We start from the raw sequence: 72,089 nt of genomic DNA, 5'->3' as shown, positions 1-72,089 counted from the left end.
AGGACCATGGGATGTCCCAGTAGGAGGTGTGTGGCCTTACTATACTACGTGCTGCTCATGTATTGAGAAGAAGATTAAGAAGTTTATGACGAGATGCAACAGATGATTAAAATAAACAAACTGACAGGCTGGGGATGAGGAATGAGCAGCACATGAGCATAATTTTAACCTAATGACTAGTTACTTCCACTGTGCAACCTGCCTAACCTTGGTATATCTGAGTTGCATCATTTCAGGTAATATTGTCCTTGAGTGATTAGTACTGCAGTAAAGTTTAAGGTCAAAATGTCTGAAACATGACCTGTTAGGAAAGATGGCAAGAATTGTGGTTGTTTATTCTGGAGGAGAAGAGATTGTGGTACGGGACAGCTTCAAATTTGCAGAAAAGAGAAAAGGAATAAAAACTTGCAGAGAGGACAGGACGCAGTGGTTATGAATTGCAACAACACAGATATGTGCTAGAAGCATTAGGTAAAGGTTAGTTAGTCTGTCTCTGGATTAAGTTGTTTAGGATAATGTTGAATCCCCATCAGTGAAACTAAAAATGAATTAGAGGAGTATCACTGAGGGACACAGACACTGTAGATGGGCAGGGAGATGACCCAGACAGCTTCATGCTTTCTTTTGGCAGTAGTTTCACTAATTTTTGTGGTATCTCTTTGTACTTAAAAGAGGCTACACAGAAGGCTGTGTATTTTAGAAGCTGCACCTAGTCTTTAGGGCTGCTTGATTTGAGAGAGCTGCATCGAACATTTTGCACAGAAATCCATTTTTTTCCCCTCTCAACCTTTTTTCAACATCCCATATTTGAGGGGAATACAGAGGTACTCACGTGATAAAAGAGATTTTTTATTTTGTTTCCCTCCTTGTCTTTGCATTCTCTTGAGTTTGATTTGCTAACTTGCATTATCACTAGGTTCAAAGCAGAGAAGCTAGAGTCAGAAGAAACTTTGTAAAACATCGATAGCTGTTCATCATCTGAATGATGAACTGCAGTTTGTAAAATTTTTTTCCTGATTCTCAGGACTGTATGTGATAAACAAACTTTCCATTACTATAGGCAACATCTAAACCCAACCAAGAGCAGCTAGTCCAAATGTGTGGAGGTTCACAGGGAGCAGAGTGATCAGTCTAATTCCGATGTGTCTAGTTCTGTAGTAAAGTAATACATCAAGAGTACAGAACTGACAGCTTACTTATCACTACTTGTTAGTGTTAGCGGAGAGAGAAATAGCTCTCTCAACTGTTCACTGCAGTCTTTTCCCGCTCCAGTACTGAGCTGGTCTTTCAAGTGGCACTTCCCTTCTGATCCTATGATGCATGTTTATGAAACCTTTTAAATCAATAGAGCAACTTTTTGCTTAAGAATAAGGCTCTCTGCTAGCTCTGCTCAGGGGAAATACTCGAAGGTGTACAATGGAATAGTGCTTGCTTGCTTTACTTAGCTTGTGAAAAAATTTAGGTGGCAATAATCAAAGGGTGCTAATACAATGCAGTGCCACTCAGGCTGGACTAGGACCCAAATAACCATGTTTGCTTGGCACTGCATTGTGTTCAGACTTAGCTCAGGTGTTCCTAAACTTGCTTATAAATGGTATTTCTATTAGTTTGTGATTTGGCCAAATCTGGACAGATTTTCATGCAAACAATACAAAGTCTTATATTCTCAGATTGTCCCATTATCATGTTGCAAGATTTAGACCAAATCTTGAAGTTTTTATAATGAATTACTAAATGTAATACAATCTTTTCTCCTTATTTTACTCTGAGGAATGGAGGTGGTGATCTGCCAAAACTAGGAACAAACCAGAACTGTGTAGCAACACTCCTTGAATGGTTAACATTTGGCAAAAGAAAATGAAGGTATGTAATAGTATAATTGAAACAGCTTAATGTTGCCAACTGTCTTGTTTATGGTCAGTATCATTTAAGATCTTTATTTCATAGAGAAAAGGCAATGACGAATCAATTGATTTCTGGTTCTTAGAAAAGTTGATAACTTTTACCTTGAAATTTATATCTTGCTCCATTGAAAACTAAGCTTTGAATGTGGTATGACCTTTGCATTTCTTATACAGCCAGGTAACCTGAAGTTATTAATAACAAAGCAGTTGGAAATTTTGTTCTAGTTCTGGGCTGACAAGTAACATTCACTCTGTTATCAGTTGGCTCTCTCCTGCATACCTTCTTAGGGAACTAAATAGCTGGCACACTTGGAGACCTCTGGCTAGGATAATCTGGGGACAAGAGCAGGGGAGCTGGAGGTGTTGGAGATAGACCGGCGTGTTATCTGACAAACACCTGCCTACACTTTTTGTGGTTCTAACCTTTGCTTTTTATTCCTCCGTAATCATTAGCCCTGTTAAAGATTTGAGATGAAAAGTTAAAGGAAAAGGTTAAGTGTAATTCCTGTCACCTTTTTTACAGCCGGTAACTCTAAAACCTAAAGCAACTCCTATGACAGTGTGACTCAGAGAGGGAAGAGAAGGACAGAAAGTAAACCAAAGGGACAGTGATATTTGCTGCTAGACTCTTAAAAAGCACAAGAATTGGAATTTGGTAGATGCCTGCAGTATATGGCCACCTTCTGAAGAATAGAGAAGACCAGGACAGTGAGTCACCAAAATGTTTTCAAGAATTGAGTCCCAGTTTCTTGCATTTTTGGTGTACTCTACAGGATCAAGGCTATCCAGTCCCATCAAGGACACAGTTAGCTGTCTGTCCCCCAGCTACGGAAATACACATGGGTTCATACAACAGATTATCGTAGAACTGAGCTTAGCTCTGTGGCCTCTCTCCTGCTCCACACACCAGATGCAGCTGATTTGCCTCATTTGTGGTCCCTTAATCAATGGCATCTGCACATGTGGCCCTGAGTGGGATAGTGATCATTCTACAGTGTTGCAGCCAGGACAAGAAGGGAGAATTTGTCTGTCTTTCCCTCACAGCTTTACCTTTGACATAAAAAAGCCCCGCCAGAGGCACAGTCCAGAACTGCAGCCAGTTCTAGCCCCACTGTGCCACATGTTGACCCCTGTTTTTAAAGGAAATACTCCCCATCACGTATCCTGGCATACCTCCATCTCTCAATATCAGAGAAAGTCACCTGCAAGGTCTGCAAGTGAGCTGTGGTGAACAGCCGATTTTCTTAAACGTTAAGTCCTTCCTTTCTTCACTCAGTTTACAATAAGACCAGTCTCTGATTTTGCAAAGTCAATTGTATATTGGGCTAAGTTCCCATATTAAATATGAGCTTCATGGGCTATGTCAACCACGGGTTTTACTTATGACTCCTACAGCCTAATGTTATGCAGCTAAAGAAGTAGAACTACCTAGTGAAGAATAAATAAACCTCAGCTTTCTCTGGTGTAGGTTTTCTTAAGCCTGTATTGGCAAAATTATGGTAAATTGAGAGTAATATGTCTCTTTGCGTGGATCTCATATCTTTTTTCATAAGTGACAATTTTTGAAAATATCTCAGGTAAAAAACAGGTGGATTATCTCTACATAAAAGTAAATGCATGCATTATTAAATGCTGAAAGATTATTTTATATGCACTTTTCTGCTGTGCCCCAGTACCAAGTAAATATCATAGAATCATTGCATGAGTGCATGCAAGTGAAAAATTATGACAGGTAATTTCTTTGACACATTTTGCCTTTGGGCAGGGATTGTCTGCAAGAAGGTTATGATTTTCTATAATTGAGTCATCCTTTGTATGCAAAACAGCTAGAAATAATAAGATTATAACAGACCATTTAAGATTACAGCTTTCATGCATTTAAAATCCTTTTTTTTAATGAGAAGCCGGTGTTTATAAACACATGAACATTCCCAAAATGTGCCTGATAATAAGACTACACCTAAATTTAGTATCCATTAGATGAAATTGGGAGCCAAAGTTTCCCAAGGCAGAGCACTGCTCCAGCATTCTGCTACTCAAAAACAATGTGATAGGCAAGATGAGGAATATAATTTCCCCCTCCTCCTCCGTTGAAGGTCAAATTGTTGCTCTGACTGCTTAATAAGAACCATCATGCTGACAAGCCTATTAGGGAGACAAGACAAGACCTCTTGCCCAGTATTGCATCTCTGACAGGGACTGGTAACAGATGCCCAGCAAGAGCCAGGACAACGTGACCTGCTGGCTAGTATACTGTCCTAGTTGGTCTTTGGCAGCTTAATGACTTCCTAAGCCTGTGGTTGCATCTGGACAGTGTCTAACAGCCACTGACAGACTCGGTGTAATGTTCTTCAATCCTTTCTTGAGCCTGCAAGGGTTGCCATTCACTATGTCTTGTCTGTGCATTCTCCTGGGAGAAGTGGGTCAGGTAACAGGGAGGTTGTCTGCTTTTGATGCCCCCCCTTAAAGAGCACTTGAATCTGCTTACCAGGAGCGGGACAGAAAGGTGAGGAAAGAGCACTTCCCACAGTATGGGGTGGAGCAGGCAGAAGAGAGGCAGTAAGGCTGTATTTCTGTTTCTAAATGAGATGGGTTTAGGAGACGAGCTCAAACACTGAGCTGCTGTTTAGTTGCTAGCACACTCCGGTGCAGCTTTGGCCTGTGACAGCTAGCACCCTCTGAAATACTGCCCGGGTATGGTTCAGGCGATAGCATGTGCCAGGCTATTCCCAATAGGCATTCATAAGCTGAAGCCCTACCCCTGAACACAGCCCTTTTTCTATTCTTGGACATCTTAAACTGAAAGAAAAAACATGCAAAAAATGTTTTAGAGCTGCATAATCACCACATGGAACACAAAGGAGAGCCAGAGCCAGCTCTGTGCAGTGTGGACACTGCCATTTGGCCCAGGGCATGGGAACAGTCCCTGCCCTTGTGTCACTTAACAGAATGAATGAATCCAGAGAGACTGGGAAGCTGATGAAAAAAGCAGGAAGCACATCCCCAGCCAGACATCAGAGGTGATAGAAAGATTGCTTTTCTTATGAACGTGAGGAGTTGTGTGGAACTGGTTGCATGTCAGAAATCCACTACACTGCTGGAGTAAGAGTAAGCATAAATCCAACAGCAAGATAATTAGGAGGTTTATAACCCTTCTTAATATCTATGTTGTCTCAGTATGACCTTCTCTACTTTAAAATAAATTTATTCTCCTAGTTTATGTCCTTTCTTCTCAACAATATTAAAGCTTAACCAAACTCAAACTACTGAAGCTTTCACAGAGGTGTCCTGAAGTCTCCATTAGACCCATGCTCTGACACACTTACAAAACACTGACTTGAGCTGTACCTTTCAGCTATCCTGAACAGGACATTTCACTTGTTCCACAGAAGAAAAATCAGTAAAAATTTACAGGCACTCCTTTGTGTAAGTTGTCATCTCTACTATTTCCTTTTAGTCATCATTGAACTTTGTCGCGGTTTAGCCGCCGAAACGAGGACAAACTTATATAGCATAGTACTCAGGAACAGGGCGTGTGCCACACAATCTTGGTAACGGAGTCTTGAAAGACTGACGGACAAGAGGTATAAGTAACTTTTCTTTAATCACAGGTATAGCTGCCATAAAAAGGGCTCACATAAATTTCTTCCCCAAAGGGCATTGGTATTCCTAGTTATCTTTCATCATAAACCTGATTCAACCAGGCTGTTCCAAACATTATTTTCAGACAACCTAATCTGACGCACTGAATTTAACTGCATCTCTTCCAGACTGTTTCACTGCTTAACACTAGCTACATCTGGTTAAAATTATGTTGGTTCTTTCAGTTTCTTGTTTTCAGAAATCTGAATATGTTTTTTTTTGGAAATGGAAAAGTTATCTCTCAGCACACATAAATTCCTGTAATAATGTAGAACCATAGAACCTTAGAACCCTAAAATAGTTTGGATTAGAAGAGACCTTTAAAGGTCATCTAGCCCAACCCCCCCAGCAATGAGCAGGGACATCTTCAACTAGATCAGGTTGCTCAGAGCCCTGTCCAACCTGACTTGGAATGTTTCGAGGGATGAGGCATCTACCACCTCTCTGGACAACCTGTGCCAGTGTTTCACCACCTTCACTGTGAAACAATTCTTCCTATTATCTAGTCTAAATCTACCTTGTTTTAGTTTAAAACCTTTACACCTTGTCCTATTGCAACAGGCCCTGTTAAAAAGTCTATCCCTGTCTCTCTTTATGAACACCCCTTTAAGTACTGACAGGCTGCAATAAGGTCTCTCCAGAGCCTTCTCTTCTCCAGGCTGAATAACACCAACTCTGTCGGCCTGTCCTCACAGGAGAGGTGTTCCATCCCATTGTTGTGGCCATCCTCTGGACCCCAGGTCCATGTCTTTCCTGTGCTGAGGACTCCAGAGCTGGATGCAGGACTCCAGATGGGGTTTCACCACAGCAGAGTAGAGGGCAGAATTACCTCCGTCGACCTGCTGGTCACGCTGCTTTGGGTGCAGCTCAGGATACGGCTGACCTTCTGGTCTGCGAGCGCACATTGCCAACTCATGTCCAGCTTTTCATCCACCAGTACCCCCAAGTCCTTCTGGGCAAGGCTGCTCTCGATCCCTTCATCCCCCAGCCTGTACTGATACCGGAGGTTGCCCCAACCCAGGTGCAGGACCCTGCACTTCGCCTGTGGAACCTCATGAGGTCCACATGGGTCCATTCCTTGAGCTTTCTGAAGTCCCTCTGGATGGAATCCTGTCCCTCAGGCATGTCAGCTGCACCGCTCAGCTTGGTGTCACCTGCAAACTTGCTGAGTGTGCACTTGATCCATCCATCTATGTTATTGATGAAGATATCAAAGAGTACTGGTCCCAGTACGGATCCCTATGGGACACCGCTCATCACCGATCTCCATCTGGACTTTGAGCCATTGACCATTACACTCTGGATGGGACCATCCAACCAATTCCTCATCCACCCAGCAGTTCACCTGTCAAATCCATCTCTCACCAATTTAGGGAGAAGGATGTTGTGGGGACCATGTATAGATGACATTTGTAGCTCTTCCCTTGTACCCTGGTGTGATCACTCCATCATAGAAGGCCGCTAGGTTGGTCAGGCAGGACTTGCACTTAGTGAAGCCATGCTGGCTGTCTTGAATGACCACCCTATCCTCCATGTGCCTTAGTGTAGCTTCCAGGCGGATCTGTTCCATGATCTTCCCAAGCACAGAAGGGAGACTGACAGGTCAGTAATTCCCAGGGTCCTGCTTGCTACCCTTTTTAAAAATGGGTGCAATGTTTTCCTTTTTCCAGTCTCCAGGGACATCACCTGACTGCCAGGACTTTCCAAATATCATGGAGAGTGACTTGGCAACTACATCAGCCAATTCCCTCAGGACTCTGGGATGCATCTCGTCAGGTCCCATAGACTTGTGCATGTTCAGGTTCCTCAGATGGTCTCGAACCTGATCTTCTCTTACAGTGGGAGGGACTTTGCTTCTCCAGTCCCTGTCTTGCAGTCCATTCCCTTGAGAGGTGTGGGGAGAGACACTGCTAGTGAAAACTGAGGAAAAGAAGTCGTTGAGTACCTCAGCCTCCATTGTTACCAGTCTGCCTGTCTTGCTCATTAAGGAGTGTACACTTTCTTTGACCTTCTTTTTCCAGTTGACATACCTGTAGAAGCCCTTCTTATTATTCTTTGCATCCCTTGCCAAGTTCAGCTCCAGCCACGCCTTGGCCCTCCTGACCTCAACCCTACACCACTGGGCATCATCCGTGTACTCATCCAAGGATACCTGTCTCTGCTTCCACTGCCTGTGCATTTTCTTCTTGCCCTTTAGTTTGACCAGATGATCTTCTGTCACTGAATTCACATAATTTTCTTCACAACTGATCTCATAAAAGTTGATTTCTCAGCTCTTTAAGATGAAATACTCAAATCAGAAAGAAAACACAAGAAACATGTAAGCACTTAAAAGGAGAAGAAATATTTTCTGAAAACACTGCATGTTGGGCATATGTATAACAAATATTCACACTTTCCCATTCATCTTCTCAGTGGCCACTTCATTCCTGCAAAGGATAGAAGATGACAGCCAGGATAAATACAGATATGTAACCTGAGAAAAACAAGAAATCTTGATGTTGTTAAATATAGTCACCCTATAAATCATTTTAGATGCCTCTTTCTCTGAATCCACAACCATGTCAGAGTGCTTTCTGACACTTCATCAATTTGTTGTGGAGAATGAAAAGGAATGCTAACTTGGGAGGGTTTCTTTTTTCCATTGGCATTCTCTGCTGCCAGTAAATCACTAGCCCCCCCAGGTTGTCACAGCAGAGAATTCAACATATTGAACTTAGCTAGACAAACTGGGGCCTCATTTGAAGCATTCAGCTGAGCTTTTATTCCACATGGGGAATATTCTTAGAGAGAACATTAATACAATTCATGATCGTAATGAGAAAAGGCCAAAACAATCCCTTGAGTAAAAAATGAAAGGGACAAAAGTAGAAGTATTTTCTTCTTGACTCATTTCCTGGTTCAGGATTGTCAACAACATACAGATTATTTTTCTCTGCTGCAAATGGCATTCGCTAACATGCAGGTTGAAGTTGACTGATAGTAATAATATATGCTCCAAGAAAAAAGATTTCAGTTGTTCAGAATTATGGTGAATTCACTGTTTTCACTCTCTTCCTTAATGCACCTTCAGAAGCATAAATCCAGTCTTCATAGAGTACATTAGCAACTTGATGCACAGGGACTTTATACCATGACACCAATTAAACTTAATGAAAATTCTACAGCTGAATTCCCACATACCCTCAGCTGAAAATGTACTTCTAATGGTGTTTGAACTAATTTTTCACTGTAAGTTTTTTACTTTTTATGTTGTTAAGAATTGCAGCAAAATTTGCATGTTTTGCGCTCACTATGTCCATGTTCTAATCACATGTTTTATCTCATCAGTTTCAGCAGAATTCCTCTGCATGCTCTGATGGACAGGGCAGAAAGTGTTGACATATGGCATTAATCTCCACTACCACCTCCACCTGCCAAATTGGATCCTGACTTTGTTCATTGTGGCAGGTTTTATTAATTTACTTACTGCCTTCGCTTGTTCTGATCATGTTTTGCATCTTGTTTTTCAGTAAGTGCTTTTCTTTTTCCTCCTTTCTACCTACTATCTTGATTTTCTTCTCAACTGTGTAATCAACAGGGAGTATTTTCTCATTATATATTAATGGTCTGCATGTTCCCAAAGATCTTTTTACCTGAAAAAAACATATGGGGAAGCCATATCACAGGTCTTCAAAACAGAGTTTATTTTTTATTTTATTAGTGTCACAGTCCCTGTTCATTTAATCATTTGCATAAGATCATACACTGTTCTGGACAAATTCTGACTTCATATAGGTATCATTACATACAGGAGAACTTCAGGATATTTCTGGTTTTACATTGCAGATGCTGAGATTGTAGTTTGGCCCAATGTATTGAATAGAAATGTGCAAGCATTTAGCAAAAAGACCACTAGTTTTTGTTTTGATCTTGCATGCACTCATTCTAGCAGGGGAGGGATCTGACTCTGTCCTGTGTGACAAGGAGCAGAAAGAGAGGCCACTCTACATGGTAGAACAAACCAAGAGCAACCACAACACAGACTGCGCTCTCACCAGACCACAGGTCCATCACAGCTGAACAGGCTGGGCAGAATAAGGCTGCCGATAACTGGTTCCACCAACAGCTCCACATGCGGGGAGGTGATAAATGAGGTCCAGGGTTCATCCAGGGAGTCTAGTCAGGAGCAGCAGGAGATGGGATCAGAGACAGGACTGTAAATCAGGCTACAGCATAGGTCCAAGAGTTATCGAGGGTGGAGGTCGGGCTGAATACTGTATCTAGTATCTAGGCTGAATATCTAGGAGGTAGGGTACACTAACAACATAGCTCAGGCAGGGAGTGAAAGGCCCAGGTCTGAGTTTATGAGGAACTTCTGGGCCTTGGGCAAAGTGTGGAGGTCCCAGATGAGGCTGGTCAGAGCAATTAAGACCTGTCGGTACATTCACAGTCCTAATAGTGTGGTCCTGGATGAATTTCTTAGTGCCAGGTTTTTCATGTCATTCCTACCTACTTCAAAATTAGAAATTAATGAGCTGTTTAAGTGTCATTAGAAACCTGGCTGTAAGTGCAAATGATACTTAACTGTTAGACACACAAGAAGCTTTCAAGTACATCCCTGAGGTCAGTAAGGCCATTTATTTAGTTGGCAAATTTTTGTATTGCATTTTAGCTTTAATCCCTCTGTCTCTTATCTTTCTTGTCTTTAAGACAGTATTCTCATGAGGATTAATTAGTTCACACCTGTATTGCATGCAAAGAGCAAAAATTTCTACAAACAGCAAACTGTTACGCTAAGGGTTACTTTACATGATAACCCTAACATTAGAATAGATATTCACACCATAGCTGAATGATAGAAGAGATCCATCAGAACCCATTTAGACTCCTCCACCTCCATGTGCTTGTGCTTTGATCACTTTGTTTTGCACTAACAAGCATGTGGAAAGTCAAAACCAGAGATGTTTCCTTATAGTGCTTCAGTAGGTGAGACAAAGGAACTATGGCAAGGAAGCATGAACCTCAGATGTGTGAAGCTTGACAGATCTGTACCGTTTTGTAATAAATAGCCTGAACCCCCATGGTGCCTCATGAACATCTAAGAGAGCCAGAACAGGGCACAAGTATGAGATGAGGCTGAGTTCAGATTGAATGCACTTTGCAAGAGGTAGGGATGTCCTCAACATCCAGGAGACAGAACCTATCGCACTTACTGTTCTTGCGAATTCCAAATGCCATTATCCCCTTTGACTTGAGAACTGCAGCTGAGCCATTTGGTAGGGCATCAAGGGCATCTGTGGGAGAAGAGAATTAACTTTCATACTCTGAAAGTAAAAATGCTAGGGAATGCAGATCGACCTCTAATGCATTCCTTGATGTCTATATCTAGTGAATATTATGCACCTATTTGTCATTTTCAAGGCTTATTTTGGATTTTCAGCAGTTCAGCTGTCTGGCTGTATAGCTGAGTTACTAATTTTGTAGTAGTGCTATCTTTGGAAGGTGAGCCATCACTAGCTGATTGCTATAGCAGTATGTTGAGCCAAATTTACCCTGACATGACTGCTTTGCTCAGGGCAGCCACACAGGTCTGTTTCTGGGATTTCCAGACAGCAATTCACATCCTCCCAATGCTGAACACTTTCTATTTCAGGTCTGTGTACCCAGGCTTGGCTCAACACTGCGTTATTCCACATTTATGCTGGTAGAACTTCTTTGGACAAGTTGGTATAAAACTGGAAGAACACAATGATAAAATAGGCTTCCTATTGTCATTTTCAGGACACAAAGACTACCTCCCTAAGATAAAAATGAACGTCTGTTCCAAACTGCTGCCTCAGCATGTATTTTTCACTTGTTGTTTTGGATCCTTGAAGCTTTTAAGTATTTGCTGTATGTTTCTGAGCACCCCTGCTGGGTTACTGTGATTTGGCTTTTCCCACAGAAAACTGGCATTAAGTGGTCATTTTCCCAGCAATAATAATATTGTTTACTATAAATTATTTTCTTTGTAGTACCTTGGAGACACCCTAATGCTTTTACATAATAGAAGAACCATTTATTTCCAAATATTTTAAAGCTTGTTTTCAATGTTTTTTTCTCATTTTTAAAATGGAAATAATTGAATTTGATTGGAAAAGAATGGCTATTACAAAAAAATTGTTTATACAAGTGTATGTATAACTTCATGTGAAGGGAAAGAAACAAGGAAAGGCCTATTTCTTAAACATATAAAGGAAAATATTAACTCTGTATTGATAAAAAAATGAAAAGTACATGAAACAAGTAAACTATGCACTGGAATGAGCTGTCCATTGATATTTACATTAGAGTTTACAGCTGTCTTCATGAAAAAGATGTCTGATAATGAGACAGGTTTTCAAAATCAAATTTGCACCAGCATGACTTTGATTTTTAGGCAAGTCTGTCTAAAAGGAAAAAAACTTTAAAACCCAATTTTGGAGGGAGGGTGAGGTAATGGTACAGGCTGAGAATTTGCTTAGTCCTTCTTGCATAATCCAAGCAATAAAGCAGTCAGGTAGGGCTATTCAGTGTACACTGGCAAGAAGATGCACAAGGTACCACAGCAGCCTAAAAATAAAGGAAAACAATTTTGTTTTCCTAGTATTTATGGAATATGTTCCAGATGTGGAATTATTCTGTGACTCTCTAAAGGGCCCCAATGTACCTTCTGGAGACCTGAACAAGCTGTCCCTGTTCAGCCCCGTGGTTCCAACGGAGGGGCTGGGACCAGCTTCGGCAGGTTGTGCCAGGGTGGGATTTCCAGGGAGTGCCTCCAAATAAGCCATCCTTTGAAGCTACACAGATGACAGCCAGGAGGTTGAAAGGATCGCGCACTGTCCCTTTAGCATTTCATAAATCCAGGTCAAGCGTAGAGCAGATGCAGATGTTGCTGCTCCAGAAAGAGCCTGTGGCCAGTGGCTGTGTGACGGGAAGCAGCATGCCTAGCTGGGACCCGGCAGCAGGGGGGCTGTGGGACTTCATACAGCAAGGGTGGATTGTGTAGCATGGAGAGGCTGAGTGGGGTCTGGGCCAGAGGTGTAAATGCTCTTACATAAATGTCACAAATTTTGTTTCTGATTATTTATTTTGGTTCCTCGTAGCTGCCTTCAGTTCAAGGCTTAGACCTGATACAGAGGAGAGAGCATGGTAAACGTGTGTAAGTGCATACAGGTGTGAGTGTGTGTTTGAAAAATTATTGGTCCTGTTCAGCAAATGCACTTTATTCCTGTCTGGCAGGAATGAAAACCTAGCACAGACAATGGATTTGATGCTCTGGGTGTACAGATCTTTTTTTGGCCACTCCTTATTCAAGGACATTGTCGTACTGGTGGCAGTCAGACCTCTTCCTGTGTGAAGGGCTAGCAAAATTGAAGCCAGAGTTACAAGTCAATGTTTACCCTGTGGGTCATGGCATACATTACGAATCAGTATCAAATCATGATATCAAAAAACTACCTTTTCTGAACTGGCAGTAAGTCTTAAAGAATAATTAATAACAAGTCCAGATTTTCCAGGTTGCAACGATTTTGCTTTGGTCAGCCTACCTTCCCATGACTTTGATGCTTTTTTCCTATGAACATTTGATCACTTGTTTATTATGGAAGTAGTTGTCAGCATTTACATTTATTACTGTTTTCATGTATTACTATCACCATCCTTTGTTCTGACTATTTTTCAAACGATTATGTGTGTATTTAGAATGCTGTGTTTGTAAAGCTAAAAGTACCGTATGAATTATAAATAATTATTGCTATAGCTTGTCTTCCTACATACTTAGGGCAGATGTGCATTTTTTATGTTAACAGACATGACTTCATGTTAGACAAAGTATATACAAAAGTAATCAGGAACGGCTTTAACAGTGGGACTGAAGGATTTTCACCTCTCACCAAATCAATTTCACAAATGCTCAGTGTGAATGACTATGCTCAACAACTGGACAGGCACATGAAGTAACAGTGGAGACACTCTTCCCTAGGAACATGCAGTACAAAAAAATTGAATCTCTTCTACTTGCCCAGCAGTAGATACTGCAGATGCCTATAGTGGGCTTTTTACATTATGACATGCTGTCAAAATAGGGTGCAAATCTTTACATTCAATGTACACACTGCACAGAAGCTATAATTAAAAGGAAGGCCACATTGATTTTTCCGGTAAGAGTTCTATTTTTTTCTATTCTTAGTTCTCTGAGAGCCAAGTTATTAGCTATCAGTAGAGGTTGCAGGATGTTTGAACTCTGCTTTTTAGTGGCAAGAAAGTGAGATTAATGGGAGTTCTAGTGTCTCTCTGCTGACAAGAAGCCCATTTCCATTTTTGCTTTTAAAGGAAAGCGCTGCATTTCTCGTAATTTCCCAGGAAAGCCATGGGCTAGATATAAAGAAAAGAATATATGTACAGCCTCCCTTCTGAGACATGGCATCCTGGTTGTCACACTTACTGGCAAATGAGTATGAAAAAGCACTGCACTACTGTGTTTGTTGGGCAGTTAAGTGCAGACTTTAGTAAATTGGGATCTCATAAACCAATCACTCCACCCGCCCAGTCAATTAACCCACATGTTGACTTTGCATTCTCCTCCTGGGCTTCTGTCTTGCATGTTTTTCCTCTGTCTGCTGCAGATAGTTTCACAGAAATCTGTGCTGAAAAAGGGTCAGCCCCTGTGTCCTTTGTCAAACAGCTTTTAGCAGTGCAGCCGCCACCAGTGAAACACTGCACAAACCATTCCCTGTCTCCACGGGTTTGTGTGCCCAGAGCTGTAACACAGACTTGTATTTGCCCCGAAAGCTTGTCTGGCACCTTTTGATTGTGCAATCATGAATTTCCTCCTTCTCCCAATCCACACGAACCAACACTGATAAGAGGCTGCAACAAAGCCCTTTAGCCTATGTGGTTTCTATAATGTAGTGTTTAACTCCTAGTATCCCGAACTTCATAGAATCATAGAAGATCTCAAGTTGGAAGGAACCCGTAAGAATCATCAAATCCAACTCCTTGCTCCTCACAGGACTACGCAAAACTAAATCATATGCTAAGAGCATCATCCAGACACTTTCTCGTGAACTGTAGACGAGTTCCCAAGAACTGGTATATTGTAAGCTATTCTTGGCCCGCCATACCTAGGTTGTCCAAGAATGGCTTGCAGTATATTACTTAGACTTTTCACCTGTAGTTTTTGCCAGTCCTGATCAGAAAACATGAAAGCTATTGGTTTTCACTATGGAGAGCAAGCAGGAACTGATTGAGGAGGATAGTGAAACCAACAATTTAAGGATTTTTCCCTCCTTTGCTAGCACCAGTGGGCATTTTGGTAACAATATCTCCTCCTCTAACCCTCCAGCTTTTTGGGTAATAATCAGTTTGAAAGCTTTAAACCTGATAAATTTCAAAAATGAAAATGTTTGTTGAAAAGATACTTCTCATGTTTTGTTTGTTTGGCTGGTTGTTTTTGATCGGAAAATATGTTCTGCTTTGTTCTACTGGAAGGCACTGTATATAGTCTAGGCACTTCTATAGGAAGGCAAAATTCCTGTCACTAATATTATCTGAATAAATGCACTGTGATTGCTGTCCCCTCATACTTGATTCTCATCTGTTTCTAGCTGCACACGTGTCTTCAATGATGAACATTCTGTCATAGATTGCTGCTGTGTTTAAAGCCAGACGCAGCTGAAAGGAAGTAGGCCTACTCTGTTATCATGCTAAAATACATGAGAAGAAGTAAGTAAGAAGATCTAAGAGGCTCCTGTCTGCAGGTTTTATGAGATCTGCTAAGACAGAGAAAAAGAGAAACAAGAGGTAGCACAGCTGTTACTGTGGGGGTAGGCAACAACAAGTGTCAGCCAAGCAGTGCTTCTGAGGTCCAGAAAAGACTCTTAACTTTAGCCCAAGGATGGCCAGGCAATCTAAACGGCATACATTTGTGGGGAAAACATGTTTTTTCAACTTTTGTCTGCTCTGGGATGGGGAAGACGAAGGCAACATTGAATTTGAGGATACTCAGATAGATTGAAAAAGAAGAGATCTGATGATGAAGACATTTTAATAGGAACTGGAAAGGTGCAGTGGAAGGGAAGAACATATTTGTTAGAAAGTGGATAAAGCCTTGATCGGGCTAATTAAGGCCTATTGGTGCACTCATGACCTTGACAGCCCTCTAGGAATATTAGGGTAGTAGTGATGAGTGCTGCTGAGGAGAAAGGAGCCATGTGAGACTGTTGCAGCAATGAAGACAAAGAGTGAGTTGGGAAAAAGGAAAGCAATGTGTTTAGGAAGTGCTGTGGAAGGAAGGTGCTAGGAGGACAAGGGGAGATCTAGACGGAAGACATAACCTCATGCTGAGAGCTTGCACTCCTCAGTTACTCAACTTCTTGTTTTAAAAAAGCATCAGTGAAATACTAAATGAAACACCACCAAAAAACTTTATGGCTTTTCCACACTGGACATCTTATTTTCCTGAAATTGATCTGAAAAGGTTATCCCTCCTCTGTGCCAGGAGATGTTGCAGAAATACAGAGCATCTAGTAGGACAATCAAGGCCTGAAGTTAATGGTTTCTGGTTTTGTTTCACTGAAAGCACAACACACAAGTTGAAAAACAAAGCCATGTTCAGCCAAGTTTCCTTATTTCCATACATGTTTTCTCTGCACTAATTTTAGCCCTGTGAAACAATGGGAGGAAAAATGTACATGACGGAGTATTGTACATGAGGCGGTAGGGAGGCTTTTGCAGTCTCCCCAGCTTCTGAGTCACAAATAGGAGGTCCAAATTTGCCATTCTTCAGAATCCCCTTCTTTGTTTGAGTACAGCTTCCCTGACATTGCCTGAGCCTGCAATCTTACTCTTTCCTACAATAATGTTATTGCTACCACTTAATAAATCCACACGGCTTAATCTATCTATGTGTTTTGATACATTGTCCTAAAGCGTCTCTTATTGTATCTCTTACTACAGTCACCTGTACTCAGAGAGTAAAGTGGTCTCAGGCTACCCCAACTTCTGGATTATTTTAACTTTCTTGTTATAATTGAAGAGGTATAAACCAGGTTCTTGAAGCCTTATTTATAGTAGTTATAGTGGTGCACTTCCTTCTGTGGGGAAAAGACTTCTACACTGGCAAAAGAGTTGTTTTGCTGTTGCTGGCTTTATCAGATCCTGGAATTCAACAGTTTTACTGACTTTAATGCTGGTATGGCTATGGCTTTAGACCTTGGGTCAACCTCAGTGAAAGGGAGCTAAGCTAATTCAAACTGCCTTGCTTCTCATGTGAGCAGGGCATACACAAGACAGCTAGAGTTATCCTGCAGAAACTTGTTTTGTCTATCTAGGGACACCTCTGGCGTGGCTGCCAGCACAGTTGTCAAGAGGTGTCTGATGTCTATTTCTCACACTCTTACCCAGCGTGTCTCTGCCAGCAAAACTTCCAAGTTTAGGCTGGCTGTAACATGAATGCAGCTGTATCATTAAAGCCTGTTTCTCTATTAGAAGAGGGCAATCTTGTACCATTGCAAGTTGCTTTACCATCACACTTGCATTAGGGGCCATATCAGCATAAGCACTTCAGTACAAGTGAGAATTAGGCCATTTATCTATCACACACCCTGCTGCTGACAAAAGGGCCCATTTACAATCAGCTCTGAACCTCTGAGGAAAAACTGCAGGATTTGCTGACTGAGACAAGTTTATACATCACTGGAGTCATTCACAGTGTCATGCAGTTGCAGTGGTGGTTTTGGAAAAACAGTATGGGAGCCAGGTGCTAAAAAAATCTACCAGTTACCGTAGCATCCTGATGGGAGACTACAGGTTTCATCCTTGTTTGTAGGATTTGTTAGGCTGGCCGAGGTGTTTTGGTGTTGATACTTCATGCAGTTCTTAATGAGATATGACTCTGTGACTTCTTCAAAGGTTGTCTTGAGCTGCAGACAAGGCTACACCTAAATTTCATGCGTTTTATTTTCAGTAAGATTATTGAAGAGAAAAAAGGCTCAGGTGACAAAACACTGGAGTGTAAGAACAACATGACAGGATGAAGAGACATGCATTGATCTTACAATTTTAATAGCTTGCTTATGAAACTATGTCCCTGTCATGTCCAGGTAATGTGTATGTGTAATCACAGTACCTGTTCATGTTATGTCCCTTACCAGTTTTTAAGGAACATATCATGTACATGCTTTTTATGCAAGCTGTGAGTGATTGCAAAGTATTTTACTAGACATTCTGTGTACCCTGCTGTCAAGTGGGAACTATTTTCCCCATTTTCTGGAGAATTCCAGAAGTACAATTTCAGAATTGTTTCCATCATGAAACAGTGTTGAGAGAAACCTGAAAGTATCTTACAGGGACCAGGGTTGTCTGAGATTGTGCTTTACCTGAGAACTTCAAGCCCTTGAGCTTAGAGAGTTTTCTGGCAAGGACATGACTTTGTATTTGGGCTAGTCTCAGTAAGACATGGAGAAGCAGAAGGAGGTGACCTTTGTTGTGTTGAAAGAGTACCTTTGTGTGTCAGCGCTCACATGAGAGGGTGTCTAGGAGGAAGGTTCTTGCAGCAGTAGTACCTGACTGCCCTCAGAGCAAGATTTCTAAGCATCTTGTAGTACCTAATGTATAGACTCTACAGGTGATGTTTCTGCTACTACGTGAGACACCCTACCCTTCCCTATCTGAACACAAAAGCTTGCAATGCTTTTCTGCCTTTTAATAGTATCGTGAGAAATCATCCATTTCTTTTATGTAAATGCTTTGCGACATGCCAGTGCAGGGCCCTGGGAAAATGTTAAAAAAAGAATGACTCTTGTCTCTCTCAAGCAGTTGTAAGCTGTTTTGGATGGGCAATAGCAGGGTATAAAGGCAAAGGTTGCCATATATCTGAACAAAAAAAACCCTTCTGCCATAGTCCGGGATGAAGCCAGACACAATCCAAACCCAAAGCAGGGGAAAGTCTGAGGGAGCATTTGCTTGTCTTGCCTGACCCTGACGAAGGGACTGCACAGCGGGCTCCCCCCCAGCAACCCACCCCAGGCTGTGGGGTGGCCAGGCAGGTTCTTGCTTTGCTCACAGAACTAACATAAAGCAACTCTGTCAGGAGAGTTAAACCAAAGCAAGAAGCTGAAATGGATTCTCTAATGCTTCAGTTGGGCTGGTTGCTGGGTTTGATTTTTTTATAAGAAAAATATGACAGTCTAGTTCTCCTTCTTAGATGGACCAAAAACAAATGATGAAGCCTCCAGGATTTTTTCTCAGAACAGAAACTGTGTCCCGCATGTACAACAGGCTAGGGAGGTTGTCTCTGGATGGCTTTTTTCATTAATTCAAGAGCAAACTTCTGCTCTGTCTTACATAAGCTTGCTTCAAAGCAGTGGCAGAGACCCTCCAGCTCTCCCTAGGTTTTGATAAATGCATGCAGGACACTCTGTATTTCTGGTATTGTCCTTGGCAATCAGGTGGATCTCATCTCAAGCACATGCTGATGGTCCATCACTAAGAAGACTCAGCTGATAAGATACTGAGAACAAGCTTCCATGTCTCCCTTTTCCTCCTCCAGGCCTCTGCACACATGGCTCTTTTCGGTAGGAGCAGAGTTTTAGAGGTCATGTTGTTCCAGCCCTTTGAACCTCAGTGTTCTGTACACCCTTTGAAACGTTCTGTTCCTCATTACACATAGCTTCCAACCTGTTTCCATCAGCACATTTGGTGTAGGAATCTGCTCTCTGAGTCTCAGTAAATATGACCTATCAACTTTTAAGATGACTATATGTTTAATCGCAAGTTTTCCAGTCAGCTTTTCTACCCTAAACCCATTTCTCAGGGGATGAAGTGCAAAAAGCAACAGCTAGTTTCTGTAAACGCCTGGAATTGGTCCGAGGAATTTGGTAAAATTTGGGAGGTTTGAATATAAAGGCTACAGTTTGTTTTCTGCTTTTGATTTTTCTGCCTCTGCATTCATCTGTAATTTGTGGAATCACAGTTAAGTCATGTTGTGCCACTGACATTTTTGTATGGTGTAATCATTCCTGATTGCTGTCTCTGTCCTTTTCTAGCTGGTTTCTGTCTGCAGTACAGCTCCCTTGAGACATGACAATTAAAAAAAAAAAAAAGAAAAGAAAGAAGAGTGCTAGCAAGGCACTTTATTTTTATCTCTGAATGTTTGAGTAAAACAGGTCTCCCATGGAAGATGAAGCTGAATGAAATGCTGAGATAAGTTCATTTGCCACCTTGTCATCTTTCTTACAGATTTGTTCCAAAGCAACAGAAACTTGCTCTCATCAGCAAGTCTTAAACATTGGTTGCTGGAAGGGAAACAGTCCACATTCTAATAAGGAATATGCTCACTATGAGGGGAAATAAAGGCATGATTCACATGAAATCTGTCCTGTTTCTGCATTTTAACCACAAGAAGCTCTCTTGACCTCCTGGCAGGCCCTAGCATGTGTGCCGTGCTGTTTGTAGTTACTCTCAGTGTGCCTGGGTGGACAGGTTGTGAAGGAGGCCTGTCCACCCATACAGACATTCTGCCAATTCTGTCCGGTGCTGGCCTCAAACAGTGCAACGAGGAGACTGTTCTCTGAAAAAACTGTTGCTCACAGAAAGAATGAAAGGCAGTGTTGTGGCCTGGCACTGGAAATGTCAACTGAGGCTAGCTGGCTGGGAAACACTGGGAAGCTTCCTCCAGTCTGGCCATACGCCCACAGTCTTCACTGCGTTGTACTCCCTCTCCAGACACCTGCATCTTCAGGGTCAGGAAGCCTGTAGACAATCCCATCCTATAGCCAAAATTGTTTGTTACTTTGGAGGCATTGCTTAGAACTTATGAGCATGTTGCAGTAGGGTTTTCACAAAGGCATCCACTTCTGTGTCACTGGCATATTATCTCACGTAGCATTTAAGTCCAGATGTGTTGTAATCATTACTACAGCACATCTGGCTCTGAGAAGACAAAACAGTGTGTGTGAAGTCTTTTTCATTCAGATTCTACAAAATGGCAAGCTGTGTATGAGGTTTTTTCAAATATACTTGTAAACAAACATATTCTGGCCAGTCAACCTGGTGGTACTAAATTCAGCCGAATACCTGCTAGATTCTTCCTGAGGGTAACCGTCTCTTCAGTCTCATCTGATTTAATCCGGTAAGTCATTAGCTGGTGCATTTGTGCCACTGTCGGTGGCTGACAGGCACTGGCTATACTTACGATCTTACGTAACTCATTAGTACAGAAAGAAGGAAACAAAGGTGCTGGAGTTCACCATCACAGAGCATTTCTCAGCGGCTTTCTGCATGGGATTCCTATCATTTTAGTTCTTCCTATCCTTCACTGCTATGACTGTGGTCCGTAAAACAAATGACAAAAGTGTATTTTAAAAGCATTTGCTTCCAAGCATACTTATCGATACCCACAAGCAGAGAAACAAACAATATGGAAGAAACCGAAGTAATAAAGTGCGAAGTTTAGGCTAATTTTCATGTGTTTATAAGTCAGAACCATTCTAGCCGCTCTTCCCTATATGCCTTTTGAATCATTTGTTTAATGAAAAAAGCCAGGATGTCTCCTCATGAGCTTATTTCAAGGTATATATTTTTTTTAATATGAATGCTCTATGGTCTTTAAATTTAGGGTTCAGACATTTTTAGCCACTTTAAGTTCTTGTAAATTGTAATACCTTGCATCCCTGCTCAGCTCTATTATCTGTACAAGAAGTCAATATGACTAACAAATATTTCAAATGCTACCTAAATCAACCCCATGAAATTTGAACATACAATCAATCTTTTGTGTATGCTGGTGTCTATTTCCACACGCAAATTCTAGGGTTATGCAAAAAATGTTACTGGCAAAGTAGTCTCTTCTATTTGAAAATCTGATCTTTAATATCTCTGTGCATTAGTTCTCATTTGCAGAAACTATGAGATCTAATTGACCTTTGTAAATTTTTTTGATTAATAGAATTCAAGTCTGGATGGGACCATGGTAATTATTTAATCTGATATTTTGCAGAATACTGACTTACATGCAGCTCTCCAAGACCAGGGGGAATTTATTTTGATGCATACAGTTAAAGAAGAAGGACAAACACTCTTCCCTGGAGTTGAACTATACCCTATTTTTCAGAAAACACATCGATGTAAGGACTTCAAGGGTGAAATTTGCCTTACATCATTTCAGCTGTAGTCTTGGGTGTCTGTGTTGGTTCCCTCTCCAGTCAACACAGAAATAGGCATTGCAGGCTGACATGTCTAAGAACGATGGGCTCTATGACCTCCAAGAGACAACTGTCTCTCCCCACTTGCCTGGACCCTTGCTAGATTAAATTGCCGGTTAGGTAAATGACAACTCTCTCCCTTGTGGTATATCGTAAAAGGCAGCGACCCCATGGAGTTTCTAATCTCTTTCAAAAACTTAGTAGATCAATTTCTTTTTAATATTCATTAATAAGTCAGGTTTTCCAGGCCATGAATCATCTCTGCTGAAATACAAAGACTCAGAAAATAATCCTGCAAAAAGAGCCTTAGAGTTTGTTTGGTCCCTCTCTTTTTCCTGGGATAAAACCATCTCCTTCCTCCAGACAGAACAGTTGTCATTCCTAACAGATACTTGCATAGCCTGTTCTTAAAATCTGCCAAAGGTGGAGATTCCACCTCTGGATTCTGTAACCAAGCCATGCTAGAGCTTCACTGTTTTTCGTAGAATAAATTCTATGAAATTTTTCCTTAATATTTTAGCTTCACTGTTGTGGCTGCAATTTAAAGTCCATTATTACTGCCTTTGTAGTCTTCTGCTCTCTGGGTATGGAACAGTAGTGGTTTTCTCAACAGTATGTACAGGAAAAACTTCACTTTTCCCCCCTCCCCTTGTTTCAGAGAAATTATGCGAAGAAGCATGATTTGATCTTTTTCGTGTGGTTTTTTTTAACCTCTATGTGAAGTATATGTGTTACCTGGCAATCTGTCTCTGTCTGCCTATGCACCACTAATACAATTCTTTGTTAATTTTATATTGATGAGAAACTGAGGTATATACATAGGTGAGAAGACCAACCAAGACTTCTGTAGGCTTCTGTAAGAAGAAACACATACATTACAAGAAAAAAGGGCACTTCATTGCAGGAGGGTTGGACTAGATGGCCTTGGAAGTTCCCTTCCAACCCAAATTGTTCTATGATTCTATGAAAATGTTCTCCTAACTTTGGGATACTAAGCATAGGCAAAGCATGACTAATGGTTCTTAATAAAAAACGACACGCTCAAAGTGTAATCACGAGACTAAGTACAGAAATAAAAGGCATGGCTGTGGGAAAAGCATTCTGATGGTGTTTTCAAATCTAATTTCTCCAGATTAGAAAAGAGCGTCAGACTGGAGCAGCTGACAGGCTATTGTTCTTTCCAGATACAAAATCTGCTGAGACAGGAAGGTGAGGAGATGGGTAACTAAGTTTTAACTTGCATGCAAAGCACTGCCAGAACAAACAAGCTTTCTGGATCATTTCCGAACAAGGAATCAGGGATATTATTTTACTTCAGGGATGTTTTAAAAACAGAAGGCTGCTGAAGTAATGATGTCTGCGTCATACAAAATGCCACAAGCTTCCAGATTTGAAACCATCCAGTGAAAATGATGGTCCAGTTCAGCAGGGAAAATGCTTGACTATAGTCAGCTAAGGTACACTTACACGATTTGGCTTATCTTTCTACAGCTGTATGTGGTATAAACGAAAATCAACTGTCTTATTGGGATTTAGGTCAGTAGCCTTTCCACTGTGCCCCTTGCGGGTGGTTTAGCAGCTGCAAGTGCATACAGTGCATATAGTAGCTCCTCAAGTCCACCATTTATATTGTGAAAAAAATCATCTTATAATTACAAATCTGCAAGTTCTCCCATTCCTTTAACCTTCAGCCTACATGCATACTGGCATGGCACAGAGTCTTCTAGACCAATGCCAGGCACCCTGTCAGTGTATCACAGAAACACATGACCTAAAGAGAGATGGTGCTTGGTATAATTGGAAGGATCCTGGAGTGTACCTGTGTGTCAATAAATACGGCATCTTTGTAACAATTCCAAAGTATGACTCTACATTCTTGATGCTCAGTTTAAATCTGAATGGGAGCCTGAAATGAGAGTGTTGACTGTAAATGCTACTGTGAAGTATCAGGTTGTTTAATTATTTGAAGACTCAAACTAGATATGCTAGAAAGAACACAGGACCAAGGATTACAAAGCTGTGCACACACAAAACCTGCTATCAAATTCTTTGAACTTCAGAGAAAGATAAAATAGTCTTTCATTGCCTTTTTTTCCTTCTGAACCCTCATTTTCTTCTCTGTTCGTCCATGATGCAGTGTTACTTGTGGTACTTACGTCATGGAGACTCTGTTTCATGATCAGTCATGGATGAATGCCTTCACAACCCCCTTCTTTAGAGCATGAGGCAAAACCAGAGCATGCAATAGCTGTTGACCAGTTGTAACATCTCTATTCCTGAAAAAGTTTTTGGCCAGAGCCTCCATCCAATTATTCGCTCGTTGAAGAGACTTCTTGGGTGATGCATGACTGATTGACCATGAAATACATCAGCTCAATGCACTGAAAACAATGGCATAGTCTAAGAACAGTGTTATTAAAGGCACAGAGAAAAAAATGTTTTATTTTGCTGCTGAAAATGAATTGTCTTCCAATACTGTCAGTATGGTAGTGAATGAAGGCTGAGGAGAAGACAGAGAGTGCAGCAGTGAGTAAAACTGCAGTACAAAAATACATAAGGAAAAATTAGGTTACATCCTTATTATATTAAAATTACATTATAGTTTCATTATATAAATACTTAAAATACACATATGCTAAATATTATATGTTTATATATCTAAAATATCATACTAGCAGATGATGGATTTAGGAGGAACTATCTCCTCCTACATGCAAATTCAGGAGTAACAGACTGAATTACCCAGTTAATCTTCAAGACTGTGGCTGCTGAGACTGGGTCTTGTCAGTCCCCTGGGTGTAGCCATAGGCCTTATTTGCCTTGACCAGTCTCACGGGGGCCTCCACCCACACCCTGCCCTTTAGAGCCAGGTGCTTCTCCTAAACTCACGTCAGGGATTTAGTCCCTGCTGGAGGTGTGTCGCAGGAATTCCAGTCTCCCACTCAGTCACAGCTCAGCCCAGCCTAACAGTTGATCCCATTGATCCTGATCTGCAGATTGACCTCCTTGCTTGTTCTTAGACCTCTCTTATCACCGTGGGCCTGCTCCATGATCACAGAGCTGTGTCTCACCTTGGGTTGCCCTCATCAAATCTGATTCTGGTCCTGACCTGTGGATTTGCTTCCTGGCTTGACCTCAGTCCTGCTGTATCACCATGAACTCACCTGACAAACTGAACCCTTTGTTGAACTACCAGCTCTGAGTCTGTCTGGCTCACCTTGCTTGATTAGTATGGGGTCTGGACTCTGGCTGGTGTGCCCTGCCATCCCTTTATTGTGCTCAGCTCATGGCTCCCCTTCCCTTAGGGAGCCGACAGCTCTCACTGTACCCTGAAAAATCTATCCAAAGCACTGTTACCTCTGTTGCTTCTCCAAATGCCTCTGTTAAGATTACAGGAAAGCTCAGAAATTCTATGCTACATTTCAAAGACTCTCTAAAAGGATGTGATTTCAATCTTTTTACTGTATAAGGCACTGTACAGGCTTCATTGTGGAATATTTTAGTGCTTGATAATGCATTAAAATACTCCAATACAGAATACTTCTGTATTCTTATTAGCTCATATGGAGCTAAAACCAGCACATCCTAACTCTTGGACTGAATACATGGCTAGGAGGTATGAAAATGGTAAATCTGTTTCCCAAAATGGTTTTACATAGACTTGATATATCAGCTCAATGGAACTAGCCTAGGTCTCTAGCAGTATGTTGTGTTGTGCAAACTTGACATCTCAGGTCTTCCATATTACTGTGGCTGTCAGATCAGTATTCCAGTGTGAACATCCCTCAACACAGTGTGGACATCCCTTAACATGTGCTTACCAAAGCCAGTCACAGGGAGGACTTTCTTGCTGCGATGTATGTCCTTGGGTAACAGATCTGACATAGAGAGTTGTACATGAATGAGAGCTTCCTGCAGTGACGAGTAACCTGAATAGATCATTTATTTACATCCTGAGGTGTGGATTGTGAGTGAATGATCTTCATTCTCTCCTCATGAGTGAATGAAAGTTTCATTCATTTCTCCCAAACAATTGAAAGTTAGATATGTTAATGTTAAAATATTCCCAAAGACCCCTGAAGTTAAATAGCTGAACCAAAGGCCTGAACAAAACAAAATCCAGTTCAGTATTGTTTTAAGGAATGAATGAAAGAATAAAGACCTTCTTAAGTTTTATTAGATCTCAGACTAACTCTGGCACTGCAGATAGTTTGTAATGTTTTGTTTTTCAAAAATAAAATTGGTTCCATTACAGTTTATGTCATTCCTCTACAGTCTACATTTCAAGTTTCATCAAGCTACAATTAGACTATGGAAGGACCCCAATAAATGTGTCCAATTTTAATATATATACTTCCTTTGCCCATATTTGGCATTATTAAGGAAGTAACTGGTACCTAAATACCTATATATATCGAGAAGTTAGGACTTGGTTGTAAATTTTGCACAGATGAATAGCCTTATCTTTTTTTTCCCCCCAAATATATAACTCTGTGTGTGCCTGTACATACAGTAATGCAGCTCCATTCTTATAGTCATACTCCTACAGCTGTAGTCTTTCCTGCAACTGTGATAGCAAGAACTATGCTGGCAGGATGGCACAAGTTGCTCAAATAAGAAGTGGGAGATCAAACTGACAGCTATCTACTGGCAAGTGGTTGAGCAATCTACTGTCTGTACTTGAAAAAGACATTATGGTACAGAAACGTGCCAACATAGCTAATCTCTTCGAACAGGGAGAGTAAAAGCTTGCCTGTTCCCTGAATACTGTCTGACTGTACTGGGAATACTCAGGTTTGACTCCAAAAGCTGTGGCTTCAGGGAGCACAAAGTGATTACAAAATAAATAAAGAAATGAAAATACACACTTTCCCACACATGCAAGCAGAACAGGGAAAAACAGAAAGGGATAAACACTGAGTTCAGTTTATTTACTTGGTTGTGAATGAAAGTCAGTGTCACAGTGAAGAATAACATGGGCCCTGGATTGTTTTTCAAAAAAGTAACTACCATCTTTTGGTTAGAACTAGAAGAGAACCAAGTAGCTTGAGTCAAAGTGACTCAAGAAATGAGCCAGACTTTCAGAGTGCTTGTGCCTGAAGCCTTAATTAAGTCCTTATTTTATGGGCATTACTGGAAACTTCTAAGTTTAAGTATTTAGGTCTAGTAAATATCCAAAGTCACTTAGGTCAATAGCAGTTTCATGGACTTCAGCAAACCTGAGGTCATGTCCTTAATGGGAGTGTTTAAGTTACTGTGTACATATACAAAATAAATACAGAATATATACATGATAAATGTATTTCTACAGAATAAAGCTATGTATTATATAGCTTTTCCCTGTATACTAAACATCAGTAAAGAGGGTTAAGTATGCCACATCTCTTTTTTTTTTCCTAAGGCAACCTGTTTCAGATATGAACAATCAGGTTTTTGCAAGTTAACTATTACACAGTGAGTTATTAACTTTAAACACCCTTCATTCCTGAAAGCTATGTGTTAGAAACATTTTAGGTTGGGGCAACTCCTCTTACATAAGAGAGTCTTTTTGCCAAGTTATTACCTCAGATGGTCTTTATGTTGTAGGTGAATGTTTATACAGAGATTTCTCCTCCTCGCACAGCAAAGGGCTACTGGAGAGATCAGATGGCCAGCATATGGCAAAAGCAGGAATAAGGCAGTCTTGCGCTTGATAAAACCAAAGAAAAACCTCTCCAAAAAGAATAGAGAAAAGGAAACCAAATGCTGAATTGTAATCCTGCCTCCTCTGGAATCCTCCTTGCTCCTGCTGCTTCCAGCAAAAGCAAAGATCTCTTTGACACCTTGCAGAAGCACAGGAACACCTGGCTGGCTCTCAAGGGTAAGTCTAAACTTGCCTATGAGTTCACTAGAAAAGCATTAGCATGTTTTTCTTTTTCCACCTGATTTTTCTTTTCAGTTTGCCTACAGAGGCTCTAGTCAGTGCAGTTTCTGCTTCTCAGAATTTCCACCAAACAAACGTTGATACGCTTGGCTTGCAGCTTAAAGTGCCAAGTTAAGCAGCTGTCCTGAAGGTCTTGGGCTCCCTTGGGTGCCTGAGGTTTCTGTGTCCTTGCAAAAAGAATAGAGAAGATGACATAAATACAGTGTCCTTTATTTTTCTCTTTTCATTGGTTTGCTGGTCTGGGGACAGCATGTACTAGCTAACAAGTTCTGCCCTGTCTATTGTTATCCCAAATTGGTGCTCTTTGGTCAGACAATTAGATCAGGTAATTAAAGGACTCTGTTGTTAGGCTCCCTTTTAACATGTATTTAGATTATGGGCAGTCTAAAAAGACTACTGTGGGTGTCTGGCAAGATCCATCCAACAGGGTTCAGAGCTACTCAGTCAAATTCACTTTTTTCCCCCCCGAGCCAGGAAAAGTATTGCAGTGTCTAAGAGAAAGAAAAGTAAGGAGTTTCTCACTAAGCTGTAATCAGACTATTAAAGAGTGGTGTCTGTGAATGAATTTAGGGAACACTGAGAATTCTTACAGAAGAAAACTTCTTTGGCCCTAAAACAAAGGTGTGAGCAAAAAAAACTTTCAGACATTGGCTTGCTTCCCATTCCCACTGGACTAAGTGAGAATGTGTGTAATTGATTTCAAAGGAAGACCATGCCAGCATTTGCACAGAAATGTTATTTTTTGTATACTTCGATATGTGGGACCAAAGTTCTGGCCCTTCTGTAGCTTATGTAATGGAGTAACCTCCAAGGAAAGGGAAAATTGGCTGCTATATAGATGTGGAAATATTCATTAATCACTGGATCAGCACTCTAAACATTTCCTGTTTATATCCAGAATGACACTTCTTTAAATTATATTGCCAGGTCCAATTTGGCATCGATGTTTTATTTTGTAAAAACAAGCTGTTATCAAATTCAACAGAAATAGAACGGTTTCCATGAAGAAAAGGATTCTGAATGGCTGTTGGTTCAGATCTTGTTTCAGAAAACAAGCTTTCTTCAAAAGTTGTGATCCAGTCAGCTCAGACTGAAAAACTGAAGGGAATCTGGTTGAAAAAAATAAGTTTGGAGTTGTCCTGTATTATCCACTTCATAAGAAAAACAAAAATGTATTATTACACAGATTTTCAATCGACTGGCTCGGCTCATGGTAAATGAGCCTCTGATGGATGTGTTTCTAAAGAGAAACTGCAGTTGTACTGCTTACACACCCAGAAACATCCGTTCTAATTCTTGCTGTTTGTCACTCATGCTGTTTCAGAATTGCCATGGTCAACAGTTCTCTCTTTCTTTTTTTTTTCCCCTCCTCAGACCTAAACCTACCTCCTTTTCTCATCAGGACCCACATAACACACAGTTTTTAGCATATATGGGACCACTGCACGAGCATATAGACAGATTTTTCAGGGAGAGACAGGGACAGAAGGAATTGGGGGATGGAAAAAAGCAGCTGAGACCCAAACCTTTCAATATTCTATTTCTATCAGTTGTCTTGTGCATGGCAAGGCCAGGCTTCTCAGGCTAAATGTATACTAGGGAATTCCTAAAATTCCAAAACCAAAAAGCATTCTTTGGCACTGAGTTTAACTGGTGCAGAATAGCTGTGTCCATGCTGTTAATCTCTTTTGCCCTCCAGAATGGGTTGTCTGTATCTAGACTACCAGTTGGGACTGATTCCTGGAAGCATGCCTGGGAATTGTTTGGGAGAGCCCTCCTTGGCCTCAGCTAAATCCATACCCCACCATTCAACTGCTTTAACGGTTGAACAGTGAAGGCAGTTGATTGTCAATGTGCACACAAGTTTCCTGGCACTATGTAGTTTACTAGTATAAACATAACCTAATTGTCCCCTGGACTGTAACCACTATGGACACTATACCAAAAGGAAAAGTGCAAAAACATTTTAAATTACAAAATATTCTGGGTTCCAGGATCAATGTGTGGTAATCAGAAAGTTTCACCTTGACACTCTGATGTATCTCCTCTTCCGCCTACACATACCTAGCCAGGGAAGGACCTATATGGTAGGGTATTGGGGGTCACAGTGGCAAGCTTTGAATTCCCTAGAGCACTTATCAAGGAAGAGTGAAAGGCCTTTTTCAGAGAAGACAATGAAGCAGTGCATCCAGATTCCAAATTTTCCCCTTGCCTGTGTGTCTGAGCCATCACATCAATTCATGAAAACACCATTCCCAAATGTCAAACTCCCATATCTCTCACCCCTTGGAAAACAGGTGGGTGAGTAATTCACCTAAGACATGGCTGGTTAAAATACAGTAAATACCAGAACACTATGTCTGTTCCTACTTCTTATCTGTTCTGCTGTTTCAGCACATGAAAGAAACAGGCTTTAATGGCATATAAACTGCTGATGGAAGGGTGACTCTCTTGTCATATTCTGAGTGAAGCAATTGTGATTCTTGGAGTCTGGTTTGCAAGGTAAAATCTCTTTAGCAGTCTCAGCAGAAAATTATTCTTGATGCTTTAGTGTCTTGGCATTTCTAAATCAAGTCAGAAACATTTCAAGAAGGTAGGCTGTAGTTTAATCCAAGCAAGTTCAGTTCGGTGTAAGAGAAACTTTAAAATTCAATGGGTTGTACCAAAAGAGACTACAGAATAACTTGATCCAGTAATCATCTGTTAAGTGTTTTTAAGTTCAGGTCCCAGGATATGGCCAGCAGAGGAACTGTAAAACTTCGGCTTTCTGTTCAAGCTGCCCTGACATACATTACCCACAACAAAGCATTTAGCCTTTGCCTCTACAACACTGCTTTGTTCTGTGGCAGGGCCAGGAATGTAGGAATGTGGCTCCCAGCCAAGCTGGTGGGGAAAGAATTCCCTCAACCTGGACAATTCCAGCTCTCTCCACGTCTGCATCTTTTGTTCTGCACTTCATGCCATTTGTAGTGTGTGCTTCTCCATGCTGCCCACAGCTGCTGCTCAAAGCTGCATTTGCCATTCTCACACTCCCAGCCTGGGTGGCCATGCTGGGTTGTGCATGGTGGGCTAGCCAGGATGTGGCTACTGAAAGGGTAAATGTGGAGAAGGGCAGAGCTTGGCTATATGTGCATAATATCAAGTCTCAGTGTTCACAAGCTGAGAATACCACAGTGTTTGAGCTAAGGGAAGTTCTTTGTTTGCTTTTCTTTGCACTGGTGGCTGGGTTACTTCAGCCTAATAGAAGGCTCTTTATTTTATGCTCTGTGAACCTGACCCATCACAAATCAGTTGCAGAAAACCTATGAGTTCTTCCCTCCTGCTCCTCCCAGGAAGGGCAGCTGAGAATAATTCCTGATGAATAAACTTGATAGTTCCCATCTGTGAACTTGATAGCCCACTGTATTCAGTGAGCTTGACATTTTTCCTTCTGCTTCAAACTCTCACCAAAAAAGAGGAATGAGTTTCAGTGGTAGTAGGAGAACAGGCGTTTTATACTTCAGCTTCACCAGTGGGCAATTCCTGACTGTCCCTCTGATATGCTCTGTTAACTTTGGGAAGCATCATCACCCAGGGTCCTCTCAGGAGGTACAGTCTGCTGAGCATCATATTACTGCAAAGCAGCAGGAATCCAGACTCTTGCTTGATACAGAGATGGGGTTTCACTTCACTGTTCTCCCTGGAGTCTAAATGTGCCAGTTTCTGGGAAGTTTAGGGTTAAGAAGTGAGTGGTTTATTCTGTCATAAAGACAGGAAATATTGTGAATTTATCCTGTGGCTCTGGGTCCAGATGTTAAAGTTGACCGAGGCCCACCTCTCATTCTAAACTCAGTGGTACTCTACAGAGAAATGAAATTAATCAGCAAGGATTTAAATTACATCTTTTTTCAAAGCCTCTTTAAAGTCTTTGCTTTAATCATACTTTCACTGGGCCAGCAAATAATAACATTGTAATAACATCGTGCCAGATAAGCCACTTCAAAAACAGGAAGAAATAGAAATTACAAACACTGAACTGGCAGAGAAGAGGACCACTAGAGATTGCCCAAATGGTGCCGCAGTGTCTGCAGGCGTTGCAGGGAGACAATAGGAGACAATACCAGGGGATAGAAGCTGGTTCTGGAGGCAGGGTGTTTGTTCAGGGGATGGAGTATCACAGCCCCTGAGATCTGTATTTGATGTGCCTTAAATAAGGCCACCCTTTGAGAAGTATTTCAGTATCTAAAGAGTGAGTTTGGTACCTGTGGGATGGGGAGCTGGGGATGTAGGTGATTTTGAGATCTTATTAGTCACCATTTTGCCGCTTTAAATACTGTAAAAATCTGGCTTTTTGAGACTGGTTTCTCAAAGCACTTGGCTTCACTGAGGGATGAAACAATCAGACTTGAAGGATTCACAAGACTGTGTAAGCACTGAGTAGCCTGCGTTCCCATTCACACTGGTGGGGGTATGGAGATCCTGTCCTCTGCCTCACTGTTCCCATGGCCCAGTACTTAAAATCCTGAGGCCCAAAGGAAAGCTTTGACCTACACAAGATTGCTCCAACAAGTGATGGTTTGTTGCCAGCTTTTTAATTTCCTTTCCACCTTGCAAGAGTGTTGTGATGCATAGTTTGAGTTTGCAAATTGCTCTGGCAGGAAAGCACTCTGACAAGCAGTATGTTCTGTGCTGTAGAGCTTGGTTTTAGTCCAAAGAGACAGAAAAGCAGCAGGAAGCACACCAGCACACCGGAATTTTATTTAATCCTCTGCTTTTCTGAATCCACATAGAATGCAGATAGATCGGCCCAGAAATCTCCGTATGTTGAACAACCTGTGAATATGCTTAGTTGCTGTTTTTGAAACTGTATTGGAATTTTTCTTATGCAACTGACTCTTGGCAGGTCCAAAATATTTAGTGTCTGCAAGCTGAGAGAGGAGCAACAGTGAAGTTCAGGCTGAATAATACAGTTTGAAGAGATGCCTCTAGGTGTCAAGGGTGGCTAACTCCTGGCACCTTCACCTCTTTAGATATATGTGACTGCAACAAGTGGATTAATTCACAAGGCATAGGAAAGGATACTTAGTTCACTGTAGTGTGTATAGCAGAGCAGATAGGAATATTTGTGCAAGGAGAATACGCAGCAAACACAGTATCCACAGCAAACAACCTCTGACTCACTACATGGTTATTACCTAACTTCTTTAACTTATAATTTCCTTCTAGTTAAAGGGAGAACATTGGAAGTTTGGAGTTTGTACGTTCTTACAAAGGGGGGCTTATAAGGAGGTGTGCTCCAACTGCCTACAGAGCACGGACATCCAAGGACTGGCTGCTTTTTATGCTAATTCAAGCACCTGGTGCTGCTTTGATTTTGTGCTTAGCCAGTCCCAAGTACTAAGTGCAAGCAGAGAGCTGCTGCTAAGCAGTTGAATCTTCTGCTATCTGCTAGCTGGCAGGATGATGGAGGGCTTGGGCAAGAGAAGACTGATTTGTTGTCTTTCTTCTCAGTTTTGAAGAGCCCACATGATTTATACTACATATCATGGTCACTTTATAAAGAAAAATCTTCTCTGGCAGGAAGATCAGAGGGGTATGGGCTTATACACGGAGACTAACACGTACAGATATATATGTTATCTTGGAATTAACTTGTATGTGTGTGTGTGTATACAGATGTGCACGTGTGCACATATGCACACACATAAAAGCAAGTGTGACAATGTCTCTGCAAGGACAAGCAGGGAGAAATTCATAGCTGTATACAATACAGACGAGCACAGCTGAGTAGTCACTCCACACTTCCTTACAGCCAATGGTGAGAAACAGGCACTTAGCTGAGCACAATTCATTTTATCATCTGAAATTAATCACATTTTTAAAAGGCTGTTTCTCTCCATTATCTGTAAAGAAGCATAGGGCAACATCTTCAGCTGGAGATAGCCATGTTGCAGGGGTGTAACATGAAGTGAGAAGAATCTCAACTTTCCTGTCTGAGCTCTCCAGAGTATTCCACATATAGTTTACAGAATTATATGTTGCTTATGATGCTTTTTGTGTGACCTTAGTATTCACTTACTAAAAGCCAATGAGTAAACCTGATCTGAATCCAGCCAAGAACCGTAACAGATTTCTCCACACAGCAACCCCAGTATTTATTACACTGGGTAGTGCTTTCTTAAATGCCATCTTCAGTCTAAGAGTTCCTTAGTTTTTGGAGCCTTCTCTTTTTTGTATCAAGATTGTTTATTGATCTAAGTTATAACATGATCGCACAGACAGTAATGTTAGCACAATAAAGAGAGATCTGTGCCATGCCATGGGGCAAGGGACAGGAATCTCTTGAGCCAATATGTCTGCTGAAATTTGTGTTAGGAGAGAAAATGTGAAGGATTGGTTTGGCACACAGTTGTTACAAGCTGAATGAGTTTACTTCATCAGTAAAATAAACGGAGGAGATACCCGTCTCCCATACGTACCTGGCTAGAACGTTAGAGGACATCCCCCAGGAGGAGTTAAAAAAACTGTAATGTAAACGTGCAGATGTCAGTATCATCTACACTGATCACAGTTTTGCATGATGTAAGGTGCATCTCTGAGATGCTTAGAACAGGTTAGGTTCAAATTATGCGGAGAAAATGTCAGGTGACACCAGCCTGGTTATACATCTTTTGCTTATTCATACATAGAGATAATGACATAGGTGAAACACAGGCATTTCCTGAGGTACACCTAGAGTCACCCTACCTAGCTTCAGATGCTGAGATGCCCAAGTCAAAAGTCTAGCTGATTTGACTCACTGTGGAGTTAATGGGGAGAAAGGGGTATCCCCAGAGATCAGTTCAGGTTTGGATTTAAATTACCTTCCACAGGTGCCTCTCTCCACTGACTATAGAAGAATCCTAGAATAACTAAGCACCAAATGTAGGTGCTCTGGTGAAATGGATGAATGTAGGTGCTATTTCTGTTGGCTCCTTAGCCGTCCGTGTATGGCATTCATATGGTCCGCAGCAAGTCCAGATGCAGATCTGTGTTGGGTATGGAAGGAAGAGCGTATTTTTCCCTAGTTACTCAAGCACAGGTTTATCAGTCAGCAGCACATTGCAGTGTTTGATGATAATCTCAAGCTCTCTTTTCTAAGAGTGCTGACAGAGGGGTACGTGCTGTAGATCTTCAGGCTGTACTAGCTAGAGAGAACAGTACTTAACGAACAGTTCATTAACTCCACTTGCACTAGGTACTTGCACAGCGGATGTTTACTGGCTGTCTTGGCTGGACTTGTAATGGCAAGTGGTTGCTAGGAGGCAGGAATGGATTAATCCTAAATGGAAAGGAAGGAGAGAGAATCAGCGTTTGAAAGGGAAAAGGGTTTAAGGGTTTTTCCCTTTAAAAAGAGAAGCGTGACATACAAGTACTCTATCCTCTGGAAAAAAGCCCATGTCATCCATCTAACCAGATCAAACCTGGTGCAGGTGCGAGGGAAAGTATGAAGATGTAGCACTGGGAATGTGTAAATCAAACCTGCAGGGTCCTACTTTCATGCCTCTAGTTTTGATGGTGTAGTGCAAAAAATAAAAATTGCTAACTCTGTTCTTTGGCTAACGTTGCAAAGAACAGAGACTCTGTCACAACTACTAGCTTGATTTGTGAAACACGGTGTGTTGGCAGGACTTAATGCATTGGATCTACAAACATGTTTTTTGCTTTTGATAAATTCTATAACCAGTTTCAGTCAAAAGGGTAAGGTATCCTACTTGGAAACACACACCATGTTTTCTCTGTTATTCTTGGAGATTTTGTAAGGAACATTTAGAATGAAGAAGGTGAACTTTCTGCAAAACAGCCTTTTCAAAGCAAGAATATTCTCAGAGGCAATTTTGTGAAGGGTTGTTTGGGGGAGGGTTGTTGGTTAGTTTTTTAAGAGGGTTCTGCAGTGCTGGAGAGTAGACTGTTCCATCAGGGATTGGAAGGTGCTTTAACCCTCCATTCCACTGTTGAGATGAATTAAAATGGAATTGTAGAAACCCTACCACTGTCAGCATGTTTGTGATAGGAAATAGGATTTCACTGACCCTATAGAGTGCTCTTTGCTATTGCTGACAATAAAAAGCCTTGAGCAATAGCTGGTAGAACCTGCATGGAGCTACTGGAGAGATTCCAGAGAAGGACCGCTAAAGTGATTAAGTGATCAGAGCACCTCTCCTATGAGGAAAGGCTGAGAGAGGTGGGGCTGTTCAGCCTGGAGGGGAGAAGGCTCAAGGAGGATCTCATCCTTGTATATAAATATCTGACGGAGGCTGCAAAGAAGATGGACCCAGGCTCTTTCCAGAGGTGCTCAGTGACAGGACCAAAGGTAGTGGGCACAAACTGAAACACAAGAGGTTCCCTCTGAACATCAGTAAACTACTGTTTTACTGTGAAGGTGACTGAGCCCAGGAACAAGTTCCCCAGAGAGGTAGTGGAATCTCCAACCTTGGAGGCCTTAATAGCCATCTGGACATGGTCCTGGCCAACTGGTGACCTGCTTGAGCAGGGGGGTTGGCCCAGATGACATCCAAAGGTCCCTTCCAACCTCAGCCATTCTGAGATTCTGTATATGCAGGCCTGGAGAGCATCTATGGATTCTGATCATCAAAGCTCAAGGGAAAGAAGCCACCCTTGCACATGTAAGAGGATGTTAGTGGAGAAGAGATCACTTCCAGTTATCTTTGGATGTCACTGTCCTTGCAAATCATTGAAGAATTAACACACGTGGTAGCGGTAGCACTTGCAGGACGTTGGGTCTGTGGACCAAGCTGAGCCTCATGCCTGCTGGGCAAGAGGGCTAGCTGAGAAAAATAGTTTCCTTGTTACCAATACTTATTGCACACACATAAATCAGCTTGCTTCAGCCTCCTTCCAACTCTGAGACCCAGCTGCCAGCAACCTGGTTTGCCCTTCAGCTGATCGTTTGCTTACGTTTTATTTTAAATGTCATAGACCAGAAGGTTAAAAAAGCAATGGATTAAAAAAAAAATAAAATAACAAGAATGAGCAAAAGTTAAATACATTTTCTTTCATATGTGGGATGTTCACAAGCAAGTGTGTTTGGTAAACACCTGGTCTATATCCTCCTACTACATCAGGCTTGAGAGAAATCCCATGCACGCAAGTTGCTCCTCTTTCCCAAAAGGGGCAGCCTGTGATCCGGGATACATAGCACTAAGGAGTCCCACTGGATTTTGCAAGTGACCTTAGATCCTTTCCATAGCCTTTCTCTTGCAAATTCATCAGATAAATAAGCCATAACTCTGCTTATTTGATAGGAAAAAAATAGTTTTCCTAAAACTTTCAAATAGCTGACATTCTATTTGTTTAGACTCAACAGGAGAAAAGACGTCAAGTGACGTAGGGTTAAATAATTTTTTGGGACCTAGTATGAGGGTGTAAGAGTCTTCTTACTGAGCAGAAGCAGAATAAATGTGGGGGAAGATCGCAGGTGTATATGGTTGAAATAACTCTGCAAGTGTTGGACCCAAACGGTCCTGGCACCACGCAGCTCTGCTTTCACAGTCAGTTGCTCTCAGCAGTTACAGTTCTCGTGCTCCCTGATCATATCTACATCCTTTGCTACAACAGGATCTGTTCAGCATGATACACATGCCATGTTCCAAGTTGTAGGCAAAGACCTTCCCAAGCAGTTCCCAACCCTTCCCCCTTCCCAACCCCCTATGAAGGTTCCCTAATACGGAAAGTGTGTTTGAAGAGTGGGCAGTAAATGAAAATGTTACGTGGTCCAGAGCTCTCTGTTTTAAAACCTGATCTTGTTTATATGTATGTATATATAATGTGGTGCCAAATCTGATCTCTGTGAATGAACTGAGACTGTAAAGTTACTATGATTTGTGTAGGGTAAGTGCTTCCTGTTGGTATTTTAAAGAATAGAGAGGCAGACTTAAAATAATGTACCATCCCAAGAAGTTCTTTAAATAGCACAGGAAATATGATGAACTCTGAGTCCACCAGTGACAACACAGGAAAAGGAAAGCCAGAGATCAGATAAGACTTTGGTAGCAGGAATGAAGGTGGGATAATTTATTCCTCCAGAGGTTACCACATGCTTGACCCTGATACAGGTTGACTCTCACTAACAAAGAGTAAACTCTACCATGACGGATTATACTCTCCTAATTATGGCGTTGTTTCTGGGGTGACAGATAGAAACCACATTTACCTTGTTTTTGATGGCTTCCTGCAGGTGTATCTTTAATAGTATGCTTCCAAAGAAATAAGCAGAAAGCTAACAGTGATTTGTAGGAAAGAGACAACACAAGAACATTGTTTGTCCTGCTATCTTTTTGGACACATGACAAAATAAAAGTTGGTAAAAAGATAATTCTGTCTACCTTTTAAAGAAATTTCCCTTATAAACTCAGTTTCAAGCTCCAGTGTCCTTCATATGCTGGACAGAAAATCTCTTGCTATCAGACACCATATTTAACTATAGTCCTGCAAAAAGAACAGTATTCCACATTATGGAAGGGGGAAAAAACCTTATTCTTATTACTGGTACATTGCTGCTGTTAACAATTACTGTAGCGTCAAGCTTCCTACCATTTGTCTGTTGATTTGTGTGGGTGTTGCCTCACAGAATTAGTTGATAATCTCATTATAGCTAATCCTGTTTGCTCCTTCTACAAAACAATCTTGTCATGACTGGCAGAGCTCCCTTTTCTTCCTGTTTCTCTTTTCCCTTAGTTATTTCAGAGATACTGTCTAGAAAGCATGGACTTTCAGAGTCCTTATCCTGTTTACTGGCCATAATTCCAGCCTCATCAAATTCAGCACGCTTTCAATAAATATTTTCTTTGAGCCAAACAGCATACAAATATTATTTGTAGCTCTTTTACATCCAGTTCACATAATTGCCCTATTCTGAAGCAATTACAGCATCTCAAGTGACATTTTGGATTGAAATTATCTTTTATATCTTTATCAAGTGGTGTCCCTTACAAATTTTCTTTATGGGCAACACAGGAAAGAAGAATCAAAGCTGCAATTGCCTACATATATTTTTGGTACTTGGATACTAAGGTGCTTAATGAGATAGGTTCACTTAATCCAGGATATTTCTAATGCATAACTAATCATTAGTATATTTTTGGTGACTAGCAGCTCTTAATGAGGTTACTAAAAGCATGTAAAGGTTGTTGAGGTAAATACAAACATTAGGAACATGCACACAGTAAGCATTATTCTAAACAGCAGTTGTAAAGCACTGTGAGAACCATAACCACATCTGCATATTTACCTTTTTAAGTGCTAATTGTATTCAACAATAGCATACCTGACTTGATGAGGATTTGCCCAGATGTGCTTCGTGTTTTTTGTTTTCCTTATATAGCGCTTGTGAAAAGTGCCAAGGAAAATTGAGACTTTTTGCTTATTTATATGACCTAGACAGTGAATAAACCCATTTCCTGACTTTGTTTTAATCAGATAATCCTATTCTGAAGTGATGGTTTTCAAAAGTACTTCAGTACACACTGTTCAGCACAATATGTCTTGGACATAAAGAAGGTTCACAAATTTCCTAATGATTCCTTTTATAGAGTTCCAACAGCTGTAGTATAGTTAGTTATACTGTAATTCTTCATCATTAGTTGTCATAGAATTTCTACACTAAATGAGGCAAGAATTGCAGGGGGAAGTAATGTCTCATTTTGATTCAGCCTGGAAAAAGCAGATAAGCTTTTTGGGCATGTAACAAGAATAGTTCCACTCAAAAATCTTACCTTCAAACTTTTGGACAAAGAAGTATGTAATAAGACTATTTGCAGCCTTAACACTACATATGTCTTAGTTATATTGTACATGAGAAAAAATTTCAGCATAGTTACACAAACTGCAGTTCCATTATCTTCCAGTATCCAGTATCTCAAGACTGCCTGCCCAGAACTGCCACACAAGGCAATAGCATTTTTAATTCTCTATGATTATTTTGCATTCAGCAACACCTTGAGGTTTTGATCAGGATCCACTAAACAGACAATTCCTGCCAGGAAATAGGAAAAATAGGAAATAGGAATAATCATCCAATTGTGATAATGCAGAATCTCACTGGTGGAGAGGGGAAAAGGTCTTGGCACAGCCTCTAAAGTCACAGCAACTAAATTTATGAGGACAACTAAATGCCTATATATTAGGGCTCATAATTCCATACCATGTTACCAATAAGAACTTCTACAGCAGAGTCAATTGCCATGTAGCTGTCTAGCTGCTTAAAATCTCTGTGTTTGACTTCCTGCCTTTAACATTTCTGAAGTTTCTACCATTAGGCGTTAGTCCTCTGCATTGGGCTTCACTTGAAAGTCAGACAGCAAGAGGAAGTCCCTGTAAATGGAAGAATTAATTGGGTTTACATCCTTAGTCCATATTATTTAAAGAAGAAAGAATTTAAATCTAGTCCTGCCATCCCCCAGCCCTCCATTCACTGCCCTCTGAAATATACATTTTAGAATGGTAGGTATTTTATACTATTCAAGTTTTTCTACTTCGCATAAAATGCTGAAATACCTGCTCGGAGCAGGGATAGGAATCCCAGTGCTCCAGAATGGTGTCCTAAGCATCAAAAGACAGAAGCAGTTCTCTTGTTCTTGCCCAAAGACTATTTCAATAATTTGTAGGGCGAGGGATAACTTCTACAGGAGAAACTTAAGAAAATTGCCCCATTTGATATAGAAAATACCTTCTCTCAAATCTGAACCAGAGGAGATCCTGGGTCACAGTCTGGGTGTTTTAATTAACAGGATATTGTTATTAATGGAGACCATTTTTTCATGAGATCAGCTGATCTGAACACAAATGGATCCAGGTGAGATGCTGATGAGCAGAAACAGGAGGTACACATACACAGATTCCCCATCATGTAATGGAAACACATCCCACTAAATGGAACCAGTGTGGGGGAGAGGCAGGCTGGGATCAGCCTGGTAAATACAGATCCTCCTGCTGTTTCTTCTCGGGCAGCTCTAAGCAGCTCCAGTACTTCTGGCTCTGTGTGTTGGCTTCTGGGCCTCCAGTTCTTAGGCCTGTCACAGGCAAATGATGTTGGGTGTTCAAAAAAACCCTGTTATTTCTGTCTGGGTGAAGAGGGAGTTACACGTTCGCAATGATGAGCATTGTAGTATTCACCATCAGTGATGTTCTCAAAGATTCACAGCTGTGGAAGTATGTTAAACTGAGCCCAGACCTAATTTCCATGCTAGTGTCTTGCTCTTTACAAGGTCTCTTTTTCTCTGCTTGTCTGTTGTCCTATGGAAATGATTCTTAAACTAGAGGGGCCAGATTTGCAATCAAGTATATTCTGTGGTTGTATTTATGTATAATAATTTAAAATAAGATTCCATTAGAAATGCACCTATTAAAATGACATAGGAAGCATCCCAGGTACTTACCCACCTCAGAATTTTCCTTAGTTTCACTGTTTTTTCTCCTTTAAAATCTGAGAGCTTTTGTAGTGCAGAATGTTAGCAGAGCATATTCCCTGGGTACTTCAGGATGTTGGCATGTGAGGTAAACTTTTTTTCAGACAGCAGCTCTGCCTTCTGCTGCTCTTCTTGCTAACGCCAGCCTGTTACCTCATCTCTGTTTACTTCTACCTGTAGGAGTCTTGCAAAACTCTTCACAGTTGGGCAGCTTGGGGATAGAGCTAAGGAAACACTTTAATATCCCCTCCAAGACTTTGTGAAGTTTTCTCTATTGCATAGAATAGTTATCAGTTTTGATAACCAACAGAGTCAACAGAGCGTTTCAGAATAGACCTATGTTTCAATTCTATTCTGAAAGCCATCTGTGTTCAACCAAGAAACTAAATATCCACGCAAATTAAAACTCGCTCACATGATTTGACGAATCAATCCTTTACAGGCAGCCTGTTTTTTCTTCACAGTGCTTCACTTCATTGTAGCTGTGATCCTGGCATCTCAACAGCAGGAAAGTATGGCTGTGCCCTAGTAGTACCAACAATGGAATTTGAGATAAAAACATTCTGAGGAGAAATTCTAAGTCAGTTTCCTTTTAATAGTTGAATTAAACCTGCAGTGGCAATACCACCCTGCAGATATGCATAGTCATAGATATACAGACAGATATCTAGAGAAAGGGCATTTATGCTGTTTTTACTTAAAAGGACACATAGGTTTTTTTGCTTTACAGGAATTCCCACAGACTTCTAGACGCGACATTGATGAGAGCATGCTGTCTCTTGCCTAAACAATTTCAACTGATTTTATTAAGAAAAAGCAATCTTGGAATAACATCTGCTGTAAAAGGCAATATATCTCTCTCTTATTCTGACATAATAAGTGCTGACAGAAAAGAGCATGTAAGTATATCTTTTGTGAGATGTCTCAAAGTTTCTGACAGCTGCATTCAGTGCTATGTTTGGGCTGGAATTTTCAAAGGAGTGCAAGAACTCAAGAACAACAAGTGCTCAGACTCTGTGAGCTGGGGTCTTTGTTCTTTAGGTGCTTTTGAAGCTTAAACGTATTGTTTGCCTGAAGAAATACTCTGCTCCATGGTAATCCTTACCAGACGTACATGGAACGTTGTTATCCAGGCCAGGAGTACTCCAAACGATAGTGTAGCAAATATAGAATGACATGCACATGGTAAAGAACAGAATGAAAAAATGCAGTTACGGACAGAGGGAGGAAGAGAGCTCTTAATGACTCTCTTAGTATAGACATGTTAAGGATAGCTGAGCTGTTTGTAGAAGATAAATTTATAAGAGATTTAAGAGGCAGTTTGAGCTCTCAGGAACAACAAAGAACAAAATGTTGGGAATTTTAGAACTGAATTATTGAAATCGTAGGGATGATGGAAAGGACTTTGAAGGATGGTGGGCTTAAAGACTATGCAAATTTACTTTGTTGGACTGAAAATAGTGTTTCTCCAGAATTTTTTAAGTGTTGAAATAGACAGTAATAAGTATCACAAAACTTCCTGCTCATAACAGTTTATAAATTCCCATTTGTGACATTTTATATACCCATCCCTTAAACAGAAGACATAACAGCTGAACAGCAATGTGATTTCTGGAAAACAAGAGTGGGACTAGACAGAAAGATTGACTCCTTCATGTTTTCTTAAGGTGTCCTGGGAGTCATGGCACCATAATAAAATTTGCTGGAGGGACTGAAATTAGATAATCTTCAGCAGTCCTTCTGACGTTACTAATAATTTTGGTGCCTACCAAAGAAAGAAAATACGATACAAAGGATAATTGGAGACTTCAAGGAAGTAGGAAGAAAAATGGGACTTGAGATAAATAAAGATAAAACCAACTATTGGCTTTATTCTGACAAGAGGATTTTAGACAAGCTTCTGAAGCAGCTGATAACTGCAGATACCAAAACTTTGGTTGCAGAACTACCCCAGAGCACTGACAATCAGAGTACCAGTGAGAACACTGATATTAATGCCAATCTGAGGAGGTAAATGGAGTAGGAACGTATGTTCGTTTATTTTAAACTCAGATGAACAGAGTTTAGGTTATACCAGACCTATTTTGTTTTACATAGAAGTGACACTTGGTCACTTACTAAAAACACAAAAAAAGAAACTAAGTAACTTCAGAAATAAAACACTGCTCAAGTATGCATGGGTAAGACTTAATTAGGAATGATGGGGGTCAAAAAAGAACAAGAATAGTGATTTAATCCCCATAGCTTCAGTGGGCAAAGTGGGTGGTTAGAATGACGGAAGACAGACCAAAAAGCATCTGGGGAAAGCCATTCCACTGCTGCTTGAGGCTGGTCAATGAAAATGAAGTGAAATGGAAACAGTAAGTTGAAATGATGTTCTTAATACACGTGACCAGCTACAGAAAAAATGTGCCGTACCAGAAGGAGTTTGGGGCAAATTGAGGAGCCATGAATCATTACGATCTCTAAAGCCATGGTGAGGGGGAAGGAAGTAAGTACGTGGGACCACCAGCAGAGACTTGTGCTTTTGCAGGCATAGCTGCATGCAACAAGAGACAGCCCCATAACAGACAAGAACATTGTGATTATGGTCTGCTAAACGGTGAGCAAACCAAATTGTAAGCCATATCACCATTTACATCGGTCCTGGGTTTAGACATCTAGATCTCAAAATAAACAAAAGATGAGCCTCATATTTTAAGAGGTTCTTCTTCATCTTGAACAGAAGTTTGAATATATTCCCTGAGTCCAAAAGGATGTGGGGGATGTCCAGCTGCCGCTAATGACAGTGCCTCTGAGGTGAAAATGAGCTGGGCTGTAGGTGGTTAAAATGCACACTGTACTGCTGGGCTGGCCACAAACAATATTGAAAGTAATAACACAAAAATTGAGATGTAGCTTACTGCCTATTTGTAATATGCTGCAGAAGCTGTGCAAGCAGCTAATCTGCCCAGAATTTTCAAGCAGGCTGTGCATTTCAAGACAGATTTAATTGCCATTATGAAAGAAAATTCTTTCCCACTTATTTTCTGGAGACTCTATCTTTTTGCCTAAGTATTTAAAAATGCACCTACTGCTGCCCTGAAATACACAGTAGTGAATAATAATGATCGTTCTTGCATTTAAAACATTATCCCTGGAGCCAAATGATACCTCTGTAGCAATTTGAACTATTACAGAAGGAGTTACACTATAGTTTTCCTAATGCAACAAGGTGACATTCCTGAAATCAGGACAAACAGGGGTTTTTTTCCTTGACAAGCAGTATAAGTTTTGGATGCTCATGCCTGAGGATGCTTCCTGGTACATCTAAAGTAGGTGTGCGTAAACCGTCCTTGTCCACTCTGACACAGCTAACCACCAGCGATTCCCAAACTCTTTATTCTGTATGATTTCATGGAGCCATGAAGAAAGTGTCACCTTTGGGCTTGGAAATCTAAAGAAGGGTATTTCCCTCCTGTAAGTGATTTTATAGCAAAATTATTTTTAACTAGCAAATTTCTTATATCTACAATTGAAAACAGAAATAAAAGATACACTAGTGCCTTCTGGGAAGAGTCGGTGGCACAGAGAGAAGAGAAATTATTTTACAAATATCTTCCAGATTTGAAGAAAGAGTGCATCAAACTTGACCATACAAGCTGAACTGAATTTGAAGCTAAATCTTTATTTTAAGAATACAAAAACAACTCGGGGTGAGTCACTGGCAAGGCAAAAGTAACCACAAAGTTTGTGCACAGTCTATACAGTGAGCTTGACATGGTTTCCAAAACCTTTAATTTCTGTTGGTTTAGGGGGACTAAACATATCCTTTAAACAAAATGTTGTGTTTTTGCAAAGTTTATGCTTCACAAAAATGAAAAAGTTACTAAAGACATTAACTCTTCAGTGTTGTAATCACAACAAATTTGAGAAGGACATGTACTACTGAAAATCTTGCACACAGGTCACCTTGAAAACAGGTGTCTGAACTATGGGCCTGGCCTGCAAAGTATTAGTTGGAGAGAAGGAATATTTTTCGGCACAGTTGTTTTTACAGTTCAGAGTTTCTCTTCTGGATGTATTCCAAAATACAGTATGATGGAGGAGATACCATTTTATTAATTTCATTAAAATTTGGTGCCTAGTTTTTGCCAGACAACCCTAAACACTAGTGTGACCACAGACTTGCTCTCTGGACTGTTATCTTAAATGAATCACTAAAATTTCTCTTTGTGCAACTTTTCTCACCTACTGAGAACACGTCATGCCTACTTTGCAGATACTAATCAAAATTAATGAAATTATGTTAGTGAAGAAAAATTTCTGGCCTCAGAATCCAAAGCAGCTTATCCAAAGCTCACTGGATTCAAAGGGAGCTTTTCCATGATGAGGATTTGAAAAAAGCCTTTAGTACTAACATGAAATCCTGAAGAGAACTATTGCTTTTCTTAAACATATATTCTATCACTATCAATCTGATGTCAATGTAAAGATTTTATTGCCTTCTGTGGAAACAGACTGATGAAAAAGCCATCATAAACATAAAATAAGGACACTTTCCATAGAGCACAAGAGCTCTTGATCCCCAGGTGTAAGAAATCAGGAAAGAAAGGCAAGAGACCAGCATGGCTGAGTCAAGACCTGCTGGTCAAACTCAAGGGCAAGAAGGAAGCGCACAGGCAGTGGAAGCAGGGACAGGTATCCTGGGAAGAGTACAGGGACGCTGCCTGGTTGTGTAGAGATGAGGTCAGGAGGGCCAAGGTACAGCTGGAGCTGAACTTGGCAAGGGGTGCAAAGAATAATAATAAGGGCTTCTACAGGTATGTCAGCCGGAAAAGGAAGGTCAAAGGAAGCATAAACCCCTTGGTGAGCAAGACTGGTAACCATGGACGAGGAGAAGGCTGAGGTACTCAAGGACTTCTTTTCCTCAGCATTCACTGAGTCTTCACACCTCTCAAGGAGACAGCCTGCAAGACGGGGACTGGAGAAGCAAAGTCTCTCCCACTGTTACAGAAGTTCAGGTTTGAAACCACCTGAGGAACCTGAACATGTCTATGGGACCTGAAGAGATGCACCCCAGAGTCCTGAGGGAATTGGCTGATGTAGTTGCCAAGCCACTCACACTTGAAAAGTCCTGGCAGTCAGGTGATGTCCCTGGAGACTGGAAAAAGGGAAACTTTGCACATGTTTTTAAAAAAGGTAGCAAGGAGGACCGTGGGAACTACTGACCTGTCAGCCTCCCCTCTGTGCCTGGGAAGATCATGGAACAGATCCTCCTAGAAGCTATGCTAAGGCACATGGAGGGCAGGGAGGAGATTCAAGACAGCCAGCATGGCTTCACTAAGGGCAAGCCCTGCCTGACCAACCTAGCGGCCTTCTCTGATGGAGTGACCACATCAGTGGACAAGGGAAGAGCTATGGATGTCATCTATCTGGACTTCTGTAAAGCCTTTCAGTTGGTCCCCCACAACATCCTTCTCTCTACATTGGAGAGAAATGGATTTGATAGGTGGACTGTTGCATGGATGAGGAATTGGTTGGATGGTCACACCCACAGGAGAGTGGTCAATTGCTCAAAGTCCAGGTGGAGATTGGTGACAAGTGGTGTCACTCAGGCGTCCGTACTGGTATCAATACTCTTTAATATCTTCATCAATGATATATAAACAGGGGGATCGAGTGCACCCTCAGAAGGTTTGCAGATGAAACCAAGCTGAGTGGTGTGGTTGACACACCTGAGGGACGGGATGCCATCCAGAGGGACCTGGACAAGCTCAAAGAATAGGCCCGTGTGAACCTCATGAGGTTCCACAAGGCCAAGGGCAGGGTCCTGCATCTGGGTCAGGGCAACCCCCGGTATCAGTACAGGCTGGGGAATGAAGGGATCGAGAGCAGCCCTGCCCAGAAGGACTTGGGGGTACTGGTGGGTGAAAAACTGGACATGAGCCAGCAATGTGCGCTCACAGTCAACCATATCCTGGGCTGCATCCAAAGCAGCGTGGCCAGAAGGTCAAGGGATGGGATTCTGCCCCTCTACTCTGCTCTGGTGAGATCCCACTTGGAGTCGTGCATCCAGCTCTGGAGCCCTCAGCACAGGAGAGACACGGACCTGTTGGAGCGGGTCCAGAGGAGGCCACAACAATGATCAGAGGCATGGAACACCTCTGCTGTGAGGACAGGCTGAGAGAGTTGCGGTTTTTCAGCCTGGAGAAGAGAAGAGGAGACCTTCTTGCAGACTTCCAGTGCTTAAAGGGGGCTTAGAAGACAGATGGGACAGACTTTTTAGCAGGGCCTGTTGCAATAGGACCGGGGTAATGCTTTTAAACTAAAAGAGGGTAGATTTCAGCTAGAGATAAGGAAGAAATGTTTCACACTGAGGGTGATGAAACACTATCACAGGTTGCCCAGAGAGGTGATAGATGCCCCATCCCTGGAAACATTCCAGGTCAGGTTGCTTGGGGCTCTGAGCAACCTGATCGAGTTGAAGATGTCCCTGCTGATTGCAGGGGGGTTGGACTAGATGACCTTTAAAGGTCCCTTCCAACCAAACTATTCCAGGATTCTAAGATTCTATGAAACGAAGAAAACAAAAAACCTATCATAATAATCTCCTAAAAAGAATAAATTACATTTAAGCAGGTTTTGCTTTACATGTGATGTTATGAACAGAAGTTTGTGATGATGACAGCCATGGAAATTAATAAACCATGTCATAAATAATCTGGTGTCCCTAAAACGTCAGTGGACATTCTCATCACATTCTCACCTATTTACCTGATCTGTGAGTGCACTATCCCTTTTCCTCACAAGGGAATGAAAATCTTTCACAGAGATTACTTCAGAAGTGAAAAGCCTGTATAAATTTTTTTTAACTCACCAAGACAGTGTGAACTAGAATTTACATTTCAGAATTTTTAATTGAGATTATTCAGGGTATATATTATATTTTTAATGCCATAGATACTTCAAAGTTTAAGTGCATCTATTTCTGGTGTAGACTGAAAAAGAAATAGTTACCTAAAGTGTCCTACACATTTGGCTCAAGGAAACTGCATACACAAGACAGGTAATTCCTTAAGCAGCGAGTGTGACATGGGCAATAGATGTCTTTTTCACCCCTTCTGTGAAAACCAAGTCACTCTGTAGAAAGACTTCAAGTCTCATCAAGCAGGGAAAAGACAGCAGGAGCCTGAATCCTTAATACAGTAATTGAGGTGCTTTCATGGACAAATGGAAACCTGTGTTCTAGTCCTGCTTTAAAGGGCTATTTATGTGAAAGAGGAACTGGATTCTGTGCATACACGGTCCTAGGAGCAGGGATTAGAACTCAGATCTCCCCTCCTCTTAACACATTTAAAATGTCGTTCTCATAATATCTCCCCACTTTAGTAGGAATTTGGACAAATCCGTGTTGTTCATGTTTTGCATTGGCTATCTTTAGGCATCTTTTGCAATGAGAACACTGACCTAAGGCAGTTCCTTGCACTCGGAGCTCAGAGAATCAGTTATGAAAGCCAAATGCTCAAGGGCGAGGCAATGTGTGACTTTGAAGCGCCTAAGAAAGAAGCAGATACTGGAACCAGGATTTCCAAAAACTTGTTCAAAGCCTCTTCTAGCCTCAGGTTTGTTTATCTCAGTAGGCATGGGAAAACAGCTCACAGCATTTGGAACAGAGTAATTTCCTGCAAACTAACATTCAAAATTGTAAACCTACACTCCTGTGATATTACTACATGTATGACCCTCTTGCTTATAAAGTACTGTGAGTTAAGACTGGCAGATAATGATACAGATGCTGTTTAGAGTACAGGAGGAAATATGCTGAAATAGGTCATTATTTGGCTATTATCTATGTAATGCAGGGGCCAGAAATGTTGAAAACAAATTATTTCTCCCTGTGTATATTGAGGAAGAAAAGGTTACCCGAGGTTTTCTATGCATTTGGCTCAAGGATGCTGCAATATGAGAACACGTAATTTGTTAGGGAAATCCTATGTGACTCTTCTACAGCAGCTAACCAAGTAAACAAGAAGTGATCTGGAACTTTCTGTACAAGGACTTTTACTGGAATCATTCGGAAGCTTTTGGGTATACTCAGGCTTCCTCGGGAGTTCCCTCTGTGTTAGATCAGTTGCTGCAGGCATCATCTCTGAAACAAATGAACTTTGAACAACTTAAGATTTTGGACTTCAGAAAAGGTTTTTCACCCCTTTAAAAGTTGAGGGTCATGTCATCATAGCGATTTCTATGTGAGTTGATAGGCTTTTACAAAATATACTTACACATCTGTCTAATTTTTAAAGGAAAGAAATAGCATAAACATAATTTAATAAAACTTTGACCATAACAATCTTGCTTATAAACTTCATATATAATATGAGTATCTTTTAAGGCCACAGTTCATCCTTTTGCATATCTCCACATGTGGCTTTTCAGACATTCAAGCTGGCATCTGTCTGTGTCATTAAATCTAAAATGATTCAAAGCTTCCTATCTTATTCTAAGCCTTCATCTATGAAAACCACCAGTGTAATTCTTTTCTTGACTCCAGTGAAAAGCATATGGGCATCACTGAATGCTGAAAGCTCAAGTCTATCATGATCAAATTATGTCTCCCAGAAGTCAATAGTAAAATGACCTGAAAAATTCACAAATGAAGACATAAAGAGTACAACTATTGCTGAAAAAGTTTTAACTGACCAAAGCACTTCAGCTCATTCTTGTAAATGATTTTTAACCCTCATTCTGCACTGACATTTCCAGAGGTACATCAAGATCTGCACAATTTCTGTAACAGAATATGGACATCATTTTTTAAAAAAATTATTTAAAAATACATTTTCCTTATTCTAAATGTGAGAGGTTCTATTCAGAAGTTGGTGACAGGGACATTTGGGTGTATTTGCCCCTCTTTTGTTCTCTATCTGCTTCTTCTCACTTGGTTTTCTTGGGCAAACAGTTCCATATTATTTCAGAGGGAGGATCTCAACCCAGACCTGTTGGTTTGTGCTTGCAGAAACAAATGTGAATGATGGGTGCCCATGACCTTTAAAATTAATCTCCTTGTCTTTACAGTGACTCTGCCTGTTGGGCTATGCTCAGTGACAAAAACACAGCAATATTTTATGCCAAAATTTGGGAACCACTGGGTTCACAAAGCCCTGTCCATTGTCCTCAGAGTAATACTCCGCCTTCCCACCTTAACCACTAGAGCCTCATGCTTTCAATTAGTTTCCAACACAGAAATTACCTGCGAAAATTATTTCTCATGCTAGAGACACTAACACTTCTAAATTGTTTGCGTGAAGACTAAAACAAACCCTAAACCTCTTCAAATCTACATACTTATACAAGACTTACTTGCAGATGAAGATTGGACACTGTGTATTTAATGCTTCAGTTTGGTTGCCTGCTCTTTAGGCTGTAGTAGTAACCATTCCGGGTAGAAGCAAAACATCACTTTGGACATTGAGCAACTGTTCAGTATTCCGTAGTTATACTTTGCATCTAGGATAGTTCTAAGATGCATGTATCCTATAATTTTGGGGCAGTTTTGTATGAGCCTTCCAAACAATATTGCCTCTCCTGGTCCCCATTTCATTTGAGCAACTAACAATATGCAGGCTCTTGTAGATGATTCCCATTCAGAGAAGGCAGCTGTGACAGATTCAGACCTTTTGTGATGTAGTCTAGTTTACTTGCAAAGAACCTAGTAAACCTGTATCCTTGGGTACACCAGACTCTAAGAGCTGGAATCTCTTCCACTGCTCATAATTCCCTGTTTCTTTCAGCCAGCACTCGCAGGAGCTCTCATCTAACTTTCTCAGGTGTTCGTGGCAAGTGCTTCTGCAATGATACTCGGTATTTCCATGCTACTTTCCCTTCCTGCTCGTTTCTTTGCCTGTTGGCTATACAGACCTTCACAAATATATACCAGAACAGTCCTCCTAACAAACCTTTGGGGTAGGGAAAACATATCTTAGTTGAAACCACTTTCTGCTGTTTCTTTACAAAATAACAGTAGACTCATGTTTTGGTTTTAGTTCTGCTATTCTGAAGTGGTGGGAAACTGGATAAATGTCATAAGGATGCTGGAACACCCCAATACAATCCTGCCACATCACCTGGAAACAAAGAACACAGTCTTTTATACATCTTTTGCAAACTTATGAGATTGGTGCCAAAAGGTGTGCTTTTGTAGAGATTCCAGGCTCTTGTCATCAAAATCACGTCAATGGGATCATATTCCAAAGAGCACTGGCGAGGCAGAGATTGCTGAATACCTAAGGAAGCTCTACGTGCTTTCTGTTCTCTAGGTCTGGATTTGCACATCTTCTCTTGCTTTTCACAAACCACCAACAACTCAGGTTTTGCTAGATGCATGAGTCATACAAAAATAGTGTAATGGAGGTCCTCTTCTGCTCATGGAATATCACAGATTCTTCATTATCTAAGTAGTTTTGGGTTATTTTAGTTGTTATGAATTAGTTCTTCTGAACTGCTTAGGCTCGGATAGGAGATTTTGAAGGTCACAAAAAACACAGACTGGAAAGGTAAAATTTTGTGGAGTATATTCCCTTGATAGAGTTAATTGTTGCCTCTCTCTCTGAGCTTTGTAGAACTAAACTGAATACTTTTATAAGAAAAAGAATACAGAAAATGTGCTAGCCTGGAACTAAAGGAAAGCTAATTTTGTCATTAAAGGAACATGTGCAATTTAGGTAGTTACTACACAGATTGATCAGCAATTAATACTGATGTATTAAGATTACTCAGGAGTTGCCCAATGTTGTTTTTCTTTTGCCTAAAAAAAGAAGATTTTGTGTGTAAAATCCTTCCTCGAGAAAAAAAAAATGCATTCATCTTAAAACTTGTAAAGATTACTCAGTGTTTCATTAATTTCAAAAGTAAAATTGCAAAATCACAAATTTTGTGTTAATTACATTTGTTTGCAAGAGCTAGCATTAACACACATCTTTCAAAAATCATTAATTGGCTTTTAGGAATAAAATTATGGGAGAAGAATGAGTCATGGTGGTAAAGTATCAATCTTTCTAATGATAATGTCACTAAAGTCATCCTCTCTGATCCACTCATCTTTTTCAGGAGAAGCTTTGTGAGGGCATAGGTCATATGCTACAGAGTTCAACTCTTTTCTCACTAAAACTGGCAGCAAAGGTTCGCATAGACTTGGTCTGCTCCTGCATACATCAAAGGCAAGCAATTCATACTCACTTTGCCTAGCCAGGTTTGATATTAAACATTCATGCTAATAAATATGGAGCTGGTTTATGTCCCTTAATAAAATTTGTCAGTTACATAGCTTTATCTTTCTGAACTGCTGGAGGCTGCAAATGACTAGCTAAACACAAAGATAACCTTTCCTCTCTAATCTTTAGGGTCCCATGCTTCCCACTGGTTTCCAGTACAGAGATCTCCTGTGAAAGTTATTTCTCTGTACAGTGCTGCAATTAGAGGGGAAAATTCAAGGCATCTCTTGGAGGATATTTAGTGGGTTGGTTCTGCAGCTTGTGGTTTATCTCAAAAGGGAGGAGTAGCATCACATTTGGTCAGTGACTGCTACAGTATTAAAAGAGGGCTAGCTCTCTGGAAATTTCTATGACACCTGGGGCCACAGAGGGTAACCCTCTGTAAGAAAGTGCAGGAATAGTCCTTTAACCAGTTTCAGGACAATTAAAGTAAAGAGCAATACAAGGAGGAAGGGAGAACAAAAAGGAAAAAAAAACCCAACAACCAAAACAAGGAGAGAGAGAAGCAAGAGTATTTGCAAAGCTGTAGCAAGATATTTTTTGGTGTTTGAGGTAACACTGTCCTCCAGACATTCTCTCCTTAAACTGAAATGCTTGTTTCTGGGTCAGTCTGAGACTGTGCTGAGTCGTCCCCATTGGAAGCAGACCTTATTCTTGTTCTTCCTCTTACCAGCTCTGGGAACCCATCCCACAGGTGAAGTAGTACAAATTCTCCCCGAAGCCTTTGGTACACTCCCTCCTTCTGGAGCCAGAGCCAGCTGCGGTACCAGGACAGACTTCATATCCACGTGCAACAATAACAGCCAACCTGCAGTCTCTCTGGCAACCACTTCTTGCAAAAAAACCCATGATTTATGCAACCGCTGTCATCTGTGGAGCATATAAGCTTGTCTCCTAATTCTGGAGTTGTGGGTATGGAAGCAGTGAGATACCTGCTTTGGTATCACTGCAGGACAGTGCAGCTCTCTGCTCCCAGCTCAAAACAGTATAATCAGCCCTTAATTCCCGAGAGTCACCTTTTCTCACTGCTGCTGAGCTTTGGTTGGCACATACCAATGGCTACTGTAGCTCCTGCCTCCTCCAGATGTGGAAGGTTTGGGGGAAGTTTTTACCACTTGGACCTGTTGCTGCCACAGCTTATGTTAGTTAAACTGTAGAAGGAGTGGAAACTTCAGCAAGTCTTTCTCTCAGGGCTGTCTTGTGCGGGTTTCTCTGTGGGAGGAATCAGCACATTCTGGAATAGCTCAACACAAAGAGTTGTGTTCCTCCGAAGTCCGGGAAAGTGGTAGGATTGCACAAGATGGGTCAAGGTTGCTGCCTGTAAGAAGGGACAGAGTGAATCATAGTGTGACTGTCATGGGTAAACACAAGTTTCTTCCCAACTCCCTCAGCAAGCCTAATTGAAAAATACACGGCTTTTGCATCTGAATACACAAAAAAAAGCATGGAGCGGGGACCAGAGGTTTGCACTTGCCCCTCCCTACCCAGGCACTACTGTTTGCACAATCACCTTCACTTCTGCTCCAGCCTTTTCTGCCTCTATAGCTTCACCTTTGTTTTTTAAGCAATGTCCGTGCTTCAAAAGCAAAGTGGACAGTGCCCTCTAGCCTAATGAGGTGGTCAGAGCACTCCGTGGACATGGGAAACACTCTCTGGAGCACCCTTGCCCATTGCACCCGAGCTCTTCCACTTCCCGAACAAGCCTTTAACCACCACTGTAGTTGGAGGTGATGTTTTCACCGACATATGATGACATGTGTTGCTTCTCCCATGTGACCTTAGAAAAACAAATTTTTCCGGTGTTTAAGTCCAAGAGAAGGTTTCAGGCTACAAATGCCGGTTGGGGAGGCCTGGGGATTGTGAGTAGGTAGCACAAGATGTAACACAAAAGATTGATGTTAGTGCCTGTCCTGGTTTTGGCTGGAACGGAGTTGGTTTTTTTCTTCCTGGTAGCTGGTATAGTGCTATGCTTTGGAGTTTATCTGAGAATGATGTTGATAACACACTGAATTTGTAGTTGTGGCTAAGTTGATGTAGCACTTATACTAAGTCAAGGACTTTCCAGCTTCCCATGCTCTGCCAGTGAGGAAGTGCACAAGAAGCTGGCAGGAGGCACAGCCGGGAAGCTGACCCAGGCTGGCCAAAGGGATATTCCCTACCATATAACGTCATGCCCAGTACATAAGCTGGAGTTAGATGTGGGGGTAAGGGATCACTGTTCATGGTCAATCACAGGGTGGTGGGCATCACTTGTTCCTGTACATTCCTTTGTCAGTAGTAGTATTATTATTGTTATCCTTGTTGTTTTCTCCCCTCTTGCTGTCCTATTAAACTGTTTTTATCTCAGTCCATGAGTTTTTCTGATTCTCTCCCCTGTCCCACTTTGAGGGAAGTGAGTGAGTGAGAGGCTGCCTGGTGCTTAACGGCTGTCTGGGGCTAAACCGCGACAGTGCCATCATCTCCAAAGCCAGGAGAGACTCCATCTAAATGTGACTTCACACAGTGTGTATATTCTACATCTTCAAGGTCAAGACTTTCAGTGAGTCTCCCTTGGCATCAGTCTGGCTGATTGCAGGCATAAGAAGGAAGACTACATGTAAGGCCAGGGGTCTGGAACAAGGCATGGCGGAATTGCTGCCTGTTGGTGCATACCAAAAGAGGGAAGACAACAAAACCTCAGCTGACAGAGCTGTGTAGAAAGGCAAAACCGAGAAAAGAAATGAGACAACAGGAATTTCCTTTTGGCTAGAACAAGTGTCCTGTGCTCAGCAGGTTGCTTCCTGTGAGCATTTTCCCCTGCTCACTAGATGCCTGTATGTATTTGTAATTATATATTTTAGATTCAACAAAGAGTGTGCCTGGGCTTTGACTTTTTGAGTTCTCAATTTTCCTTTAAATGTAGGAGAATTAGTAGCCTAACCAAAGTATGAGGAACATTAAAACACGGAGTGCTGCAGTGCCCATAACTTATCCATGTTCAGCTCCAGGCTGCATTCCATAGCAGCGCCATACATAAAACAGAAGAAAGATACAGACTGAAGAGGCATTCAGCACTCAGAGCTTGCAACAGCCAGCATGCCAAGATCAAACACCTTTACTGGGTCTTCACTGAAGTACCACTAAAATTTGAATTAGGAGCCTAATGAAGACTTCCTGGATGTGTGTTCTTCTGAAAGCCAGGTAATGCTCCCAGGCAAGGTAGTTTCCATGTTCCACTGGGTACCCAAATGACTTGGTTATAGAGGTTTGTGGAGGATAAGCATTGCTCTGATGTTGAAATTTGGGCTCACAAAGAGCAGAGTCCAGATGATCTTAAAGGTCTTTTCCAACCTTAATGATTCTATGATTCTATGATTCTATCTTTGCAATTAGGGACACAGGTTTGCTCCCTCAACTGTCACTATGTTGCTTCAGAGAATGGACAAAAGGCAAGTTCCCGATTTTCCTCAGGTTCCTACTGTCAGTCCATCCTGGCTATTTCAAGTGTGCTTGAGTACCTGGCCATGCCCGAAATACTCCAGTCTAGTGGCTAAGGCACATAGCTGAAGGCTGAACTCACCACCTCTCCCAGACTAAGGACAGCCTAGAGCCTAGCGTTGTGGTTTGACACATGGCAGGAGTGCTCCTTCAACTTTTGCCCTTGGCTATTTATTCCTGTTTATTTCTACCGCCTACCAGGCTTCCAGTGGCTTGATATTTGTGTCAGTGTAATTCACCGCAGGGGAACTATTCAGTTAAAAAAAACCTTGAGGGGATATTAATTAAAAGAAAAAAAAAAATTGTTTTCTTCATCTGTCTTACTGTGTGGATGTGCGCAAACATTTATGCTAACAAAATGCAGGAGAGGATCATAGAAGAAGCGACACAATGGATGCTCAAATTCATACTGCTGGCAGACAAAGCAGTTGCCAAATCTTAATCTAGGACAATACATGCATTAACTCAGCCTGCACCTCATGCACTCACAGTATCTGTCTCAAGAACGTGCTCTGCAGCTTCCCTAGTGAGGGTTTGCTTCAGAGCAGGGAGCACTGAGGAGAGCCACGTGTGAACGTGAATCAGTTCCAGCTCAGTGCTGACAGGGGTTCTATGACACAGGAGTGGTTCTTCTCTGCATCTCAGGTGACCTAAGTGGGGAAGGAAGTTACCTAGACTTCCAGCTTGGCAAAGATAGGGAGCAAGACAGGGCATGCTCAGTCACACGATTTCAGCATGTATGTACATTTCTGATGTCTCCAGTGCTGTCCACACATGTTCTAAGAAGTGTTTTACAGAAAACAGTGTTCTGCCTGAAGAATCTTAATCTTACAGCCCTGATGCTACAACAAATCATTCCCTGGGTGGGCAGCTCCTTTTGCTTTACTAGGGATGTGCAGAGGCAGACTGAGATTGCCATCAATCTGCAAAAAAAGTGAAAGCAAAGGTGCTTGCTACACCAGAAGGGAGGATGTAAGGAAGTACGCAGATATGTAATTAAGTGGGTACTAGGTTAGGATTGTACTTCATTGGTAAAGATGTTTCTTGTATAAAAATAAAAGCACAACAGAGGACAAAAATAGGTCCACCTTGATGGAAACTCCTGGAACGGATACAGAATTTGCCATAATATTTAACCTAATGCAAAAAATTGCCTGCTTTTATGGAAACATCTTTCAAGCTGAATTTCAAATATGCTGGGATTATCTTCTTTACTAGAGTCAGAATTTCTGTTTATGTACAAATACAGACCTTTTATTAGCCTGCAAGAGAACTGTGGTTAACCAGGGTGATCAATAAGGCCAAGTGCAGGGTCCTGCACCTGGGTTGGGGCAACCCCCGGTATCAGTACAGGATGGAGGATGAAGGGACTGAGAGCAGTCCTGCCCAGAAGGACTTGGGGGTACTGGTGGATGAAAAGCTAGATATGGGCTGTGTGCAGCATGGGCAACAAACAGGAGGAGCTGGAAGCCACCATACTGCTAGAAAGCTATGACCTGGTCACCATCTCTGAAACTTGGTGGGACAAATCCCATGACTGGAGTGTGGTTATCAATGGCTACAGGCTGTTCAGGTGAGGAAGGAGGGGAAGGAGGAGAAATACAAGTTGGTACATGGATGTCATGTTTGAAGAGGGGATTTTTTTTTTTAGTAGGGCCTGGTCTGATAGGACAAGAGGTAGTGATTTTAAACCAAAAGTGGGTAGATTTAGACTAGACATAAGGAAGAAATGTTTCACAATGAGGTTGATGAAACCCTGGCCCAGGTTGCCCAGAGAGGCAGTAGATGCCCCATCCCTGGAAACATTCCAGGTCAGGTTGGACGGGGCTCTGAGCAACCTGCTCTAGCTGAAGATGTCCCTGCTGATTGCAGGGAGGGTTGGACTAGATGACCTTTAAAGGTCCCTTCCACCCAAACTATTCTGTGATTCTATGATTCTATGACTGAGACATACCAAACAATAATATTTCTAAACTCAAGCCCAGGAAGTATAAAGTTGCTTCTGATAAATGGATTTTGCCATTGTGTCCTCCAAGGACATACCTTAAAGTATCTTATTTGCACATTATTTAATACAATAATATCCCAAGCTCTGATGCACTGTGTTAAGCAGTATTGAAACCCACATCTGAAAAATGACATGGAAAGACTGACAGGAGGAATGCCATGAACCATGTAAATATAGAACTTGATGTGCTCCTGAAAAGCCTTTGTTGTGTATCTCCATCTCCTCTCTGGCTGAGCTGTATCTTTCTCGCTACTTTTATGCTGATGCATAGAAATTTCATTTCAGGCTGTGAGTGGGCTTACAGCTCAGTCTAAGGATAGCACTGGGAGAAGACATATTTCTTTCCCTGGGTGTGGTTCAGCATGGGGAGAGGCTGTTGGTGCCTAGAAACTTTGTGCAGGGAGAATTTTGAAAATTCTAGCCACTTACTGAGGATTCACTGAAGCTGGCAGCTCAGCTGAGTTACAGGAATTCTGGTCAAATGGCTCCTGTTGATGTAGAGATCAGCTCTGGAGTGCATGTAAAGTTCATAACAGCTTAGGGTTCTTCAAATTCATCCTACACTTATCAGACATGTTCAGGCCATGGACTGAAGCAGAGAAAATCTGAAGCACCAACTTACTTTGGTGTAGTACAGAGGACATTTCTCTGTGGGATCTCATAGAAATGGAGAAAGCATGGCAATACATGCCTGACAAATTAGTGAGCAGAAAGGTATGACTGATGGGAATGGCATTGCATTGAAGACAGAGTTTACACCGCAGTGACAAGAATTACTAAATAAGGAACATAATTGAAAGCGGCACAGAGCAAGGGAATATGTTTGAATGTGATTACACTGATGTTGGGGATCCAGTGGGGGGTCTTACAATACTAAGAGTATATGAAAGTCTGAGATGTTCTCAGTATCTTTTATTTGCAGATTTCCATGCTTCTCCGGCTATTAGAAAGCTAAATTACCTTCTGTCTCTCATAAATCCTCTTTTTCATGATGTAATTAGGACCTTCCACTAATGAGCAAAGTACACTTCTTCAATTTCATATCCATAAATCAGACTTAGTTCTAGGACTTGTTCCACCAACCCTTCCACAGTTAGTAAGATTGTTACCATTTGTTGGTGTTTCTTCAGAAATTTTTATTCAGCTTCATTTCTTTACAAGAACTATGCTGTATCTTATTTCACTGACCTGAAGACTGACTTCTCATGCTACTGTATGGGACTCAGCAATGGGATGCATCCAACATGATGATTAAGCATGTGCTGAACTTTACACTGCCAATATGATCAACTGCAGGATGGCACAAATGCTTAGGTTGGGAAGCAGGCCTGCAACTGTTAATCAGTTTACAGCACATACGTTGTTTTAGCAGAGGAACTTCAGCAGTAGGTCCCTTCTCAGGCATTAGTTCACTGTAGCCATCGTAGACATTTGTAACTGAAGTATTAAGACTCATCTGAATGAAGTGTGAATGGAAATGCCTGCATGTGGAAGCGTTAGAAGACACACTGGAGCAAGGGTGGAAAGAATGTGCGTTAACGGACACGATGGACGTGAATGTCAGCAGTCAAATCAAGGAATGGTGAAGAGTGTGTTGTTTACATCAAGACCACAAGACAAGACCAGAAGTTCAGTTGCCTTGCTCTGATAAAGCAATAGCATAGGCAATTTTTCCCCCCCAAACCACACACTAATAACATGGTCTCAGGTGACATCTTCCCAAGAGAAAGACAGACAGTAGCCATAAAGATGGTAAAATAAGGGAATAGGGCAATGGGCAGAAGCTTTTCCAAAGGTTCCTGGAGGATAAGGCAAACAAAGGTCTGAGGCAAAATGATTGCATAACAACTGCTTGACTCAGGAAGATATAAAAGACATCTTAAAAAAAAAAAAATGTTGTTGCCAGTCAAGACAGACCCAACGTACTTAGTGAGGACTCAACAGTTGATGCCCCTTGTCCATAAGACATATGCACAAATGATCCTGGCCAGACTGCTTGGACACAAAGATCTTGACACTTGGCAGTGTGTGGCAATGAGATCCACCTGCTAGCATCTCTGTACTGCATGGGAGAAGCCCTACCTTCACTGTTGACCATAAATGTTTTATTACTGGTAGTGAATCTAGTATTTCCATGTATTTTTCAGGCATCTGAGGTGTAATTTTTTCCAGGGAAAGGAATGCAAATGCCTTCAATTTAATCGTTTTTGGCAAGTAGTGTTTTTCTTTCCATTTCTTTTTAAATTCATGTCAGTAAGTTAGTGAAGGTCAGTAGATCAAAGTTGTTCATTGCTTCTCCCTGCAAACACAAAAACCACAGTAGACTGTATGGTTTTACTGCAGACAAGGGAGACCAGGGAATTTTTTGAAGCCCCTTAGCAATATATTGCTAACATGTCACTGGGTTTACAGGTATCAGTCTCTAATGATGAAGAAAATTCTCTTTATTTGAAAAATATTAATTACAAAGAGTTTATTTCTTTGGGGTCAGTATACTCATTTCCAAGAATAGCTCTGTGCCGGCTTCACAACACAGGGATGCTTCCACTGAGACATCATAGGAAAGAGCTGTTGCTTTGTGAGTGCACCAAAACACATGCACTATCCACAGTACTCAATGTTATTCTTGGCATGAACAGAGGCTCCTCCTGCTCTTATCACAGCCAGTGTGAGTTTTGTTATTGGCTTTCTTGAATATATTTAGTCAGACCCAAATTTGCTTTCTTGGTTGTATTATATAATATTTTTAAAAGAAAACAGGAAGATAGTCCATAAAAAAGAATCACTGGCAGCCCTTTGTTGGCAATATTATATATTTATAACCTCTGCTGTTTATAAATGCTAGTAGAATTACCACCTCTCACAATTCTGTTTAAACTGTATGCTTTGTAAAATATGCGCACAACTTCTCAGCAAAGGAAGTTCTTTAATATTCTTTATTGGCTGAAGGAAAGAGGGTGCCAAATACAACTGTGAAGTGGGAAACAATGCACAAAGGAAAAGTTCCAGAACAGCAACACATCCGTTCCTTTTCTCTGCCATAAATAACCAACACACCCTTGAATACAAGACTAAATGGCTCCAGGAAACTCTCATTAATGAAAACGTCTTAGCTGGGCTTCTCACTTTCATTTGGAATTTACACACCCTAATAAGTTTTTTTGGACCTAGACAGCAGCTATTTTGTCTTCTAAGTAATAGTAAACACTGACATAAACAAAGATAAACTAAGACTAGCCTACTATCCGGGGAGACTTAAACCTTCTTCTCTCACTGTCCAAAATACTGTTGAAAGGCACAGCTCTGCTGCTGTTAAAATCAATGACAAAATCCTACACTGAGTATATAAAGACACAGTGTGCATTCCAGCACCTCTCCTTCAGTTTTCTGGAAACCACAGCTAAGGGAGGAAACAAAATAAATAGCCTGCATGTATGTACTACATGCAGATAAGTTTCATTATAAAATATAGCAGCTATGATATTTTACAGGAAAGGTCTCATGATGAGACAGGATGCATAGATAGCATGTTTTCTGCAGATCAGAAGTAGAAGGGTAATTAGACCAGTTGCTTGTCTAGGGGATATATATATTAAAATTAGCATATTTCATTGTATAAAAAAAGAGATAACTGATAACAACCATCCATAGTTTCATCACCTTGAAAATTGTACTATACAAAGTTGTCCTCAATAGCATCAGATCTAGAAAGTTTCTTAACCTCCAAGTCAATTTTTAATGAGTCATTAATATAATATCAAAACCTTAATGTAACTTCAGGAACTACCCCTGCCTCTGATTTCTCCTGGCAGCTTCTTCTAATTTCACAATCATGTTCTTCTGCTTACAAAAACCCAAAACCACACCACTTTCCCGAGTTCCTGTATGAAACGTCTGTGAATTACAAGGAAGCTGCCTTGCTAATTAAAAAGAGAAAATAGTAAGAATTACTGTGGCTTGATTTCATCATATAGAAAATGAGCCAAATTTTCCACAATTACTCATGGTACACAGGGTACCATGTACATGGTACAGGGCTTCCTGACAAGTGAGATGCCTGTGAGTCTTTACTAAGGTGAAGTAAGATGAGCTGCAGAAAAGAACAGTAGGACAATTTCATTTAACATTTTCAATGCCTTTGAAAGGAACTTCTTGTGCCACTTTTGTGGATGGAAATCTGCACTTGTGGGTCTGTCATCCATTACACAGGTGCAAGCTGCAACTTTCTGAGCCTTGGATGTGGACTCTAGAGAGGGAACCAGGCTCCAATTAATGAGGTCTGGAAAGAAAGGCAGAGGCAGTCCTCCCTTGGATGGGTCACATACAGTGAAACGTCCACCTTCTCTCGAAGCTTTCTGGTGCTATGGATATTTTCAGTTTCATTGTGATCTGGCTGCTGTTGCATGGAAAAGGGGCAGGAAGCCTTCTGGGCTAGAATGGGAAAAGGGAACCAAATGCAAAAATGGCCTTAGGCATCTGACTATACCAAAATTCTTGGTGCCTGGAGTGAAGTCTAGACCATGGAATTAACTGTCCAGCAGACTGTTCTCGTGGGGAGAGATTTGGGACTGTGAAGAGCTGACTGATGTGCTGCAAAGCTAATTGCTTAAACCTAATAGATAAAGACCCCTAAGAGAACTCTCTTAAATTCTATCCATCCTTGGAGTTATGAATGTTTCAATGTGCATCAGAAGAGGACATCAACTTCCGCTTAGGATTCACAGCTTCTCTCCAAATGCTGTTAAAAAACCCCAACCCTCCTTTCCCAAGAATGCTATATGTATAAGGAGACTCAGTCCTTCTTGAGGACAGAAGGTGACACAGGTCAACAGATAGACAACTGTCGCACGATACAAGGCCTGAATTCAAGCGTACTCTTGAGCCAGAAATGATCTGAACTCATGTTCAGATCTATGAGCTAACCACAAGGTTCATGCATCTCTTGCTGGCCTACTGAAGCTTCAATTCTCTTTGCACAAGCAAGAACACTGGAAAGAAGAGGAAACGGTGGAAGATTTCTCTACAAAACAACCTGTATTCACTTAGCCTGAGCAGGGAATGTGCAGGATGGCAGGAGACTCTCCCTTTGGGGACCTGAAATCGTCTACTTAGCCAAGATGGGAGATAAGGTCCAAGCCCAGGACCTCCATACAAATACTTGCAGTTCTTTATCACCTAGGTTCTGAGAAAAACAATGTACAGCAATTTGGAAAACCTCTGTAGGAAAATGTAGGCAGAAAAATGCAAGGAAAACCAAGCAGTTACTTTTTCTCCCTGTTCTGCTGTGGTTTACTGGGGAACAAGAGAGGAGTCACAGGCTTGCCAGCATTTCTGATTTTATGGGTCTCGTGGTATATATTTTTTTAATTGCCTGACTCTTGAGACTGCGGGATTGTGAGGATTTCAAGTTTAATTTAAAAGACAGGCTGGCATGTAGCTGTTGTGGCTTCAAAGAAATGTTGGAGGTCAAGTCCCAGACCTCAAAATCTGGAGGCAAATACAAAGATAAAATGAATCAAGAATCTCCTGGCTTTGGAGGGCCAGGCCCACTGCTTCAAACTCTGGAGGGCTGGCAGCATTGGAGATATTGGAGATACCTCTCTAAGAAGTATATCTGACCGTGTGACGGAGAGAACCTGAAATGATCAGATCAGATGCGGGGCTTCATCCACCCCCGCGGCAAGCTCGTGACAGCCCACTGGGGGACCCAGCGAAACCACGGGCCGCTGAAGTATCGGTAACAACTTAGACCCGACTATGCCCCGGCAGCGCGACTAAAGGCGGATGCCTGCCCGAAACCCTGCAGAGCTGCGGCCCGATAAAGCCAGGACTACCGGCGGCGCGCCCCCGAGCGGGCCGGGCCGGGCCGGGCGGGGCGGCGGGAGGCGGCAATGCCCCGGGGGCAGGGCCGGGGGCGGTGGCGCGGCGCCGGGCGGTGCGCGGCGCAGGCTCCTCCCGCAGGCAGCCCGCCAGCCCCTCTCCTCCATCCACCCACCCCCCCCTCCATCCCTCCCGCCCGCCCTCCCTCCCGCCTCGGCTCCATCCCTCCTTCCTGTCGGCACTGCGCACTGCCGCCCGCCGGAGCTGGGCCGCTCGGGACCGCGCCGCCGGCAGCTCCGCGCACCCCCGCGGCATGAGGCTGCCGGAGGGCACGGCCACGGCCAGGCGGCGGCGGGTGAGTGCCGGGCCCCGGGCTCCGCGGTGGGGCTCCGCTCGCACCTGGGAGGGGGCGGCCGGAGGGGCGCGATGGTGATGGATGCCCCCTCCACCCCTCCCTCGCTCCCTCCGCCCCGGGGAGGTGCCGGAGGGGAGGGCCGGGGGGGGACGACAGCTCAGCCGAGACCCGGCGGGGCCGCGGGGGGTTTCCAAGCCCTGCGGGAGCGGCAGGCGGGGAGGGGCGGCCGGGGGGCGGGACAGGTGGCAGCGGCGGCGCCGGGGACGCGGCGGGCGGGGGCGGGAGCCGGTGCGGGCGCAGGCGGCGGCAGCCTCGGTCGGGGTGCGGGGGAGAGACCGGCGGCTCCCCTGCCGCTGCCCGCAGCCCGCGGCTTAAATAGAGGCTGTGTTTTGTCAAGAGCTCATTCTGCTGGCCACCAGGTTGGTGGGTTCGGGGACTGAACAGCGGGTAAATAATACTTACGCCTTTTTTCGTGTGTTTAATTTTCTTTTTTTTTTTAAATAAGTAGCACCCTTGCAAAAAAAGGGGAGCTTGGGAGGCGAATTCAGAGCCCCTTCTGCGGCTGGGGAGCATCCAGGCATGCTGCGCGCCGCACACTGGCTGGCTGTACAGGGACGCCGGCACTGTGGTGGCTTGCTGTGTCTATTTTGAGGGATTGAATTTCTAATGTGTTTAGATATCGTGTTTAAAAAAGATCCCCCTAAGCCTCTGAGGTAGTTCTGGAAAGAACGTCACTCCCTTGTTAAAATCCAACGTGTGTAAGTAAGTTTGAACGGGGCTTATTGTGCTGGCTTGCGGTGTGTTGCCTCGCTAGGAATTGGTGATATACGTGGTTTATTTGTTTTTTAATTGTAATCGGTGGTGGATGCCTGGGAACTTTGCTATAAACGGGAGTAGAGCTCTGGGTAGATACTCAAATCATCTCGTGCTGGGGAGACTTAGGCTTTGAGCTGTTGTGTAGGAATTGTCACTTTGATTCTTTTCCACAGACTTTTGCACTTAAAATCTCTGTTGCAAAAATAGTCAAATATTCAAATTCCATAAATAAGCTGGCTGTATCCTATCAAATTCCCTTCAGGGAAGCGTGGATTTGCGCAGCTTTCAGCTGCATTTTGTTACCTAAGTAAGGCAATGTGACTTGCCTTTGCCATCTCACATGGAAGTCCATTCTGCCTTTTTTCCTACTGTAAAAGAATTCTCTAAAATTCTGTTAAATCCGTAGTTTGACTCCACAGCATGAATATAGTCTGTTGATGATACTTAGCAGGTTTAGTAGCTGTGGGGAAGATTAAAGTCCATGTCACGCCATGTTTCCTCTGAAATCAGCATGTGGCAATGGCAGCTGAAACGGTATGTTGTTTAATGTAGATCCATCAGTGTACATGTGCTTTATATATAAAACTTCACACGTCCTGTAGGGAAGAATGCATGAATTCCTTGATCTGCAAAAAGTCTGTGCTTGTCCTTAACTTTTCAACCATTGTATCTTATATGGTTTTGGTGATAAAGATAAGCTTCAATTTCTGTACGTTTGTGGTGATAATGGTAAGCATGCGCATAGAAGTCTCCTGGATTTGGCCCCAATATGAATCAAGATCAAAGCAAAAATTATGTTTGATGAGGGGAAGGATTAGGATGTGGAAGAGACAGAAGCAAATGCAGGGAGTGGATCCACAGGACGAGTAGTGCCGAACCTGCAGTTGGCTGGTATTGCTTGGCATGTGTTGCCTGTCATTAGCTGGGAAGTGGTCTGCAGGTTACGCCTGAGAGGTCTGCTGAGGCTACCAAGAAAAGACAGTCTAGTGTTAGTAGTCCGCAGAGCTATGTATCTAAACTGGAAAATGTTGCAGAAGTCCACAAACGGAAAGCTTAAAAATCACTAACTTGGAGCTGGTTTGGAGTATAGCTTTTAGGCAGTCAGTAGATCACCTGATTTTGTTTGATTTTGCTTTCAGTTTACTTAGGCTTCTCATCCTTTCATCTTATCACTGTTTCACCTATTCAAACTTTTATCAGCATTATTAAGTGATAACAGTTTCCATTGTGCACACTCCAAACATATCGCTTTGGCCACTTAAAGCAACCAGTGGCAAGCATTATCTGTGAGTTAGATTGTGCAAAATCCCTTTACAGGTGTGCTGAGGAAAGGGAGAGACTTAACCTTTAGGTGAGGGCATGCTCACAGACTTGCCGAAGGCAAGTCAGCCATACATGTGAACAGCCATATGGGTGGAGATGCTCTCCAAGAGAGAGAAACTTAGTTTCACAGGTGGCAAAGCTGCTGCTGCTACTTTAGCAGGGAATTCATGGGGCTTTAATTTTCAAGGGCTTGATGAGTTACGATCTATGGCTATAAGGTCACATCTGTTTCAACATCGTGCAAGCTCAGGGCTTTAGTAAATGTTCAAAAAAATTCTGAATTTATTAATATCCATAGGTAGAGCTAGAACAGAATCTGTAAATCTAATAGAAACAGCTCTTTTACAGCATATTAGATTGTTTAATCCAGTGGGTGACTGAAAGCAAGTTTTGTGCCTTAGGAGAAGATGTATTTAAACTCTATATGTTAGTAAGAATTCCACCTGAAAAATGAAACAGTATGTCAAGAAGAAAAGTGTCAGGCAGTCTTGAACAATCTAGATGTTTATAAATACTGACTCTATCTTGCAGAGTGCAGTGCATCACCAGACTGATGCAGATGGATTATGTTTTTCTGCAGATGACCCGATAGATGATGTGACCAGGTCAATGAGGTTCTTTTCCACTTATGCTGTGTGCTAGTGCTCAGAGGAATGCAGAGGATGCTAAATTCAGCAGTTCCTGTTGTGTTGATACATTTGTTGGATGAAACCAAAACTGATCTGATACAGTTTTAAAATGATAGTTTACATTATCTTGTAATGAGCTTATTTGAGCTGTTGAAAGGCAGCTTTTGGGTACTAGAAAGGAAAACAGAAAAAAGAAATCAGGAAACTTCTTGGAGTTATTTTTGTTCCATTTTCAATAATATGTATTGATCTAGGACACAGTTATAGTAGAAACACTGGCATCTTAGATTCAGACTGATGTTGAAATACAGAGATGATTCAAGTGAAGGGATGTTAATTAGCAGTAGAAGAAAAGGTCTGATGAGGGAGGTTTAAAGATACATAAATGGAAGGATTGAGGACTCAAGATAATGGTGGCTCTTTGAGAGGGGAAGCTGTTGCTCAGAGTTAGACATTGATTCGCATGCAGTGAGACACGGGGAAGAGGTATGAAAGTAAATTTTAACTGCTCTTACCATAACTAGCTAGAATTAGTTGAAATGTTTTATGTTTTGGTGCATCTTTTCCCCTGAGATTTAGTTATGACTCCTTTTTGGCAGTTAGGCATCAAATTTCTGTCTAAAACCAAGAAAAATAAGTTACTTCTAGATAAGGCTTGAGAGGAGATTGTGCTGTATGCGCCAAAGCTGGTTGGTGTTTTTCATTCCATAAGTAGTTTAATGTAAAAGATACCAATAATCCTTGGGAGCAGGACCTGGATCCCGTGATCCCTTGCTTCCAGTGAGTGCCCTCTCACAAGGACATGGAGTCCTGCTCCAAGCCAGTGGTTATTTAAGCTGCGGAGAGAAATGCCATCTGCAGAAGGGCTGGAGCAGTCTCCATCCTGACTTGTCCGTTGCTTCGAGTAGTCTCTGGGGTGGTTGGAGGTGTTTTCCATACCCCAGAGAATGCTGCAGTGGCTGGGCTGCCTTAGAAAAGGAAGCAGCACTGCTGTTTTCTTTTCCTGACTATGTCTTTAAAAAACAGCAATGGCTTCTGGTTATTCTGGGGAACCTGATTCTGTGGTACTGCGCGCATTTTATCAGCAGACGCAGGCAGGGAATAATTGCTTTTCGAATCCTGAGTGTCTAAGCATCAGGCAAGTGTGGTGGCCCTGTCAAAGATGAGACTGTGCATCTGTGCATGCTGATGCCTACAAAATTTATCATCACCTCTTCCTTTCTTTTCTTCCAACCCCCCAATACTTAGCTGCAGCTAAATGGGATTTTGGAACATGTTTCTTTTAGGCTTAAGCGTCAGAAGTTCGTTTTTTATAGGTGCTTAAATGTCTCCAGGGATCATCTTCAGAATCTTATGGATCTCTTTCAGAGTCATTAGCACAGCGATGATGAGGGCCATATAAATTCCTAGATGGCCAGAGCTGTTTTCTTACCTGCCTTTGAGGCGTTGAAGGCAGCCAGGATACTGATCACCAGTGAATGCAGAGGTTCCCGTGTGCTTTGCCTGCCTTATGAACTGACTTACAAAGTTAGACACTGACCAGGGACGGTTTTCCATATGCACCATTAGGTATTTGCTGATCATTGCTGTCCTCCCTCCCCTGGAAGATTTGCAATCCCTAAATTTGCAGACTGTGGGAGCCCTCCTGCTGTGCATCTATAAGGTTCTTGGGCTTCCTGCAAGAACCAGAAACTCTCAGCAGGGGCTTTTGCAACTCTGCTGCTGTCTGCCTTTCCCTGCTGCCATCTCTTTGGAATCACTCCTAGTGGCGGGTTTCACTGCAAGCAGAAAGTGCTTAAACTAAAAATAACTCCTAACCCGTCGGTATGAATGTTGGTCAGGGTGTAAGGTTTTGAAGGGCATATGTCTCCCCTCCTTTCCATGCACGGTCTGGAGCTGGCATTGGAGTGAGTTCAAAGACTGTTGCTACAACAGAAGCCGCTTTCCCTTATCCCACAGGCAGAGAACTGCTGAGTTGTCAGCTGTTGAGTCCAAATTATGCCTTTTACCTCCAGGAGCACAAGTTATAAAAGCACGTGTCATGGAAACAAGGACAGCACTGTAGCAATTCCCTGCTCCTTCTGCCTCACTTCCTACCCTGCCAAAAATCAGACCCACGGCACAGCCCATGGCAGAGGATGGGCAGCCTGTGCTGCCGGCTTGGTGTTAGGGGAGCACTTGGGAGCAGGATGGCTTCCCCCTCTCCTGGGCCATGTGTGTCAGGGAGCAGGGTCCCCTTTCTCACCTGTAAACCCAGCAATTTAGGGGCAGCTTCCTGCAAAACCAGAGTGCAGCCTTTCAGCCAGGCTTGGCCTCCTGAAATTTCCTGAAGTATTAAGCAGATAAAGGAGCGCTTTCTTTGGGTTGCTTTTATGCTGCAGCATTTTCCTCGCCAGCCAAGTAGTTTCACTGGTACAGTAACTGGTTAGTGAATTAATGTGGGCTTTGGATTTTTTTTTTTGAGGGCATGCTTCTATATTGATTATAGCAACATTATACCACTGTGCTCCTTCAGTATACCTTATTGCATTTGGATCATCAGTCAAAAGCACTTTCTTTTGGAATATTCATATATTCCTAAAATACAGATATATATTTGTGCTTGCTGTGTACCTATAGCTGCACTGGTAATAGCTTTGTAATATTGACTGAACCTCGATAGCTTCCTATAAAGGCAGCCTGGTAGTTTGTAGTGCATAATCATGAAATTTAAATAAAGCAATATATTTGTACAATTTCTTTAGGTGATAAACCCTGTCTCAAAGGTATGCAGGAATGCTTCTTATGCTTGCATAATTTTGTCATTATTGCACAAGTTGCTTAAAGGTATAATAGTACAAGTAATGGGGGTGGTTGAAGGTGGTTTACACTGTCAATCTGGCTCAGAAATGGTCCATATTTTACTTCTGGGCCTCAGCCATCCGCCTAAACTAGTTTTGCTCTCTGAATAAATCAGTTACTTCCCTCCAAGAGGAAATGCTGGCTCAGTTGCCTAGATAGCATCGTTAAACATTTATTCTGGATAGTGTGGATACAGCGTATGGCAGGCTTGGCTAGCATGGTGAGCAGAGCAAGCCAGATCTATCCTAGCTGGCTTTATGCCCTCGAATGCCCCCCACGTTGTGCCCTTGGGCATGCCACACATTTCAACCTAAAGCTTTAAAAACTACTTTCTCTTCGACATGGTAGTACGGAAAGAGCTGGTTTGGAGCCAGAGGGTGACGTGGGCCATTTGCTGCAAAGTGATCTAGTCCAGACTTGGACATGCTGGTCCCAAACAGTGCAGAGGAGAGCCTGTCTGCAGCATTTAGGCTGAGGGGTGAAGATACCTCCATATTGTAGTCCATCAGGGTGGTCTGAGTATCTGTGATGTTCATGCTTTCTGTAACTTTATAAGCTGCATTTCAAATTACTTGCATCTTTGAGAGTTGCACAGCACATCCTACATATCTTGGGCAGCCCAAAGAAGAGGGAAGTGAGGGCAGGTGAGAGATGAGGCATGGCTCTGCTCATCATGGGGCTGGCCTGGGCAGGCAGTTGCCTCTTGAGACTATCCGGTGGTATCTGCATTAGCCTGGCAGCCCTTCTCCCTTCCAAAACAGGACTTAACATGGTCACCGAGAAGCTCTTGTGCCAAGACAGCAATGCTGTTCATTGTGTGATGTATCCCTACTTGTATGGCTGACCACCAGTTTGCCCTTCTTGAACTGGGTGATCTAATGGCCTCTTTTAACTATAAAATCAGTGAGGACAGTGATTCAAAATATCTTTCTCAAATAATTGGTCTTAATATTGCTGCAGGGCAAAAATGCTGCTTAAATCAAATGAACTTCTGAAGAAAATTATAGTGGTCAGTATTATAGGTGGGACTTCTGCAGACTCTGAATCCCAAAGGTGAACATAAGTTATAAGTATTCCAACTACAACTGATTTTCACAATATTTCATGTTTTGGATCAAGTTCAGCACTTGTGGCAAAAGAGATGTCTGACCTCTGAGGTTTTACAGCTACTTCAGAGCTAAAACCAAGGAGATAAGCTTTTAATGTTTAATCCTAGGCAGAGCGAGAGAGGAGAGAGAGCAAAAGCACAACAAAAATGTGATTTATTTATATTGTAGACTTCAGTGCTGTCTTGAGTTAATGTGCAACAAGCACTGAAGTACTTGTGTGTGTGAGGTGCACAGAAATATCAAACTCTCTTACTTCTGCTAGTCTTTTTGCTGGTTCTGAGGATAATAATATCTGTTCCCTAGAGTCTACCTGTTCCTTTTCCCCTCCTTCCCCCTGCTCCATACTCTTCCAAAGGTCATGGCTATGAGAAGTCGTTAGTGTACAGGTCTCCAGGCACGTAACTCATCATTCATCTGCTAGAACAGCATTGTCATTGTTCTCAATATAGAACAGCCTTCTCCAAATTAAATATAATTGGCCTGTTTCTTTTTCAAAATGCTAGGAAATTTTTGAAAGAAGATAGTTTTGACCAAATGTTGCCTCATGTTTCAAATGACAGGATCAGTATGGATGTAAATCTAGCAAGCTGTCATGTGACCCTTATTTTAAATCTTGCCTCAAAATCTGTATTTTGTCCCCTGTATATTGTCTTCCTTCACCACTAAAATGCTTATTAATGTGAGATCTGAGCAAGACTTATGCTAATCTAGTCTGACATAGGTGTAAAATGAACTGAAGACTTTAATCTGGGAAGACTTGTATTGAGCCCATATTTAGAATTTATTTAGGAATGCATCCAACCTTATTTTTTTATTTCAGTCAGCTCAGACTGTCCTTGAAGAGCTTTGCCAACACTTAATTAGCTTTATTTCTCACAATATGCACTTTTCAGTGGAGGTCTAATACGTGGCCATTGACTCTGGTATCTCATATGCTGTGGGTTAAGTTTAAATCCTTTTTCTGTGTAGGTAATTGAGAACTTGTTGAACTAAATAGTTGCATTGTTTTAGGCTTTGCAACAACAGATGGTCTCTCAGACCCGAATTGCTCTAAGTAATCATTTGATCCTGTGTATATATCGACTTTGTACTGGATTAAACCATTTCCACTGCTAATGAATGGCTAGTTTTTCTCTTGTGCTGTTGGGTCGAGTCCTTTTGTAAGGTAGCCTCATCCGTACAAAATTGTGAGTACTTTTATTTTCAATGACTTTTATGTATTTCTTTGCTTGAGCTATGATAACTGATAGTTTGAAAATTGAATGTTTTCCCGCTTCTTCCCCGTATTTCAACTAATCCACGGTGCAGCTGGTGTTAATATGTGAAGAATGTACCCTTGA

Source organism: Phaethon aethereus, assembly GCF_964289735.1.
Source record: "Phaethon aethereus genome assembly, chromosome: Z".
In the NCBI taxonomy this organism is placed as follows: Eukaryota; Metazoa; Chordata; class Aves; order Phaethontiformes; family Phaethontidae; genus Phaethon; species Phaethon aethereus.
The sequence above is the reverse complement of the archived record's forward strand: the minus strand, read 5'-3'. Positions refer to the sequence as shown.